This window comes from Sander lucioperca, chromosome 19 (genome assembly GCF_008315115.2).
Source record: "Sander lucioperca isolate FBNREF2018 chromosome 19, SLUC_FBN_1.2, whole genome shotgun sequence".
Taxonomy (NCBI): domain Eukaryota; kingdom Metazoa; phylum Chordata; class Actinopteri; order Perciformes; family Percidae; genus Sander; species Sander lucioperca.
In genome coordinates, this window is record NC_050191.1 from 6,303,500 (window position 1) to 6,362,668 (window position 59,169).

At 39.7% G+C, this 59,169-nt stretch overlaps 3 protein-coding genes and 1 long non-coding RNA gene across 12 annotated transcripts in view; 3 read left to right on the top strand and 1 right to left on the bottom strand.

The window, feature by feature from the left end:
• The first annotated feature begins 610 nt into the window (after positions 1-610).
• On the top strand, positions 611-40,994 carry msra (methionine sulfoxide reductase A). 5 transcript variants are annotated; one of them, XM_035995380.1, is made up of 7 exons: positions 611-615; positions 907-1,065; positions 18,772-18,840; positions 20,748-20,867; positions 24,393-24,497; positions 24,977-25,083; positions 40,168-40,994. In XM_035995380.1, exons 2-7 carry the CDS (start codon positions 930-932, stop codon positions 40,336-40,338), a joined length of 708 nt encoding a protein of 235 aa, XP_035851273.1. In that variant the 5' UTR covers positions 611-615; positions 907-929; the 3' UTR covers positions 40,339-40,994. The 5 variants fall into 5 exon arrangements, 4 of the variants coding, with proteins under 4 accessions (XP_035851273.1, XP_031169720.1, XP_031169721.1 ...); XR_004895888.1 differs by lacking the exon at positions 611-615 and having other exon boundaries at positions 795-1,065; positions 40,168-40,524; positions 40,581-40,994; XM_031313861.2 differs by lacking the exons at positions 611-615; positions 907-1,065 and adding an exon at positions 3,082-3,494.
• LOC116060342 lies at positions 31,439-35,956 on the top strand. Of its 2 annotated transcripts, XR_004895890.1 has the most exons (3): positions 31,439-32,271; positions 32,546-35,743; positions 35,844-35,956. It is a non-coding gene; the product is annotated as an uncharacterized LOC116060342 (long non-coding RNA). The 2 variants fall into 2 exon arrangements; XR_004895889.1 differs by having other exon boundaries at positions 32,546-35,956.
• A 3,802-nt stretch (positions 40,995-44,796) lies between the features above and the next one.
• si:ch211-140l13.3 overlaps positions 44,797-59,169 on the top strand; it is a 51,496-nt gene continuing 37,123 nt past the window's right edge. For all 4 annotated transcript variants that reach the window (XM_035995322.1, XM_035995321.1, XM_031313851.2 and 1 more), the window contains exons 1-3: positions 44,797-44,871; positions 46,476-46,837; positions 48,112-48,208. In XM_035995322.1, coding sequence (XP_035851215.1) covers positions 46,550-46,837; positions 48,112-48,208 — 385 coding nt within the window. In that variant the 5' untranslated portion in view covers positions 44,797-44,871; positions 46,476-46,549. The remainder of the gene's footprint in view (positions 44,872-46,475; positions 46,838-48,111; positions 48,209-59,169) is intronic.
• Positions 50,669-55,071, bottom strand: LOC116060338 (12-(S)-hydroxy-5,8,10,14-eicosatetraenoic acid receptor-like). Its single transcript, XM_031313854.2, has 3 exons — positions 54,588-55,071; positions 52,909-53,314; positions 50,669-51,906 (listed from the first exon to the last, which is right to left on the bottom strand). Exons 1-3 carry the CDS (start codon positions 54,722-54,724, stop codon positions 51,445-51,447), a joined length of 1,005 nt encoding a protein of 334 aa, XP_031169714.1. The 5' UTR covers positions 54,725-55,071; the 3' UTR covers positions 50,669-51,444.

The window sequence follows — 59,169 nt, forward strand, 5'->3', positions numbered from 1 at the left end:
GGAGGCATGTTTTGCAGTCCACTGCTAGCAGTGTTTTATAGATGTATTGTTTTGTCATGTTTGGACTACAAACTGTGACCCCACAAGGGAAGCAGGTCTTGTATGTCTGCTGCTTGCAGTGTATTGTTTTGTCGTGTCACAAGACTGTCTTATGTGACTCCCGAAGGGGAGACATGTTGATTCAGTCCACTGCTGGCAGTAACATTTGCTTTTTGTCTTGTCATTTTCACCATGTTGTTTATTAAATCATTTTGCTTAACTTTCAATTGGACCCAAGCCTTTCTCCTTCCTCCTCAGAAATCAAACGATCACGTCGTTCTTTTAGAATTTCTAACAGGACCTGTATCAATTTTAACGGGCAGTCCAATTAAAAAGAGTCACAGGTAGCACTAATGTGACAACAGTGACAGAAACTAAGCTCACGTGTCTATGTTTCATGTAATACAGTTAGAATAAATGTGTATGAAATTACTGTGAAGCACAGCTGTTGGAATTGTTTACAACGATACCAAACTCCGTTCATAAATCTAACAAATGAGTTTTTTTTTCTTATTGATAACGGGACACGTTTAAACTGTACGTACCAATTAACTGAAGAAAGAACGAGTTCGTCCGGTGAATTCGGCGCAGGTGATGTTAAATAATTGGAATAGGTAACAGAGTAAGAAGATAAGAATTTATCTAAATAAACCTACTGCTTGGAGTCAATAATTGTGCAGAAATACATACTTGTTCTTGAGTGACAAATGCTTTACATCATGTTTTAAGTGTATTTAGGCATGCCGTTTTATTTATGGTCAGTGTAACATGTGGACACCTTGGCATTACACAAGCCTTGTTAGATAAGATCGTTGTTATGTAGCTTGGCTAACTGAGCTAACGCTAGCCCTCAGTGTGCAGCAGGAGTGTGCCGGTGCTGCTGTGGATCAATGGTCTCATCCTCCAGGCTCCGTCTGGTTTGGCGTCATTTTATCAACAGTAGGATGGGAGAGATGGCCTCTAAAGCCCAGATGACGACTCCTGAGGCAGCACTGCCCGGCCGGACTGATTGCATCAAAGTATCCGGTAAGTTAGCGTTAGCATTTTAGCTTATTTAGCATAACTTTAGTTTATGACACGCTAACGTCATATAGCGCACCAAAACGGTTCTTTTGCTGGTTTCGTTTGTGTTCGGGTTATCTCGGGGTAACGTTTGCGGCGTTGTCTTCCGTTAACGATGGGAACAAATCTGTTATAAAGACGTAATTAAGTGAAGTAGGGTTAACTGTAAATTTAGCCATTAGCACCTGCTGCTACTACTGCGCATGCGCAAGCCAGTTTGCCTTTTGAACACTGTATGAATACATTGACACAGATACGCCATATGTGTGTAAATATATGAGAATTATAACCCTGATATTGTGGTGCATACTTGTAAGAATACAACTTGTCGGTGCATATTACCTGTTTTTGAGGTAAATAGGTACTACATTTAAGGCCCTTAATGTTAAGTAAGATACTTTGGTCAGATGTCAACAAGCATATTGATGTTTTATTATTGTATAGATTTCATCAGAGTTTTACATTTCTTGCAGCACAAATGGTCTAAAGGCTGTTAAAGTGAGTTTTCTATCCTGATAAGAATCAGACATAATGAGGCAACATAGAAGTTTTGAATTATATTGCTTAAAATATTTGCATTTGTAGTTAGTAGGATATTGGTAAAAATGTCAAAAATCTCAATGTTGATTATTGCTGTAATTACAAACTTCTGACATGTTAACAGTGCTCAAGTCAACGTTTCAAGTCTTAATAACGACTTTAAAACTAGGATTTTTCTGAGAGCTCCGATAGATCTGAGTTAATAACATGGAAATGCCTGAAAACCAAGAAAATACTGATGCCTGATGTCAGCCAACGTCCATTGTTTAATGTAACTAAACCCAAATGAAATAGTGGTCATAGTGTATATTGTCAATGCATAGTATCTTTAAAAACATTATGACAGACTCTGCAAACATACAGCCGCCTTGAGTAGTCTGATGTAAATGTTCACAAGGCGTAAATATGGACATTTTTCTTCAAACAACTATGGCATGAATTTGGCATAAAATCATGATATGGAAAATATGTGCAAAAACACAAAACAAATCAAAAGCAATATTCAAAGCAGTGATGAAATACATAACTGTGTTGCACTATTGCACTATTCTGCATTGTATCAGAAAAGTCTTTACGCATGCAAAACCAAAATGTTCACTAACTTGTTTTATTATTTTTTATTTTCAATAAAAGATAGATCGTGATATGTGAAGACATTGAATGAGGATATTGGTATATCAGATATTAGCAACTTCAATTCATGAAAAGCAGTATTGGCTTTTAATAATCCATACATCTGATGATTTATTTATTTATTCTAAACCATAATTGTCACTATAACATGAATATGGCTTAAACGAAAGTGTTTGTATGTGTGTGTTGTGTGAGATAGGGAGTTTTTCGTGTGTACAAACCGACCGACAGCAGCACCAAGTTGGCAGTTTGGGGCATTTGGCTCCAAGCTGCCCCCTCTTCACTACAAGTGAGGGCGCTCAGTCTTGGCACATGATGAATAGATCTGCACTGGCACTGAACAAAGTGTAGTGATCACTAGACACACACACACACACACACACACACACACACACTAACATTAAAAAGAGAAAGATGACAGTAATAATAAGTAGGAAGTGTAAAGGTTGTGTGGAGAAGATATTGATTCAGTGATATTTGGGTACAGTGTTAAAGAGATGGAGAGAATGGGAAGATAACAAAGTCAAATGTTTGAGTCTGAGTTTAAATTTGGTTTGGATTGATTTACCCAAAGTGTGTTCAGTATTTTTCAGACTGGAAAGGGTCAGACGGGGGAAGGAGAATGTGGGTTAGGAGGGCGGGGGTCCACCGCGAAAAAGACGATTGGGATGGATGGATGGAAAGGTTCAGACGGAGTGGCAGACATGCTGGAGCGTCGCCAAAGCTTCTCGGGAACACTGCCACAATCGAGAGAGACAAAAAAAGAGCGAGGGAGCAGAGAGGATAGAGAGACTTGGCAGGGCTTCCCCTCCTTTGTCTGTCTGGCTCAGGGCTGCAGCGCCAGAGGAAATCAAGAAATGTCCAGGCGTGGTGGAGGTGGTGGTGAATGGGGACAAGCTCTGCCTCTGCTCCGAAAAAGACGAGGGAAAAACTACTTTCAATCGACTGAAGCCTCGGCTTCTGAAAGGGCTATGGAAATCAAAAAAAACAAACAAAACAAACAATTTTCTTTTTTTGAACGATATTCGGCATTGGAGCCATCGGACCCGACCAAGTTTCGGACACAAAGTGTAGTGTGACCACAATATCCGATAATACGACCTGTCATTTTAGAACAGCAAAGTATTTGTATGTTTTTGAAGAACCAGACTTGAATGGATATTTGACCTCAAAGAGTGCACTCGCAGCCAGAGGAAGGCCAACCCCGCGCCAAGTAAGAGGTTTGTGTACGAATGCTTGTTGAACGTCTTTGACCAAATCAACTGGATTACAGTTGGATTAAAGTGTGTTGGGAGAATCGTTTAATGGCAATTTAAGCGTGAAATCTTAATATATGTGTTAAAACGCAGTTGACCCAGAGGATATGAAGCAGGCCAAGCTGGTCCAAAAGCCTTCAGCTAAAGACCAAAGCAGGTGTTTCCATGTTGTTTGACCTCTAGAATATCTTTACGCAGTGGATATTAAATCGGAGCGTTTTTTTGGGATTCAGAACTGTGCAAACTGGAAGATAGATGGGACTGAATGTTCATTCTGGATCTTTGAACAGTAGATAAGTAGTTGTGGTCAGAAATGAGCTCTGCTGCCCCTGTAACCACGCCCAACAGTGATGTCACAGGATCCTAGAGTACACCTGTACGTCACTGCAGCCAGGTGAGAAGTGAAACCGCTGGAGGTCAGCAAAAAACCAAGATTTTCAGTAAGAGTTAAGTTTCTCTTTGAGGAGTTCTCTTCCATTTTGGCTAAAAAGTTGAGATTGAAAGTTCATTTTTGATCTTGGAAACAGCGGTTGACAATATCATCTCACCACAATGTCCGTTTAGTAGCTGTTCTGAAGCTTTTGATTGTAGATCATAGATTGTAGATGGATGATAGATAATAGAGCATAAACAACGGGTTCAAAGTATCAATCTTTATTTGATATCCTTTGCTACTTTAAAATGCTTCATGCAACTTTGTCAACAGTCTGCATATTGTACACAAGTAGTGATAAAAGTCATGCGCGTGCAATTATTATAATACATATTTTCAAACAGGGCTGCAATTAACAATTATTTGAAGAATATTTTCTCAATCATTAATCATTTGGTCTATAAAATGTCAGGAAATAGTGAAAAATGTCCATCACGAGTTCCCTTACTCCAATGTGCTTCCTTCAAATTGTTTGTTTTATCCGCCCAACAGTCCACAACCCAAACATATTCTGTTTTCTATCATATTTGTATGTGACAAAGAAAAGGCAATCACACCTCACATTTGAGAAGCTGGAACCTGCAAACGTTTGGCATTTTTTGCTTGAAAAATGTCTGTAACAATCTATTATCAGAATGGTTTCCATGTAATTTTCTTTCGACTGAATAATTTATTAGAATTGTTTCAGTTCTACTTTTAACCGCCTTAATATTCCCAAACTGTCTAAACTTCAACACCAATGACGTGCAAATAAGTGGATGTTGGTGCTGTTTCTTAAATAAGATTATTAAAGTTTAAATACAAAGTAAGTTATGTCTGAATTAATGCAAATAAAGAGTAGATGTGCATTTACACGCCTTAGTTGCCTCTAAACAAAAATATTGTAATTACTATGTTTTTTTCTGCTAAAAAAAGCCTATCGGTATCAAAAGTAGTATCAAGTCTGATTTATGGAATTTACCACCTTTTCATTGGTTAATTAGTGGTTTACAAACTTGTTTGGAAATTTGGAAATCTAATTCTTTTGTTACTTGCATTCTGATGTTACGTAGACATTACGACCCCTAGCTGACATTTTACCCCTCCCCACCGACACACACACACACACACACACACACACACACACACACTCACAGATGGAAAACAAAAAACAAAAGCCTAATGAAGAAGTTAATGTCATCCTCATCACAGCTTAATGCAGATGTGTTCAGACATCCAGCAGCTGATCTTTTAATTAGCGGGTGTACTTGTGGGTGTAAATCATTATAATCGCCTGCTGTTGTGGAACGTGTCATTTTTTACAGGGAGTATTTGACAAAAAACAAAAACAAAAGTTGTTTCTTCACACTGTGAGCTAAACGCAATTGAAGCCAAAAAAAAGCTGTTTTGATTCTCACCATATGAACAGCTCACGCTGCAGCCAAACTAACAGTGTGTTCACCTAGCTTTATCTGGTAAAGATTAATTATTGATGTTACCAATGTAAGTGGAGTTCTTTGATGCTATAAAAACGGAGTGAAACGTCATGATTGACAGCTGGGATTGACTCACAATTGGTTGGGCGGGTGTAGGGGCGGGACTTTGATACTTCGGCTCCACCATCTGCTCAGTACTGCGCAGACTCTATGTTCTGCTCGATATTTTGGCTTCACCTTTGTACAGTGGGAGGAAGTGGCGACGCGCCGTCCATCTTTATATACACTCTATGGGACTGATACTCATTTCTCAGTTGTTTTTTTGCACCTCAGAAGTCCTGGTGTCCACATACTTGTGGCCATGTAGGTTATCAGATACACAGAAGATTAGGGGAATCCAGGCGAAGCCGGTGTTGTAGACCCGTATTGAGCCATCCACCACGCCTCTCGTGTTAAATGTTAAGTCAGGTTCAGGTGCTCCTCAATCCATCTTACCCTTGTCGCAGCCGTTACCACGACAACACAGAGGGATACCAGCGAATGAAAGTGTGTTTGTGTGTGATTCCATCAGCAGAGCTCTTTGTCGATTACACGGTGGCCTTATAACCTTGACGGGCAAAATTGCGGGCGTTTAAGGGGGAGAATGTGAGAGACATAACAGATGAGGGAGACCTGAAGATCGACATAGAAAGAGGAAGAGAGGTAGAGAAGAAAAGATGGAGGGGAAGAGAAACGAGACAGAGGCTGAGTCTGGCAGGTTATAACTGTGTTGACACTCAGATATTCAACGACGTTGAATCGTCGGGTGGTTCAAGACCTAGCCAAGGTGACATCTAGTACTAGGTTGAAGTCACGTCCCAATTTAAGTAACCCACTGTCCAATTTGGGTACTGCCAAAAATAATTTTTCAAAATCATCAGTCATCGCAGTTAGGGGCATACAAATTCACCAAAATTACAAGGTTGGCGAAGAGCCCTCCAACAACAATAATATATCGCCCATTAGGGTCACTAATCACCTCCTGGGATTGCTTTGTTTATTAATATGGCCGTCCCTCTAGCTTTGGCATTCAATTTGGACCGATAGACCTCGCCGACCCAGTTTCGCCTGAGGCTGGTGATGTTAGCAGTACAAAGGTGGGTTTCTTGTAGGGCTGAACGATTTTTTAAAATAATCTAATTGCGATTTTTTTCCCAAGTATTGCGATTGCGATTCGATATTTGATTATTTTTTTAAGCTCTTTGTCTTCTGTATTATTCAAGAAAGACAAACAAATCATTTTATAGTATGAACAACACACAATTACACACTAGACAGTTAAATAAGTAAAAATATAGTATATATACACACACACACACACACACACACACACACACACTCACACACACACACAACAGTGTATTTTTTTTTACAGTGCACAGAGAGGAGCTGCCTCCAGCCCCTCCCCCTCGTGAAGTTACGTGCTGCCGTGTGCACTCGTTCAGAGAGGCTATCGTTACGTTAGCTAGTTGCTGGTGTTCTTGCCATGGGATTAACTGTACTAATAAAACTGTTGAAACACCGCGGCCACGCTGCCGTGAAAGCTCCCCGAACGTCATTTATCAGAGTCTGCTTGTTACCCCTCTCAGTGGCAGCTCCTCCACTCATATCTTTATAACGGAGCTAGCTAACTGCTAACCAGAGCTAACCGCTAATCAGAGCTAATGGTTGCTAACCGAGCCTTGAGTTCTGTGTGCCTGTATCCATTAACTGCATGTATAGACTCAAGCCCGAATAAAACCCTTCATTTTATTAAAATGGCTGTAAAAGTTTTAAACTACAACTCAGAGTTGTTTGAATGACAGGAATCTGCTCAAGGTACGACGTAGCGTTAGCGTGCTAAGTTGATGCTTTCTCTGTGGAGTGCAGACTGATTTGTTCTCGCGAGTCATGTGACCAAATCGCAGCCTTTGCGATTAGGAAATCGCATTTTAACATATCGCGATATTATCGCAAATGCAATTAATCGTTCAGCCCTAGTTTCTTGTAGGAACGCCACGTCCACCTTAAGTTGTTGCAAATGAGATAAAACCCTTTGTCTTTTGACTGTATTGTTAACCCCTTTGACATTCCAGGATATAAATTTAGTAGGATTATCAATCACCCTATTGGGTTGACCTGCCATGATAGTCTAGGAAAAGAGTGTAAGGAAGATACGGAAAGCATATTTGGTAGCCAGGAGCCTGTGTTCCATTTGCATATAACACAGTAGAGAACGGGCATGTTGAGTGAATGAGAAAAAAAATCCCTTGTTTCTTTCGGCTGTAATTATTTTTGAGTGGGGGTGAGAACATATTATTCTCATGCAACATTAAATATATTATATCTGCACAAAATAGCACTAATTGGCCAATATCTGATATTTAATCAAAGTCTGTGCTGTGTTTGCAGAAGATAGGAAGTCTGACTTTTAGGAGTCTCTATTTGATTGCAGCTGAGAGTGAAGAATAATTGCTTTAGAGCTAATGCAGATCCCTCACACTTTACTTTGAGCCCAACTCCATGTAAACACTGCAGCCTTTTATCACTACACAGTAAACCCAGCGACGCTAAAGTGCCTTTACTCCACATAGTGTGGCTGTAGTTTTAGCATTAAACACAGAAGCCAAGAAATGATAATGTACACAGCATGATGAAGAGCAGCCTTCTCAACATATCATAAATGTATTAATGATAATTAAAGCCTGCATGCATGTTGCAGTAAGCAACCTCTCCCTTCATCCATTAAATATAACTAAGCTTGTGTGCCAAATTCCAAATATCTCATGAGCAGACCCAAACGGAATCTGCAGTATTTTTTTTTACCGTTTAATATATAGATGACGTACACAGCAATTTTACAGTTTCTGTCTGAAAGGGTCCAATCAGTCCACCATCTTTTAAGTGCAAAGTGCATTAGGTACTATGTTCTGCGCCCCACCATCCTACAACACACACACTCTGCCTCAGTACTAATGGTGCTGCGTGATCGATCGAGGCACGCACACGCACGCACACACACACACACACACACACACACACACACACACACTTATTAACCCCGACCACCACTCTAACATACAGTAGATGCCAATTAAGTGTTTCAAAGGTTTAGAGAAGATGGAAAAAAGGAGAACAAAACAGGAAACACACCTTTCTACATTTATAAGGTGAAGAAGGTGTTGTTATATCATTACAGCATGTGTACTTTGTGACAAGAAAACGCATGCATCTTCGAGCAGCTGCTTTACATTCGTAAATCTTCAGGGGAAAGAGGAGCTGTGGTAAAACCTTTTATTCAATATTTCCTAGGGCTGGGTGTCGGTTCTGAAATAACCCAGAAAAATAGTAATGGGAACTTCTCCAGTCAAACGGCACCTTCATTCGATCCTTTTTGTACCCTGGTCCAGAAAACATTTACCATTTGTATCGGTTTTGCTTGCAGCCAATCTCCGCAAGCGTTCTTTGATTTACTGCGACGTGTGATTGAAAAACGGTTCACAGTTTGGTCCACATCGACAAAAGTTTCGCTGACTGTGTGAAAAGTTTTGACAGTGGGACTTGAGTTTTGACAAATGCATGTTAGCAATCGAAAAAAACTAATGTGACGTGTGATTGGCCCACTACCGCAGCAGCTACAACCCATACAGTCTGTGGTGGGGTGAAGTCGAGCTCAGTGTGTTTGCAGGAGTTGGCAGTTCAGTGTGCCGCATGCGCTTCCATTCACATGATGGGTATCGAATGAAGTAGAAAAAAAGGTATCAAATTAAGTACTCTTTTTGGAATCGGTATTACTTTAAGGGTACTAGTATCGTCATTTTTTAAAAGATACTCAGCCCTAAAACTTTCCCAAGATTCCTGTGAAGAACCGTGTAATTTGATACAAATTAAAGAGAAAAATATAGACAATGTTTAATTGGTACATTTTTGAGTAATTGAATCCAATTCATTTCTAACATAACTTACAGAGTCTTAGTTCACAGCAACAAAAATATAAAAAATTTCTACAAGCAAGCATACAATTTACCATGTACGGACAATAATGATAACGTTTCCGATGATGAATGAATATTGAATAAATTAAGGGCTCATTTGCAAAAACAGATACAAGCAATTCTTAAAATGAATTAACCAACACCAGTTTGATTGATATTTCCTGGATTGCACACACACACACACACACACACACACACACACACACACACACACACACAAAATGATTAAGGAAAATAAATAAAAATGGAGATCTGTTACCCCTGTAGATATTCATTGGGTTTTAGTGACTTTTAAATACATTAATATTTTTTTCTTTCCAGAAAACATGTTGGAAATGATTTATTTTGAAAAAATATATGGATTTGTAAAGTAATGCTTCCCAGGTAGGGGTATTTCTGACAGCAAATGCCTTGTCTTTAATGGATGGGGCTGTTTCGGCAGATTTCTACTTCAGGATCTGGCTCAAAAGATGCTTTGTCTGTATTAAAGAAGCATATTGCAACGGCAGGGGATAAAAACATTCATAATTTATTTCTTTAACAATCAGGATGTAAAAGTAAAAACTCAAGGCAAAAGCAGCACTGCCGGTCAAGCATGATTATTTGGTTAGTTTGAAGTCGAGGTCTTTACGGGCCAAGATTTAAGATCTGATCTAGAATGAAGCCGTGGAAATCTACCCAAACACGATGTCATTGATTTTCAGACTCAGACCCGGTCCAAACACACCCAGATAGAAAAAAAACAACGTGTACATGTGTTGTACATACAAGTTAAAGATAAAGTGTTGGATAGATAAACTTGTATTTTAATGTCTGCTTAATGCTTCTGCTAAACAACTTCCTGGGGAAAACGCTGCCCTCTATAATAGAAATCCAGTATGTACAACCTTCATCATTGTTAAGTGTTTCTACCACATTTATATACAAAGGGAGGCATCTCCTTAACAAAAGCCTTGGCTATTGTGTCTAAAGCCCATTGAAGTCCATGAAGCAGTTTGTTTTTATCAACATAAAACCTTTTAAAATATCCAAGTATGTCTTCCTTGAGATGCGCTGCATGTTATGAGACTGGCACAGAAGGTTGTCAGAAGCGGAAGAATAAGGATAACACTGATGGTTGTAATGATGGGCAGTAATAAAAACGATGATGGCAATCGGAGTGGCTGATTGGGAGGCTCAGATAGAGGGAGAAGGAAACACTGTAGCGGGGAGAAATAAAGATAGAGAGAGAGAAAAAGATGGGTGTAGGATGGAGTGTAAAGGGAAGCTGATAAGAAAATGGGGGAGCAGGAGGAAGATGAAGAAACCAGGCAATCAGAGAGAGAGACACAGGAGGAGGAGAGGGTGGGGGTAGGTTACTTTGTAGATTTAATTGCAGTGCAGTTGAGGCAATCTTGTGTGTGTGTGTGTGTGTGTGTGTGTGTGTGTGTATAGACTCTCCAATATCCCCTAGCCAGACATTAGCTACAGGGTTTCATTTATCACTGTCAGGTCTGGAGCCCCAGGGGGAGGAGACGGGGGAGCCCTGGACGTTCAGGCCAGGTTGTAGCTCCTCTCCAGGCTCAGGGCAGCGTTTTGAGGGTAGCAGAGGTAGAAAATCCCTGTGCTGATGTTCACTTATGGTATCGATTGTGAAGATACAGTTAAGACTTATAGCAGGATCTCTTAACACGTCACAGCTGCACCGTATGTCCACTACTTTGGTTTATGACCAAATACCTGCAAAACTAACTGTCATTGTTATTTTGAGAATGTTAGCATGCTAATGTTAACATTTATCAGAGGCCCACAGAGCTGCGTATATATATATATATATATATATATATATATATATATATATATATATATGACTCACATCATATCATTGGGTTTATGATAACATGTCTATGTAGATTATCAGTCAAACACGTCAGCAGATTTTGAAAAAATAATTTGAACTCAAGGTCCTCTTATGCCGGGTTCAGAGTACACGACGTCAGCCGAATTATATATAATAATCAATTAGTTGATCAAATAGATTTGAAAAAAGTGGATACGGTGTGAGCAATCAATTTAAAGATGTCCCTTTGGGAAATTTTGGATGAGACTTTTTGCACATTTTATGATAATTTACAGACTAAATAATGAATTGATCTGCCAACAGATAACTGAAAATGATCTTTATGGGCGTCCTGGTGGTTTAAAGTGTAACTCTCGCCAAAATGCAAGAATCGCCACTTTTAAGATGTACCGTATTTTCGTTTTTCGGTCAAATGGCCTTTTGAATGGGAGTGCTAGGGGCACTTTTATGATAGCAGCAAAATAGCTATTTTTTTTAAAACACTAAGAAGGCTCGACACAACATGAAACTTTGCTCGAAGTATCACCAGGGGCTCTACACCTTAATGCAAGCATTGACAACATTGTTTGTGTACACAGCGTTTACTAAAAAGAAAGGTTTTGAGCAACTCACGTTAGCAGTTGTTGTTTACACTATCCGCCATTTTCCCAGTCAAAAATAGGCGATCTCCAAATGCGAATGAACGGACTCCATAGGAGGAAATGTCATTCTTATATGAGGCTCTTTTTTCAACTACAAGGTCAATGTTGTGTTTCACTAACGACAAAACAACGAATTATCCGTGCATTTATATGGAACTAAGCTTTAGGAGCTTTCCATCTTTACTCTCCTCCCTCGACTAGTTTTGACTGGCTCGATAGACGGTGACCTGAAGAACAACAGCTACAGTGAGTTGCTCAAAACCTTTCTTTTTAGTAAACTCTGTGTACACAAACAATGTTCTCAATGCTTTCGTTAAGGTGTAGAACCCCTGGCTATACTTTGAGCAAAGTTTCATGTTGTGTCGAGCCTTCTTAGTGTTTTAAAAATAGCTATTTTGAGGCTAGCATAAAAGTGCCCCTAGCACTCCCATTCAAAAGGCCATTTGACCGAAAAACAAAAATACGGTACATCTTAAAAGTGGCGATTCCGTCCTAAATATGCTTTTAAACGAAAGTTTGACTCGGGTACATTCAGAATAAGACCCTAGGTTGCATTTTGGCGAGAGTTACGCTTTAAGGGACTAATGGTGTGTTTCAGTCGTCCATCTCGAATGCGTCTGATATACAGTTTCACTTTTTTTTTTTACGCTTTAATTCTATTTTCTTCCATTTTTGCGTAGCTCCGGTGGTTGTGTATTGGTCTCTGAGCTTTGCCAAAACGTGGGAGACCTACTCTCAACACTGTGCCTGAACGCCTCCTGCAGATACAGTGTAAGACGCTGATCATGTAATTCCTTGTGTCAAGTCTAGCAAGAGACCTTTGCAGCATCCCTCCTCTCTCTCCTCCCATGTCCTGTTTTAATATTTAATCTTCTCTTAAATCTTTATATGCAAACTCAGTTTGTTCTTACTGCAGCCATAAGTCTCAGTCATTATGCTTCTGATGAACGATGGAAGGAAAACACGTTAAGAAAGAAGTTAAAAGACTGACGCAGGAGCCTGACTCAGCATCTCAGTCAGCTCTATGTGCATGATGATGTAATGTGTACTTTGTCTTCTGGTCTATCTTGGATTGGCAAAATGTAGAGAAACTTTCTCCACAGAATAATTTATCCACCGTTCGTAAGCTGATGTAAGTCTTTAGGATGCTCGTAATGATACAGTATATTATATACTGTAGTCATTATACAACAATAGATTCAGTGCTGACCTTTTTATCTTTATCTATTTTTAAAAATTAAAAAAAAATTAAAAAGTGATGGAGAGATGGAAAGACATGCTGAGCTCTGCCTGCCTTCACACGCATGTAGGCCTGAGCTGAAATAGAGCAGCACTAATGGAGTGTGTGTGTGTGTGTGTGTGTGTGTGTGTGTGTGTGTGTGTCACAGATGTCACCATGGATAAAGGCCTGTTCCGTGATCAGGCTTATTTTTGTGACAGGATTTTGGGAGCGGTAGAAGAGATTGGGAGGCAGGCTGCACACACACACACACACACACACACACACACACACACACACACACTGAAATGAAGTGGCTAGCTGTTTGATGTGAAGTGTCCTGAAGTGCTTTCTAACCTTGTTCACTGCTCTTTACCGCCAAATAAAAGAAAAATGAGTTGCCAGTACAAACCAGTCAGAAACTGGCTTTTATATAGTTGAAAGAAACATCATTCTAAACAAAATGTTATGTATTTTTACATTCACATCCTCAATATTTTTTGTGCTAATGCAAGTTTTGGCAATGCTGTGAAAATACAAGAAACTCATAGTCTTGAGTCACACACACACACACACACACACACACACACACACACACACACACACACACACACACACACACACACACACACACACACACACACACACACACACACATACTGTTTGCATTTGACCTCACAATGGAATATGATTTCAGTTAATCAACAAGAAGCATTGTTATCATTCCCAGTGAGATAAAGGCGACCACGAGAACAGGCATTTCAAAGGAGTGCTGCATGGAATAATTACTTTCCAGAAAAATGCTTCAGTACAGTGTGTGTGTGTGTGTGTGTGTGTGAAGATAACTGTAGAATATTAATGGATGTTTTTGAAAAGGTATTTATTTTCTGACTCTTTCTTTCTTGTGTTTGGGAAATTATTTATCCCCCGTCTTTGCCTTGTGTGGCCATTTTAATTCTATAGTATGTTTACTTTATTTGACTTTATTTTGTAGTTTTTTTGCTGCTTTGGTCAATGTAAGACCAAACTGCATCAGGGAGAGCATAGAGATGAATGTTACACCTGTTTGTGTACAGATCAAAACGAACAAGATACAACGTGTTAATCAGTAAACCTCGGATGGGTTGATAAGGTTGATTTTGAACTTTTTGCAGAGCCGGGCTAGCTTTATCCTTCTGCTTCCAGTCTTAATGCTAAGCTAAGCTAATCACCTTCTAGCTCCATCCTTAATACACAGACGTGAGAGAGGTATCGGTCTTCTCATTTATCTCTCTGAAAGAAAGCGAATAATTGTGTTGGACAATTCCGATATCGTCATACATTTATGTTGGGGCTTCATTTGAATTAAATAGTGGAATATTTTAACACACGCAATGTACATTTTCTAACTTTGTATTATTATCCTGACTGCGTTTTTTTTTTTTTTGCCAATTACCTTTGATCATATCATAAGGTGAAAACTTAACTTTTCCTCCATTTCTCTTTGCGCTCAAATGTGGCACAAAATTCCACAGTGCTGAATGTCATTAGAGGCGCCTTGTCCTGCATGTTAATGTGCTTGCATGCTTGATTTAAAAGCCCAGTGAGATTTATATACCAGCCACGAATAAGATAAGTTCTTTTCCCCTGGCAGCGCCAGGCCAGTAGTTTTCGCACAAATCAAACCCACAAATGAATTGTAAAAATGCTCGCCGTCAAATGGTAGCGTATGCAGAACAAATCCAAACAGAAATGGAACGTTCTTGCTGCATCGGTTCTGTGGGAACGCGTACACAATTTAGTCTTTTTGCAGAACCAAAACCAAACATCAAGTCATGTGCAGGAAAGCAGGAAAGCCAGAGAGCCAGTTTAACCTAAACAACAGAAACATTTTCTTAATTATCTGTGATTAAATAAGTGCTGCCCCCTTAATAACAAGTGCAAATTTACCAGTAAATATCGATCAAAAACATTGTGGTTTCATCGGATCTCATTCTGATCTTTCCAAAAACAACTGTACAACTGTACAACACACACACACACACACACACACACACACACACACACACACACACACACACACACACACACACACAGAGCTGGTACACTCATTAGTATTCTATCTGGACTTATTGTCTTTCTCCACTGACATTTACATTTAAATATTTTATCTATCAGTGTGTGTGTGTGTGTGTGTGTGTGTTTGTTTGTGTCACCGTGTGTGCGTGTGTCTGTGGCCATAATGAACATCGCTTCGCTGGTCCCTGAAGGCAGCCATTATTAACGCACACAGAAGATAATGTGAGAGGAGGAGGAGGAGGAATATCTGTTCCAGTGTTACTGTTAGTAACAGGATCTTACATTTTCATTTTGAAATCGGGGAGCTATACAAGTTCTTGAAGGGTTCTTACAGTAATTAGCACATGGGTAACATGTCAAAGACCAAGGTGCCGTATATAAAGACATATTACTGATGTTATGGTCAACCAATCAAGGAAAACAATTGTAGATAAACATTTTTAATCAGACACATCATATATGACCAAGAACCAAATACTTTCTCACACATTTATTATTAAAATTGCACAAAGTGATACATGAAAATTATTTAAACATATGCTGTATTTAAAAAATATCTACAACATAATTCATGAATTTGGATTTTATGTGATTTATTATTATCGTATGTATTTTTTTAATTAAACATACAGCTTATAATAATAGTTTTGTTTTAATGTATCTACTTTTTGCACCTTGTTTCTATTTTATATGAAACGTGCTATAAAAAAATATTTTGTTAAGTTTCAGTGTAGATTGAGACTAATTTAATATTTATTTTTAAGCAAATTGATGGGATAAGTCAGTAGGATTTTGTGTGTGGATCCAAAGCAAATTATGTGTACAACCTGACGGTACTAACAACATGAGTACTGCATGATGGGAAGCCAAATTACCAGCAGGGACTGTAAAGGAACTGGAGGTGAGGAGCTGCTGCACCCAAACAATCAAGATGGGAAAATGGCTGCAGCGCTCCAAAACCTTCCTCCCCAAGAATACGGAGGAAGATGAGAATGTGTCTCTGAAGATGTCAGACAGTCAGACAGTTGCACTGACTGACACTTGCTGTCTTTCAGCTGAATGAAAGGCTGCTCAAGTAATCAGACAAACAAGGACGACTTCAGTGTGTGTGTGTGTGTGTGTGTGTGTGTGTGTGTGTGTGTGTGTGTGTGTGTGTGTGTGTGTGTGTGTGTGAAAGGAGGGCTGCTGATTGGTTGGCAGTATCCATCTGGCTGCTTTTGTCTATAGGCATGCTGCCCCACAACAATTGTGCTTCCATCCATAAAGTGTGTGTGTGTGTGTGTGTGTGTGTGTGTGTGTGTGTGTGTGTGTGTGTGTGTGTGTGTGTGTGTGTGTGTGTGTATAAAAAAAGGGGGAGGGCGTAAGGAGGGGGATCCAGATGTTGGGTTTATTCTCATTCTACCCCATCCCATTTATTTTAATCCATCATCCTCCCCCACAGCATTATGCAGCAAGCCATCTGTACACACACACACACACACACACACACACACACACACACACACACACACACACACACACACACACACACACAGCCTCCGGCATGCTACCGCTAATGCGTGTTAGCTCAGCCAGGTGGCTGCATGGCCTCAAATGGGTCCTCGTGCACCTCTAGCTCTGTGTTAATTGGAGTGAATGCAGCTGGTATGAAGTTATGCAGAGCTGCTCACCACTAACTGGGTCAGTGTGTGTGTGTGTGTTGTGTATTTTTTTTTTTTTTTTTTTTTGGGTTGGAGACACATTTTTTATTTAAAATATGAATTGTGTATATGGCGAGCTGTTTGGAAATCATTTCATGGTGGTGTGGGAGAGTAGAGAGAGAAATTAGATCCTAATCAGCTTTACTGCTGTTTCAGAAGCTTCTCCGACCCAGAAAAGAATAATTCTGGTGGGAACGTTTATGCAATTTAAACAATATGAATAGATACTGACACAAAGATTGCAAACGATAGCCTAAGTTAGTATCAGTGAAGCGTGACAACAATCATGGCTTGTTGCCTTTCTGTCTACTTTCAGTTGTGAGAGTATATTTATTCGAGTGCTATACTTAAGTACAATTTTAACATAGTTGTACTTTACTGAAGATTTTCCATTTTATGCTACTTTATACTTCTAGTCCACTACATTTCGGGGAGAAATTTTCACTAGCCTGGCTCTGCCCTCCTATGTACTTACGCTCAATTTTCATTTCCCTTCAAATTTTTGGCGTTGATGTTGTTGCCCTCCTCCTCACGGGGTTCGGGAAAAGTTAGATTTTCCAGCTCACTCCGATGCTAATGCTAAATATAAGCAGTGTTGCCAACTCTTTTCCAATAAAAGTTGCTAGCACCAGCTCCAAAAGTCGCTAAAAGTCGCTAAATTACGCCACACCCCCATTTGCATATGTATGACGTCATTATGCACTCATTTGCATAAAGCTTAGTGGTTGTGTCAGCAAGGTAGAAAGAAAATAGAAATCTTTAGCCAAATAATCACAAATTCAATACAGCAATTTATTTTACCTTATAAGAAATTCTACAAAGGGAGGGAAAAAGATCGATAAAGAATTCTCAAAGAAGGCTGGCTTGTCCAGGGCCAGGCCAGCTCAGCGGCGTCTTTCTCCCGTCGCGTCCCGCTGTCTCTACACCGGCCCCCGCACCCTGTCCCTTCTCCCCTTTCTACCTGCCTGTGCACTGTTGTGCAGTGCTGCTGCACATGAAGAGAGAGGGGAGGAGGGGCTGCTCCTCAGTCACAGAACAGAAGAGAGAGGAGACTGTTTTGGCGGTCACAGGAGAGAAATACTTTGCGTGCCCGCAGGACAATACGAACGATACAAACGACTTTCTGTAGAAAAGTCGGCAGATTTGTCGCTAGTCGCTTTTTTGAAAAAAAGTCGCTAGGGGGTCTGAAAAGTCGCTAAATCTAGCGACAAAGTCGCTAAGTTGGCAACACTGAATATAAGCCTTGTCGGTCTCCCCTCTTGTTGCACATGTGCATGACATACGTCACGACCAAACGTTAGCGATTGGTTATGGCAGATCCAGAGTGGCTCTGGGCAGATCCAATAGTTTTGAACTTCAACAGAGTACCCGCCTTCAAGGAAGTTAACGCTTGTCAATGGAGAGTGGCCAGACTCTCTGAACAAATGAAATGTACCAGAGTCTGGTAGGACCAGGCTAACTTTTCACTCCATTTGCTTGACACTTATAGCTAGTTTTTACATAGTCTCGCATTGCCAGACCTATTGCCACAGTGTTGTGGAGTGCTTTTTTAAAAACCAATCACAATCGTCTTAGCTCCAGACACAGCGACGGTGGCTCTGCAAAATTGTCAGGAAGGAACTTGTTTTGGTGGAACATTTGCACCCCGCAAAATAAAACGACACATGGAATATTAAATAAAGTTAACTGTTCACACAATGCAGTAACATGAACTATTTAAATTAGCTGGAGCTTACAAAAACTGAAAAGCGACCCTGTGCAGTTTGAGTACACAGTAATAAAAAAGATATCACTCTCACATTCTCCATCCTTCAGTCAGTTTGGACCCTTTAGTGAAGCTCAGGTGATAATATTTGCCATGTTGAGCTAGCCTGTTATTTTACTGTTCATAACATCTTATTCTGTCTCTCCTTCTGTTGCAGCCAAACATGATGTGAACGGCAACAGGACTGTTCCACCTTTTCCAGAGGGGACAGAGATGGCCATATTTGGTGAGTGTTTGTTTGTTTTGCTCAGTGGTATATAGTAGTGGTAGTTTATATTAGCTACTATCATGCTAGTTTAAGCTCATTTTGATCAAGTCATTATGTATAAATCCAACATGTAGTGTTGCTTCAGGGCCTAATCCAAGTCACACTGCACCTCTTTTTTGTCTACCACTGGCCTCTATGTAAATACTCAACCTTCAAATTTGACAATATCTGGACCTTTGTGTATTTGTTTGTTTTTCAACAGAGATGCAAGTGATTATTTTCATTATCGATGTATCTGTAAAAAAGTTTCTTGATTAATTGATTAATCATTTAGTTTATGATATAATGAAAAAAAATCTCAGAGGCCAGGGTTCAATTTGCCTGTTTATTCTGACTGACAGGCTCAAACTTTAAGATATTAAATTTGCTGACATATATGACAAAGAAAAAGGGCAAATCTTCTTATTTTAGAAGCTGGAACCTGATAAGGTTTAAGGATAATGTTTCCTTGAAAGGTGACTGAAACAGTTAACCGATTGTCAAAATAGTAGCAGAATTATTTTCTGTTGCTCCACTAATCGGTTAATTGACTAATGGTTGCAGTCAATTCTCAAGCGATAAAATATAATGTCCGGAACACTGCTTTAAGCTCCCATATTTAATACAAAGGCAACGTTTCGACCCAGTATTTCTCATTTGTCCTGCACCTGCCAGAAGGTGGGATATGCACACAATTACTTTTATAAATGCAGTCAATACTCACACAGGGCAGGGGCAATTCCAGGATTTTTTAAGTGGGGTGGCACAGGGGGGGACCAATAATCAATCAGGGGGGGCCCGAGGGATTTTATCAGAATACAACATAGAAAATCTTGCTTGGAAATATTGGATATGATAGAACAACACAATGTAATTTTGCTAAATAAAACACATCATATTCATTATTAATTTCACTTGTTTTTATTTTCAACTAATGTGTATCCAAGGCGAAGGCAAAAATGTGGATAGTCATCATGGAAACATTAATTGTTCATGTGACCAGGGCTGGGAAGATTTTTTTTTCTTCACAGAACCGTGGAAAAATAAAGTGCAATACACTTGCAATAAACTTGCCTCAAACTTCAACAAAGAAAACCTTGCTGTACACAGTTTTCAGATAATTGGAAACAGAACAGAAATAAAGTGCAGTACACAATTTTTTTTTCCTTACAGCAACAAGTGCTCTACAGTAAGTTAAATATGTTTCTACTTCTAAACTGGCATCAAAATTAGTAATAAGTACACAGTTGCCATTCAATGTGTGTTTAAAGTATGTATCCATTTACCAAAAGGAAAGGCAGCGATTGGCAGAACAGGCAGCAAAGTGATAGTACTCTGATCCAATGGAAATCAAATTTGTCAGATTGACAGCACTCTAGCAATCATATTTCAGGGGGGGTAACACTGCTCACTCAGAGTAACAGTAATAAAACTGGTTGTGCTTTTCGATAGGGTTGCGCCAGTCAGATACTAACTTTAAAAATTAACAAAAAAAGGAAACCTTTTTGCCACAACATGAATATTTTATAAATAATAAATGAACAAATGACATTGTGTACAGGCTAATATTGAACTAACTAAAATGCAAAGGAATGTAAACAACAAAGACTGTTTAGTGCAAACTGCATAATGACACAAACCTTTAACAATAAACTTGGTGACTGCACTGTTGTCAACATTGAACTAATGAAGAACTAACTTAAGTGCAAAGGAATGTAATTGAATTGCCTTGTTGCTGAAAGGTGCTGTAGAAATAAAGTTGCCTTGCCTTACAACCTCAGCCTGTCAGTCAGTCATTAGGGCATAGAAACCACTGTTGTGCCTGCTTGTCTCAGAGGAAGTGTAACATCAACAGCAACCCATTTTGCCTCTCTCTTTTCTTGAAGGTATGGGCTGTTTCTGGGGGGCAGAGAGGAAGTTTTGGAGACAAAAAGGCGTTTATTCCACCCAAGTGGGCTACGCGGGAGGATACACACCTAACCCCACCTACAACGAAGTCTGCACAGGTAGCTTCAGCACACCGATACACACTCACACATAGCGTGCTGGACAGTGGGTTGTGAACTGAGAGTCAATAGACGGTGGAAAACAAGACACACATAAACAGAACAGTGAATCGTTTCCCCCAGGCCCTATTATACTGGGGCATGGATACGGCTGCTATTGAAGCCTGACCACTCTGAGCATACTGTGTTTCTGTGTGATGCATGCCCAGACGATCCAGTGCTCCCAGTGATTCATCCAGCCAGCCAGTGCAGAGTGAATCCATCATTAGACCTGCATCACCACCTGTCTCTCTTTCTTTCTAACTTATTCTTCTAGAAAGTTTCACATAAGCAAATAAGTGTCAGACAGTCATATCAATGTAAGGGCTGAATAAATGAGTTGATTAACTGATATTTCCTCTCCTCATAATGCATGTCGGTGCACATATATATACAGCAAGGTAACACATTTCCAAAAAAGGTTGAAGATGGGAAAGCAACAGGATGTTTAACTGAAATCAACTGCTGGATGAAACGAAGGCTGTGTCCTTATGAATAATGTAACGAATAATGTAGTGCACTGCATTTACTGTCCGCTGTTTTATTTGAGTGTGTAAATGTATCATTTAAATAATATAGAGACCTCAAAAACGCCATAAGGCAAAAAAAAAATCATATTTTATAGATGCAAAAATTAGAGTCAACAGCTGTCAGTGACGACAAATTGATCATAATTAAGTGTCAGAAATCAATTTACTGCTCACTATTGGGTAAACTAGTGTCAAAAAACACCATATTTTTGTTGTACTGCACATTGCTGCAGCTCCTCTTTTCACCCTGTGTTCAGGCCTCTGTTTTAGCTACAGAGTGAGACCTCTCACTGCTTTAACGGGGGTGCCGTTTTCAGGACTGGTCCAGATCCCTGCAAGGACCTCAGACAAAAAATATAAGTCTATAAGTCCCAAAAGTTTATATCTCATTAAAGGCTCATCCAATTTTTACGAAATTTTGAGGGTACCATCTATGGCCACTCCTGAGGCCACGCCTACAGTGGGGTACTGATTCGTCAAAGTGGGCGTGGCCTATGGGACACAGGTTTGGATTCATGTGAGCAACTTCAAATTTACAGTGTAGATGTAGAATGGTTCATGGACCTCACATACCAAATATTACACACATGGACCACTAGGTGGCACTATAATGATGTCAAATGTATTTTTGCCTATAACTCCCACATTACACATCGCACATTAGAATACTTTACATCCACATGTTCCTTGAATCAAGCTGAATCACAGGATATAGGCCACGCCCATTTCCGCTAAGAAGTTATTTCGCAATTTTGTGCAATGTGCAAAACCAACTTTTTCGAACTCCTCCTAGGCCGTGCGACCGATCTCCACGAAACTTGGTACGTAACATCTCCAGATGGACCTGATGAGAAAGTTATCAAAAGAATTTTGCTATGTTAAAGTATGCACAATTTACAACCAAACTAATTTTCGTAGCTAGCCACAAAACACAAACTTTAGCATATCTTGGCCAAATGAATAGGTATCAGATCAAAACTTGGTATTATTGTTTGACATCCCACTCCGAGCCTCTGTACCAAATTTTGTGAAGATCAGCCATTAGGGGGCGCTATAATGAACGTAGATGCGTTTTGGCATATATGTCAATGCATTTAAATGGGAAATTTGCAATAGCAATATCTCTGCCGAAGTAAATGCTATCATCACAAAACTTGAGATTATTGTTTACATGCCACTCTGCGGCTCTATACCAGATTTGCTGATGATCTGCCTTTAGGAGGCACTATAATTTAGGTAGAAGCGTTTTGGCCTTTTACTCAATGAATGGGAAATTTGCTATTGCATTTCGCTACAGACTTTGGAGCTCGCACTTAGTGAAATTTCCTGACTTTTGCCTTGCCGCCGTCGTGCTTTGGGTTCTCCTTTCGCGGGCTCCGCTTTCGTGGGCTCTTAGCATCGTCAGGGGCGACTTGCACCAGGGGGGACTGGCGCCGGGGAGGCTTGGACCCCGTCATAACTGCTTGCAGTTCTAGTTTTAATTTTTGAAATAAGAAACTTTCAAAAAATAAATAATCACATAATTTGGCAGCCCCCCTGCACTAAAGCTGAGGACCCCCTAGGGGTCCCGGACCCCCTGTTGAAGATCTCTGAATTACAGTAATCGCTTGGTTATCACTATTAAATTGATTGTCAACTATTTTGATAACTGATTAATCGGTTTGAGTTTTTAAAGATTATCTGATTCCACTTGACAAAATGTGAATATTTTCTAGTTTCTTCTCTCCTCTGTGACAGTAAACGGAGTATCTTTGAGCTGTGGACAAAACAAGACATTTGAGGACATCACCTTGGGCTTTGGGACACACTGATCCACATTTTTCACCAATTTATGACATTGTACTGTATAGACCAAACAACTAATCGATTAATCGAGAAAATGATCGTCAGATTAATTGACAAGTAAAATAACTGTGAGTTGCAGCCCTACTTCAATGGTTGACTATCAAACACACAGTCAGTTGTTCACATTGAAATAGTGGCATAATGAGAATGTTAGGTAATGTAACAGTAAAATGTCTGTGATCAGGTTCCAGCCACTACTTTATTTTCCCGTCTTGTCCGAGATGATTTTATTCCTGTGAGATTGTCCTGCCGAAGCGTTAATTTAATATCGACCGCTGCTTTGTCTCTGTTCCCCTATAGCTACCGTAGGAATCCATAACTCCTGATATTAAAAAAGTAATAAAACAGAGAGAGAGCTGGGAGTGGAGGTAGAATGAGAGACAGGAGGCAGATAAGGTGCAGCATAATAGGTCACACTCATTACTAACACCAGCTGCTGTCTGTCCATCCGTCTGCAGGAGTGATCGTTTGTTATGGTTGAACATTATATAATCAGCTTTGCACTAATATTACCTGTATTTTGTCTTCATCAGTTGTCAGCTTCATCGGTTCTTGAAACTTTCCATTATTCTTAGCACTTTTAGGACTATTTGATCATTTACGCCTAAAAGTTTAAAATGCCTGACAGTTTATTTTAGACCTTGGAAGCAGCAGTGGACAGAACAGTCTCAATTAAAAGTCGACTTATTAATTTCTTCTGGAGCTTTCAGAGACTTCAGGACTGTTTTAGGACTTTTTCAACCAGGAAGTCCTGGTAGATAGATAGATAGATAGATAGATAGATGGACTTTATTAATCCCAAAATAGATAGCTAGATTTCCCAAACTGGGAAATTACTGTGTTACAGCACCAAGTTACAAGGACATACACACATACTCACTCACACAAATACAAGAAATATGCTAGAAATAATAAATAAGATAACAAAAGATCAAAATACCAGAACACCTACTGAAAAAAATATACTTGAGGAATGAAAATAATGTACAAGTATATACCAATAGAAACATGTTTGTAAGCTGTGAATTTGAAGGGAGCCCAAACATTTGTGGTAAACCCTATGTGAAACCTCGGTTGTCTCTCATGAACTCACAGATGTTGAATTTTGCAGGTAGGACAGGCCACGCCGAGGTGGTGAGAGTTGTCTACCATCCAGAGAAGACCAGCTTCACCAACTTGCTCACAGTTTTCTGGGAAAGCCACAACCCGACTCAAGGTACAACCTCTCAGCCACAGACTCATTATTCCGATTATTCGGACACTACTCGAATGTAGCATATCGCAGTAGTATCCTGTCATGAACTGAAATGTGAAATTTTGACCTGTAGGTGGCACGAGATCAAAAGTCATGAGGTCACCAAAGTCATTAGGATTTATACTCTGTAACACAAATATCGCACGTTTGACCAAAGTGTGTGATTGACAGACTGACAGACACACGTTGCCATCTCTAGAGCTGCGTCACTCCAGTGGCTGAAATCTTTGCGCTAATGAGACATTGTGGTTGACAAGCTGACATTGAAATGATCGAAACAAACAGCATTCAGTTGTGCCAAGACAAACAAGTTATATTTTTGGAAATTGCTGTCAGCTGTTGTTTTCAGATGATCTGATGTTGCCTCAGCCAAGAACTGAGGAGGACGAATGCAGGTCAAGTCAGCTGAAATCTTGATATTCACTTTTGTGTGTGTTTAGGGATGCGACAGGGGAATGATATTGGGACAGCATACCGTTCTGCCATCTACACCGACACAAAGCAGCAGCTCGAGGAAGCGTTGGCCTCCAAAGATCAATACCAGAAGGTACACGCATCTATTCACCAATCAGCCTTTTAATAACTCTATCATCGCCACTTCTCCTCTCCTCTCTACATATACAGTTTTCTTTGATTGCTTAAGCACTATTTTGAAAGCAGGGACCAGTTTTTCAGAACACTACACACAATTAGCACAACCACACACCCAATTAGCAGAACACCTCAGAGACCCTTTGCAAAATGAAACACTCTTGCAAAAACTATACACTAATTTATTAAAAAACATATTTTGTTACCATATGAAACACACACGTTTAATTTGACTTAGTTCTGTTTGAACCAGTTACACACTGCTGTTGCTAACCTAAAACACTTTTAGCAATTCTACTTCTCAGTGATTAGAGTACTGTAAATGAAGTACACAGAGAAAGTGCAAATATACAATATGTTCACCAAAGACTACACAAGACCAATGCTGCAGACTGAGGAAAATATAATTTATTTCTCTCCATATACCCAAATCAGTCAACATGTCAACATGGAGAATCAACAACCAAACATGTCCCAGTTTTCATGCTACTACAGTAGTGTGCATAACACTGTTAGCTCAGCAAACAACAGACAAACATTAAATACGGTATCCAGTACAGGTTACAATTACAGTAACAACAACAAAAAAGATCTGAAAAAGTACAGAAAATACTAGACATTATCTTTTCGCCTAGCTGGATCTGGCCAGAGAATTTCATCAACATCACAGGCGATATCCGTGTTGGCAAGACAACGTGGGAAGAACCGTCTTGAATGTCGAATCCATCCTTGCACAGCTGCGGCGTCCACTTGGTCACAGGCGTCCTCCATGGCCTGCATGAGGGAGGGGTACCTGAGCCTGGGGCCGGAGATCGTAAACCCTCCACCGCCATGCTGAGAAAAACTCTTCGAGTAGGTTTAGAAACGGAGAGTATGGTGGAAGGTATAGTACTGTAAACTGTGGATGGTGTTGAAACCAGTTCTGGACAAGAGCAGAGCGGTGGAATGACACATTGTCCCAGATGACAATGTATTGCATCTGGTGCATTTGGTTAACTGCTGTGACGATGTTGTGCAATCGGTCCAAAAATGCGAATGTGAGGTGTGTTGTAAGGGCCCATATTGGCTTGACGGAGGAGGACCCCATCCTGTGTAATGGCAGCACAAAGCATGATGTTACCCCCACGTTGCCCTGGGACATTGATTATAGCCCTGTGGCCAATGATATTTCTGCCTCTCCTTCTTGCTTTTGTGAGGTTGAACCCTGCCTCATCTACTGTATGTATATGTATTCATGCAGGATTTCTTCAGCATCCATCTGTAAAACTCTGAAATACAGTGAAAGAAAAGATTGTGTAGTTCAGGATGGATCTAGTATACAGTCAATGTACATTAGGGCTGAACGATTAATTGCATTTTCGATAATATCGCGATATGTTACAACGCGATTTCCTAATCGCAAAGGCTGCGATTTGGTCACATGACTCACGAGAGCAATCAGTCTGCACTCCGCAGAGAAAGCATCAACTAGCATGCTAACGCTACACTGTACCTTGAGCTGATTTCTGTCATTCAAACAACTCTGAGTTGTAGTTTAAAACTTTTACAGCCATTTTAATAAAATGAAGGGTTTTATTCGGGCTTGAGTCTATACATGCACTTAATGGATACAGGCATGCAGAACTGAAGGCTCGGTTGGCAACGATTAGCTCTGATTAGCGGTTAGCTCTGATTAGCGGTTAGCTCCGGTTAGCGGTTAGCTCCGTTATAAAGATATGAGTGGAGGAGCTGCCACTGAGAGGGGTAACAACCAGACTCTGATAAATGACGTTCGGGGAGCTTTCACAGCAGCGCAGCCGCGGTGTTTCAACGGTTTTATTAGTACAGTTAATCCCACGGCAAGAACACCAGCAACTAGCTAACGTAACGATAGCCTCTCTGAACACAGCAGCACGCAACTTCACGAGGGGGAGGGGCTGGAGGCAGCTCCTCTTTGTGCACTGTAAAAAATTGTGTGTGTGTGTATATATACTATATTTTTACTTATTTAACTGTCTAGTGTGTAATTGTGTGTTCATACTATACATTATTATATTATTCTTTGTTGAATAATACAGAAGACAAAAAGCTTAAAAAAATAATCGAATCGAAATCGCAATATTTGGGGAAAAAATCGCAATTAGATTATTTTCAAAAATCGTTCAGCCCTAATGTACATGTAAAAAGGTCATGTGTGCAGTATGCAACATCACAGTGCTAAAGTGAACAATAGATACCTCCACATACTCATGCCGCAGCCGTTTGACCCTCTCTGAATTCCGCTCAAAAGGCACTCGATAACTTTGTTTCTTTTGAACCTGATGTCTTTTCAGGATGCGTGCCAGTGTTGACAGAGAGATTATTGTATGCACCATGCATACAATAAGCAGCTGATTACTGTAACTGTAGACAGTTTCCCTGTCGAAATGTCCTTATGTGAGATGCCACTGTATATCTGCTAAGATTTGGCTGAACTCTTAGTCCAGACTCCCTCAGCGTCAATCCGTGATTCACAACATGGTCCACTAGTGTTGCGCGAATTTCGTTTGATAAATTTGGTCCTCTTCTTCTTTGAGCGCATTCTCCGGCTTCAGGTCTTCCTCTCCCTCTTCCTCTACCTCCACCTCGGCCTCTACCTCTGGCTGGGCCTCCGCCTCTTCCTCTACCTCCTCCATTTTGGTTGAAGGCAGGTGAACTTACCTGCTGCATTTTATATAGTGCTTAAACCTGATTGGTGTGTCTACAATTAAGCAATCGTGTGTTTGCGTACCTGGTGGCTGTGTTTAACCAATTGGTTCATGGGTGTGTTCATTTGAAAGCCTTTGCTTTGAAATTGCAAGGAAATGACATCATGATAAATTTCTGTGTCAAATGCATACAAGTGTGTTTAGTGTTTTGCAAATCACTGTGTGTAATGTTTTGCAAAAAGTGCGCAGCTGGCAATGTGCTTACAGTTGTGCAAATCCAGGCCGGTGTTTTGCTCCTTGAGTGTAAGGTTCAGCCATTTGTGGGAAAGTTTTAATTTTAGTGTGTAAGCAATTGAAAAAAAACTGTAATCTGTCTCTTTTCTTCCGTCCTCATTTTCTTCCCTGTCACTCCTTTCTTTTTTCACCGAGCATCCCCCTCTGCTGCCCATCCCTCTTTCTTTTCACTGTGTGTGTGTGTGTGTGTGTAACATCTGCCATATATGTCCATATGCTTTTAACACACACACACACACACACACACACACACACACACACACCCTCTGTTGAACTCTCTCCTGCTGAGACTTCTGCATCACTATCCCACCAACAGGGCTTGTTGCCATGGAAACTGATGAGGAGGAGGTTACTCTATTCTTTTCTATTCTAGTGTAGTCTGGTCTTCATTAAAGTCCCTTTTCTCTCTCTCTTATTCCTCCCCTTGTTCATGTGTCCTTTTCAGTCTAAAACCCTGCTTCCTTCAGAAGGATTTGTCTCTGACAGTCGGTCTTTGTTTTACTCTTTCTGCCTCCATCGCTGCTGAAGTCCAGCCTCTGAACACATCAGACACTGTATTTATGATCTAATGGAAAAATGAGCTGATGTGTTGAGCAAAAAAAACCTGGTTCCTGGGTTTAAGCACTTAAATAGTTTTGCAACTCGAAAGCATCATTGCAGTTAGTGGGGTCATATGGAGATTTTAATTGCTTTAATCATGCCCCCACTTTTAATTAATAGCTACCAATAAGTAGAAAAAAAATCAATTTGTCATACAGAAATGATGGAGAAACTGAGATACAAAGACACTTTATATTGGATACTTTATTCTAATCAAGTGCTGTTAGAATACTAATATTGTACTTGAGTAAAGCCTTTTTCAAACATAGAATACGAAACATTGCTGGTTTCATAAATCTGTGTGACACAGGTGTATTTCTTTACGTTAATGTTCCTTAAAGGGATAGTTTGGATGTTTTGAAGTGTGGTTATATTAGGTAATTATCCATAGTCGGTGTATTATCTACGGTAGATGGCGGTCGGCACATCCCTAGTTTGGAGAAGCAGGCAGGAGTACCGACACTGAAGCTAAGCAGAGTACCGCTGTGGAGGGGGGCAGCAGCTAAACACATTTTAGCTACCTAAAAAAATCAATAATAATTTAAGTTTTTACTATATTTAGAATATTTTCACCACTTTACCTTGCAGTCAGACTGGGGACGGGGAACTGAAGCCGTTATCTATGCTCTCTTCAAAGCCACCAAACCCCTTTGACAAAAACAGTAATTTTACCTCGCAGAATATAGGAGTTGCTGGTCTACCGCTGCCTCGATCGGTTAGTAAGGCAGTGTTATTGTGTAACATCATTCAGACATGGCAGCATATTTACAGAACGAAACAATGCTAGTGCTATATTTGGCTACCTGAGAGCGGTGAGTTTGTTTGTTTGTTTGTTTGTTTGTTTGTTTATTAAGATCCCCATTAGCTTCTGTCTGTCTTAAACATAGACAGTTAAAGACGTGGACAAAGTGACGCCGTTGTTTTCGACGGAGACGAGTTAATTCTATTCTGTCTAGTCTATTAGAAGCACTTTTCCGGTGATGGCTGAGCGTTACTGCGCAGCTGCAAACTGAGCTTGCCGACGTAGATGTGACGTGAGCAACCTGTCTGAAAGTTGTAAGTCTTCTGGTAGCTGTGCCAAGAGAAATCTCAATCATTCCCAATCTTGCAGAGACGGAGAGCGTAGGTATATGTAAGGAGATAACATAGGCACAGGCAAATTTTTGCTAACTAAAATGCTAGTTAACATTAGTAATTAACCTTAAACAGCTAATGTAAGTCGAAACTGCCTGCAAGCTTCTCCTGTACTGTATGGTAATTTTTCTACTATGCGACGCATCGCGTGGTTATGACACAATCGTTAGTCTATTTTCACAAAAACGTCGGAGCCATAACGTGAGATACAAGGTAATGGAGCCTTTTATACATTGTCGTGTTTCTTTAGAAATAAACAATGGACAAATAGTTTTTAAACGCTTCAGATGTAAAGTTATTCGCTGTCAAAGTGGCGCCAAAATGAATGGCAGTCAATGGAATGCTAACGGGAGGTGATGGCTTGTTAGCATAAAAATGGCTCCATGGGAGGTACGCTTTGTGGAGGCTCGCTTACCCCTTGGTCTTAAACAGAAGCTACTCTTCATTAAAGGAACACGCCGACTTATTGGGACTTTGTCTTATTCACCGTATCCCCCAGAGTTAGATAAGTCCATACATACCCTTCTCATCTCCGTGCATCTCATAACTCTGTCTGACGCACCCACCGCTAGCCTAGCTTAGCACCGATCCTGGAGGTCACCGGCTCCATCTAGCCTACTGCTCCCAATAAGTGACAAAATAACACCAACATGTTCCTATTTACATGTTGTGATTTGTATAGTCACAGCGTGTACAAATAACAAGGTCACATGAGACACAGCCATCTTCTAACTGTATACATACCGGGAACTATTCTCCACAGAAGGCAAAGCACTGCTACTTGGGCGGAGTGATTAGCGCAACACCTGAAAAGCACCGTTGTTACTCTCTGCTCCTCACCATGGGGCTTCTCAGGTGCTGCGAGCAATCCAGCTGTCTGTTTTATTATGTCCAACATGTACAATCATTGAAATAACAAGATGTTAAGTTGGGACCCTCGTTTTAATTCTTAATATGCTCACAGGTCTGATTATTACTGTGGTTATAAGAGTTTCAATCACCTCAACAACTTCAAATTTGTCTCTTTCACACAGTTGTGTAGTTAACTGATTTGTGCGTAATAGATGGTGATTGGGATATTGAATGTATAACAGTGATTTAACCTTGTGCTTCTGGGATCTTTATGTTAATCTGACGGCCTTAAATTCAGACTTGTTCCATGTTGAAGGTGATACTGAAATGTTCCAGGTCCGACCGAGTAAGATTGTGACTTTTATGAAAAAGTAGTCTCGCTTTGCCAAACCTTCCTCCACAGTGCTGCGGAGGAGGGTCTGGCTAGTCCACACAGTATTCCGGGATGGGAGAAAAACGTGCTCTGGTTTATTGGCATTTCTTCAAACCAATCACAATCTCATCTTGGGCGGCGCTAAGCGCTGGACAGAGCCCTGTTGCCGCTGCAAAATAGCCTCAGGAAGGAACTTGTTTTGGTGGAACGTGTACGTTCAAAAGTAGTTTTAGTCGTGCAACAGAAACCTCAGATTGGACAGATAGTCTAGCTAGCTGTCTGGATTTACCCTGCAGAGATCTGAGGAACAGAGCATAGTCCTCATAAATCAACCACAGTTTAAAATTCCAACTCAAAGAGAGCGGAAGGTACAGGACATCCGGCCGAAAAGAGTGACATCTGTCGGAATTCCCGGCGGCAACGGAGCAATCCCAGAAGTGGAACGTCGTGGATATAGACTAATGAAAAAGTGACCAGGGTGCTTATTCAGATATGAGGCAGACATGTTAAACCGCCATCAGATTAATGTAAAGGTGTGCATTGCCGAAAGGGGCTTAGAATTCTCATACAATTGCGTAAAACCCAGTCAATCTCATAGCCTTTATATCAGAGTATATTTTCACTGATTTCCCAAGGCTCTAAAGACCAGCAGCTTGTTTTCCCAAAAGTATCTTAATGTTGAGATAATTGTCAAATTAATTTCATGCAGCTTGTTCTAAGTGCAGGTTGTTTTAGGTCCCAGTAAACCCATTTAGTGGTAATAAACTGGAGAAGTAGCTGACGTGTGCAAGTGTGCTTTTGTTCCCTCTTGCGTTGAGTTGAACTATGATGCACTGTGCTATGTCACGTTTTTAGAGGATGTCATGGGGAAACAAAAATGCAATGCAACAAATCACAATGCTGAAGGAAAGTAATTAATCAAAACGAGCTTGAGCACTAAGACAAAAGGTATCTGGGAAATACTCTGTACACAAGAAATGTCAAGATCCAAACAGCATTTTGCCAAGAAATTCACTGAGTGCATTCATGCTGCGAAGAGAATTGACCTTTACTAGATTACAAACAAGATATCACAAATTTAAATCTTGTTTTTCCTTCATGCTGTGGATTTCTTTGGTCCACAGAGGTCAATCCCAGTAGCACCAACATCAGGATCAACATCAAAATCTATCAGGCAGATTACTGTGAAATTGACAGATTTGGGCTGTTTTGTGGTCTTACTAATGTTACTTTAACTGTGTGTTCAGACAGAACAAGGTCAATGTAAAGACGCAATAAAACATGAATTTGCCTAGAGCTGCACAAATTGACGCAAAGATGTGCCCACACGAGTTGAAGATGTTTCAACTTGAGCCAAAAATGTGCAGGCATCCTGGTGTTTTATGAATCTGGTGAGTACAGTCAGAGGCTGAACGGAACACAAACACACTGATTCTCACTGTTCATTCCTTGCCAGCTATCATAACGTACATTTGGTACAACCAGGGCTTGATGCATAGACTGTATCACCCCCCTGGTGGCTGGCTGCAGTACAGGTCATAAATCCCGCCCCTCCTTGTTAGCGTATGAGACATGGGCCAAACTAAAAAGAACAAAAGTACAATTCAAATACATTTTTCCCAAAGTTGGTTTGCGGCAGTTAAGGTATATTACGCTGATCATGCTGTTTGCTCAAGTGTTCTGATTAGTTTGGTTTTTATTAGTTATTTTAAGAAGAAACAAAACGGGTTGAAACATTATGATTGACAGCTATGATTGACTCGCAATTGGTCGTGTGGGTGTATGGGCGGGACTTTCATACCGCAGCTCCACCGCCCGATCAGACTCTGGCTCCAAAATTACAAGATGGCGGCGCCTGTATCCGAGGTATTTTGGCTTCACTTTTGTACAGTGGGAGAAAGTAGAGACGCGGCGTCCATCTTTATATACACTCTATGGGAACAACTGCATTGGCCGTTTGCAGCTAAAAAAACATGGTTCAGCAGTGAATTGTGCGCAAATGATGCAAGGTGAAAAATAAGCTTCGCTGTCTGTCTCAACACACATTTACACCAACATTTCCACTTTCACACAAGATATATAATAATGTAACAGACATTTACTGAACACTGCTCCTCAGAGGATTAACCCTTTTAAATGCGTTGACACAGTGTGTCATTGTTATATAGAGTTATATAGTGTCATCCTTTGGTCAATATTTTCATTTTTAGCTGGCAGAAAGAGAGAATAGCACTTTTTGCATTCAATTTTAGGAGGTGTAGTGAACGAAGATTTGATCTATAATGGCCATAGATGGATGGATGGAAGATAGATAGATTGATTGATTGATTGATTGATTGATTGATTGATTGATTCCTGGCTTCATCTAACCACTACACCTCTTTATCCATTTTTCTGGGTTTTGTTTCCTCAGTCTTTTCTCACCAGATTGCCTCCCCCACCTTTTTCCATCTGTGTGTGTGTGTGTGTGTGTGTGTGTGTGTGTGTGTGTTTGTGAGCAGTTGGCCTACAGCAAACACACTTCATGCCAAACCATCTGGGCCTTAAATCTGTCCAACACAAAAAACGCTTTAGTTGCAAAACTAACACACACACACACACACACACACACACACACACACACACATATGCATACACTGATGGTTGGAGTTAATTCCGATTATGTTTTGACTCCTTTTTTTTATTTTATTAATAGTCTGTAACTATATATGTCATCTGAAGTGTTCTGTATCTGATGTTTTGCACAAAGCTTCCTCACATTTGTGCCAAAAAAGATGAGGACATTTCAATAATTCAGTGTTTTTTTTTCTCTGTTGAAAGTAGATGCAGCATTCACTTCCGTACATTGACTTTGCATGCATACTCACAGCGCCATCTTTAAAATATTAATGAATCTGTGCTCCCAAAAACATCTCAAGTGGAGTCCTCCTCCTTCCTGTTGATGAAGTCTTCGTAGGTGGCTTTCTTTCTCTTTGTCCCCACCACACTTCTTCTCTCCTCATTCCCAACAAAATGAACATGTAAAATGCATCACAGCACAGAGGATTTTCCCAGGACACGCCTCACAGACACTCACTGAATTTTTATTACTGTAATATCCACTCCGATCCCCAGAGTCAAATAATGTCTTCTTCTTTTCCAGCCGCATTTTCACACATGCAAACGTAGACGATGGAAGTGTGAAAAAGGGATGTACAGATGGAAGAAGAGAGAAGGTTTAGGCCATGAGTGGTGATAAAGAGAGAATAGTCTGGTTAATTTGGTGTCAGGGTATTGACTATGTTCTCTGTGCCGCCTGGCTTGGTTGTATTGTTCACACAGAGTGATTGGGGAATTGTGTGTGTGTATATGTGTGTGTATGTTTCTGTGTGGTAAAGTACAACAGCACTGCAGAAAATTACCTTGTAGGCTCCTGGCGGTTGTCTGCAGCATGAAAGGAGCCTCCCTTTTCTTCTCTTGCCTCCTTCCCGTCATTAGGGTGTGCACTGCGTCTAAAATGGCAGGTGTAAGTGGTAACTGTGTGTGTGTACTTGCATGCTTGCTTTATGTAATAATGTGTGCTTGCTCGCTGGGTGCTAAAGCAGTGTGTACTCATTGTTCTGGCATCGCGTTCCCTCTTGATACACCTCTCCGGCAACATTTTCTTTTCATAAACACTCGTATAGCTTCTCCTAAACACAAAACAGCTGCTCTTTTTCCCCTCTTTTCTTTTCTTTCTATTTCCTCTTTGTCTATGCAATCCCTCTCTAGCACATTTAACATGCCAGCTTCACCTTTTTTTAATTCCTCTCTCTGTCTCGTGGGTGCTTATCAGTATCGTTCACGTTTTCCCTGCTTTACCAGAGCAGTCAAGGTATTTGCATTTCAAATGAGAAATGTACTTGTCTGACATGCAAATTATTGGATGTGAATCATGCATCTATAGCAGGCTGCTAACATAGCAGCAGGACCTGCCCAAACCAACGCACTGAAACACTGAAAAGGCAGGGAGGATGTTTGAGGATTCCACTAGACCATTATCATGGTAAATGCAGCCATTTTGGGTATCACAGGTAGTGTTGGACGTCAGTGCCCATTTTATTTTATTTTAGCTTTAAGCTGCCATTTGCCAATTTTTTGTGCTTATTCATTATCTTAACTCAATAGTCCACCAAAGTCCCCCCATTGGCTCTGAAAAGGTTGCTTTTATAAAGAAAAGGCATCTGCTTTCAAATTTTCAGTGGCGACCCAGAAAAAGAACGTGTCACAACACATCAAAATAAGAATAAATTTGTCAAATCACTCCTGCCGCATAAATTAGCCTACTTGTCTGTCATTCATCTTGAAGTTCCAAACAATTGTTTTTGCTAGAAAATGACTGTACAGCATACGCTACTGAGGTTGTCAGCAGACAAGAGTTTTGCAATCTGACAAATCTGACAAAAGTCTCAGGGTTGGAACATGCTCCCCCTGACGCACGTAACTGAACAGGCATGCGGCCATTTGGAGATGTTCGCATGGCTTTCTTTTAAACTTTTTTATTGGCTTCTGCTACTCTGTAGATCCTGTGCGACTAAATCGTGATTTATGCTTCTGCGAAGGCTCCACGCAGAGCTTTCACTGTAGCCTACGTAAGTTTATACTATGTGCGTTGGTCTGTGCGTCGATGTCTTTAAGAGAATAGCAGGGCCGGCATGTGTGTGTGTGGGGAGTGTGTGGTAGAGCGAGTGAGAGAGTGACGGCAATTAGCTTCAGAGCAAGTAGCGACTCTAGAGGCATAGTGAGAGAAACAAAGTGTCCCCTGCAGAGGCCTTAAAGTGTATCTTCAGAGAACCTTAATTCAAGACTAATCAGACATACAGAAATGTGTGGCTTAAACTTATTTTAGACTCTTAGCCCAAACCATCATTGACTCCCATTTAAAAAAAAAAGCTTTTCAGCAGCTTTGCCTCGTGACGCTCAGGTGCTCTGACTTTGTTCATGCTCGTGGCTGGAAAGTATAATTATGTCCCTATTTTTTCACAATAATGGCAAATCACAGCTAAACAAAATGGCATGTTGATTTTTCTTTGCATTCATTTGATTCCCAATCAAGATACACTGGTAAGCATTGCTTTCCATTGTTAATATGTACTTAAAAACAGTTCTGAAATGCAAAATAATAGAATTTTAATCATGTGATAAAACGTGATTAATCGCGATTAACTATAGAAATGCAGCGATTAATCGCGATTTAAAAAAAAAAAAATATTCGTTTGACAGCCCTACTTTATTTATTAGTCTGCCATTAGTTTTTTTTTAATTTGATTTAGGTCTATTTTCATTTTCCTGTTAAATGTTTTTTTTTTCTCTTTCCAGTCTCAATCATAAAGTGTAGCTGCAACAGAGAAGAGAGTCCCATTCGGACTAACTGCCCCCACCCTACTTACCCAAATGAAATTGTGGTGTCAGTACAGGAAGTGATGAATCAAACGCTCTGTCCATTAAAAAGCTGAACTCGCCAATGTTGGATCTTTTATCTCTTTGGTATTTTCTGTTCTAGCAACATCACAGACCCTCTGGGTTTGTTTGCTGACATCTTCTTTAACAACTTCTGAGCGCTGACGTCAATGAAGTTAAAATGGTTTTCAAACAATTACCTCTCAATAACTATTAGAGGCACCAATGTGTGAAATTATCCAGCACCGCTTTAAATCTGATTGTTTCTTTCTACTAAAAATAAACAGAGAACTTTTTAGTATTTCCCCTGGGGGTTGATTCCTCTCAGCCTGAAAGTGCATTCAAAACAAGGATTTGTACCAATTAACATTAAGCTTGTCTTCAAAATGATGCCATCACACTTTTTGCCACGTTTACATTCTGCTTTTATACTGCTGTTCTTTGCTCGGTCTGTCTGTGTTGCACTGAATGGATACATTTGTAAAGTCATTGACAGTCATACAGTCGAAGTCCGTTTTTAAGATAAATATACAATAAACACACTTTCAGTAATGGTTGAAGGTTGGAAACAGGAGTTGGACTTTGAGGTTTGTCCTGGAAGCAATTGTCAAACTCTAAAAAGAGAACTGGATAAAACACAACAAATTCAATCGTAGTGATTAGAAAAAGATGAGTTAAACCAAATGTTGAAGTCTGACCTAAATGCTAATGTCAACATGCTAACATGCTGATGTCTAGCAGGTACAATGCTCAACCTTAGTTTAGTGCAGGGGTCTTCAACGTTTTTTTAAGCCACGGACCCCTTAACTAAGAGATAGAGGGAGCAGGGATCCCCTACTACATATTTTGTATGAAATCAAGTTGCATATTAATCTGGGCCTACAATAAAGTGTGGGCAGCCTTAACCTAAATACATATATTTTTAATGCATGGGATACCTAGCTATTAAAATAATATTTGTTGGCATGATTTTATAAATTATCTTTTTAATGTTAAACATACATGTGGCGCAGTGAATCCTTAGGATTACCTGTATCTGTGGATGGCTGTCTTAGGGCTCTTTCACACTGCCTACGTGGCGTGAGCGCGTCAGCTGCGTGGCGTGTCCATTTTAATTTTGGCTCCCATGTTAACAGGTTAAAGCTTGTACACTGCCTGCGTGATACGCACATCTCGAGCCGCGCCGAAAACGCATGTATGCTAGGACCGACGCCTATTTTTCACGCGACACGTGAAATACATTTAATAAATGACATTTTGATGTTTGAAAGTCTCTAGGTTTTGACATAAATGCAGATATAAATGTAATTAAACAAATAAATAATAATAATAATCAATTTTCAAATATTGCCCCTGTCAATACAGAACGAAATATCGAAATATGTGCAAACAAATGTACAAACACAAAAATATTGACAAAATAAAGTTGAAGAACACGCTATTATTTCATTTTATCAGTGGGAAACATACATGTGTACAGACAAGGCTAGCAGCAGCAGCGCCGCGTCAGACACGTTTCTGGTAGGCAAAGACATAGAAAACGCCACGCAACTGACACGCAACAGAAACGCCACGCTCACGCCACACAGGCAGTGTGCAGGAGCCCTTAGTGACTACCTTACCCATAGGCCAGTAAGCCTATCATTAATGTTTTTTTCACATATAGGCTGACTTATATTTTCTAATAATGTGTGGGATTCATGTTAAGACATCTTCATTTTTGAAAAAACCTTGCTGGCCCCCCTGCAGTAACTCTGAGGACCCCCTAGGGGTCCTGGACCCCCTGTCGAAGATCTCTGGTTTAGTGTGTAAGCATGCTAACGTTAACGAACTGAGGATGATGGGAATGTCTTTAGTTTTGCAGGTATTTGCTCATAAACACGATGACATCATTTCACATAACAGTAGCTCACATTTAACTTTTAACAACTGGCAATAACCTTTAAGCCACATGGATCCCTGCATTAGTATCAAGATCATGTTGCTTCAATTGTGAATCAGTTTTAAGATTGTTGCAGTATATTAACCATTTCTGTTAATTAGCGAGTCGACACTGCTCCATAATCACAAGAAATGGAACATATAATTAGGCAGTGAATTATTGTGATTGTGATTATGTGATTGTAATGCAGCTGAATACACAAAATTAAATGAAGTGCCCAGTTATTAAATATGTATCCTGAATATTCAGCCAGTAAATGAAGCATTCACATAAAAGTTTAATCAAAGAAACATGGAAAAACTCTTTGACTGAGTCTTTATCATCATGCTTGGATCATAATTTGAGCTACAAAAAGTTCCTGTTAGGTACACTCATCATAATGTTTAAACGCCTGGAGAATAGTTCTGTTTTATTATGATAGTCGCTTCATGGGATTTGGGTTGCGGTAGCTGTCGGGTTTTGGGGCGGAAGAACAGCAGCTTTTTTAGATAAAAAGGCTAAACATGTAAATGTCGAAACAAATTAAGCTCTTCCATCTCTCATAGTATGATCAAGCTGTGTTGTAAACATGCCTGAACACTTTCTAAAAACACAGCAACACCCCTCCAAAAGGAATTAAAGTTTGATGAGTGTGTGTGTGTGTGTGTGTGTGTGTGTGTGTGTGTGTGTGTGTGTGTGTGTGTGTGTGTGTGTGTGTGTGTGGTCTTGTTTAACTATATTCGTGGGCTCCAAAAACCGGGAGTCCAGTATACTTGTGAGGTCCGGACAGCTTTGTGGGGCCAAAATGCTGGACCTCACAAGTTTAAAGGGCTGTTTGAGGGTTAAGACTTGGTTGTAGGATTAGGGTTAGAATTAGGTTATGGTTAGGGTGAGGGTAAGGGTTAAGGTTAGGCATTTAGTTGTGATGGTTAAGGTTAGGGTAAGGGGCTAGGGAATGCATTATGTCAATGACAGGTCCCCACAAAGATAGTGCCACGCAGTGTGTGTGTGTGTGTGTGTGTGTGTGTGTGTGTGTGTGTGTGTGTCTTTTCATGCTTGCAGTTCATCTCTTTGTCTTTTAATTTACCCACATGCCATCTGGTTGAGTTATTTATATCACAAGGAGGAGAAGGTGATTACCAACTGATTCTACTGTGAATATCTGTGTGTGTGTGTGTGTGTGTGTGTGTGTGTGTGTGTGTGTGTGTGTGTGTGTGTGTGTGTGTGTGTGTGTGTGTGTGTGTGTGTGTTTGCGTGCGTGTGTGCGTGTGTGTGTGTGTCGTAGGTTTTTCCTAAACACATTAGACACATTTCTTGATAAGATTTGTTCAGATGAAAAGTCAAGTGATTCTTGTGGAGAAATGTGTTCAATGCAGACAAACAACAGAAAAATATAATACAATAAGTTACAAGTGCATAAAACATGTTGGTTATTGAAACAAAAACTAGGATTTCTGCATTAGTTTTTACACACAATCCATAATGTAAGGGCCTTTCAAATGGAAACACACTACTTTTTATGTTTCCAATTCCAACATTGTAGAGATTAAATAGAACTTAATTTCCATCATACACTATACTCTTTCTCTATTGTCCTTGGCACATTCCTGCTATGTTCTCCATTGTTGCTGTAAAAACTGATTCCCACAGAGATCACTGAAGTTTTAACGTTATCATCTCGCTATTCTTCCATTGCTTCTATTACAATGACTTCATTTGTTTAAGTCAGTTTATGTCCTTGTAAATCTATAAATGTTCTGTCTTTGTTGCTGCTTCTTTCAGGTATTAACTGAGGAAGGATTTGGTGCGATTACAACAGAAATAGCCGAAGCCAAGCCATTTTACTACGCCGAGGATTACCACCAGCAGTACCTGAGTAAAAACCCTGATGGATACTGTGGTCTGGGAGGGACTGGAGTCTCCTGTCCAATAGGAATCAAGACCAAGGCCTAGATAGCCAATGACAGCCAAGAACCATCACCTTCACTAAGTATGCAACAGTGCTTTAAAAATGCTTACAGAATCAAAAAAGCTTTGCATTTTAAATATATAAACATCAGGTTTTCATGAAGGAACAGGAAGTCTATTATTTATACTGTCTTACACCTGTGAACCTAATGATGTTGGCATTTCTCAGAGTTAAGACCAGAGCTCTCTGAAAATAAACTGTGATTGTCAAAGCATAATAGCACTGCTGGATGTAACCCAGTGATTCAGCTCTTTGCTTTTAGTAAAAATACCAGTGCCTCAAAATGTATGAAAATGACATGTATTGTAAAAGTGATGTAGCATGTTACTTTTGCGAAAGGCTTGACACAAAATATACTCCTTGACATATGCAGTACTATTGCATATGTTAGATATATGAAAGTTTATATAATCAAATTAAATCTAGTGAAAAAAGTGGTAAATTCCAACAAAGTTTCAGCACAAAATGTATTCATAAAGGCATCAAATTTGAGTCCACATTTCACTGTTGTTCATACATGAAAGATTAGATGTTGTGTTGGTGACTGTTTTTAAATACAACTGCACTGCAGATAAAAGTCAGGTGTTTTTATGCTCAGGGTACTTTAAGAAGTCTGTAGAGGAATTAAAGTTTCTGAAATTCTGAAAAGTGTCTTTTCTGTTTCCTGAGCGATGTTTAAATCTGTACACATTTGATAATAGATTAAGAAAAAGTGAGTCAGTGACTTCCAGGAATATGTTATCGACTCAAAGATCACTTAATGCAGTATGTTAGACCTCTGACGGCATTTTCACCACCTCTCACACCATACGAGAGGTGGAGAAAATGGCAACATGGCAGCTTAATGTCATGGGTTTGCCAAGATGCAGATCAAAAGATTCTCTCTTTGCTACCTTAGCAACATGTATGCTTTAAACTATATTATTTGTTTCCTTTTTTCTGACTGAATTTGCAGCAAACTAGGTGAACAGAAGATTTGTTGTATCGTTAAAAATGAATTCATATATTTGGGTTTGCCCTTTTGTGGTCTGGTGTGTGTGTGTGTGTGTGTGTGTGTGTGTGTGTGTGTGTGTGTGTGTGTGTGTGTGTGTGTGTGTGTGTGTGCGTGTGTGTGTTGTGTTGTGTTGTGTTGTGTTTCGGGGCACGATTTTGGATGACCTCCTTCCTCTGATCTTTGCCTCAAGTAATGTTCCAGCCCGTGACTCATCTGTCATCGCTGTTAATCTGCATTCATGTTTTTTGTTTTTGTGCAGTATTTGTGTGTTTTGATGGTACAGCACACACACACACACACACACACACACACACACACACACAACAACAACAGCAGGAGGAGGAGAGTGTGTTTGGTGCCAGGCCCTCCAAAGCTTGGCATCAGCATCACAGAGTCGGAAAACAGGCAAGAGAAGGAAAAGATCGGTCTCTTTCGAAATGGCAGAGCGCCATGTTGGATCTCTGCTGTGTTGGATCACCTCCATGATGCACACTGGAGGAACAGGACCCGACCAGCTTTACAAAGCCAAATCTGACCACCAATTTTAGAATAGAGCTGATGAAAGCTGAGAATTTGTGCAAATATTCAATATATTTCAATCTCTGCCTTTTTATGTGCTCCTTTAATCCTTGTCAAATTAAGAAAGCCTCAGAATATTCCCATCATACCATAGGAGGATGACACCAGCTGGACTGGATCCCATTTTTATTAAAGGGCAATATTGGCTCAATATACATCAGTGTGACCCCACACGCCCTTCCTTTCAGTGTTTGTGGTTTTAAACAGAACAATAGAAATTCAAAGAGCCCTATGATTGGTTAGAATAAAAGTTGGTAAAAAATTTTAAACAACTCAAAGTGGATTTATAACACTTTTCCTTTAACACGTGCCAGCCTTCTCTTCTGAAAGTGTATCACATTTGCTTGGACAAAACAAACAAACCATTTATTTTGAAATTGCTGTTACTTCAGCTACAACTATCGATCGACTATTTATCATAATTCTGAGAAATGACTCAATACTTTGGATAGACTTTGTACATGTTTTGACAACATTAACATAATGATCTGTAAGATGTGGTGAGTGATAATAAATCTGATGATATAATGATGATTTTTTTTTTTTTTTTTATAGGTTTTACACAATTATTTAACCTATATTGGTCTTGGTTTGAGATCCTGAGGCTGTGTCCTCCTATCTGTTGACTATTTTGAGGCAAATATAGTAGTCTCCCACTATACTACAATCAGTCATTTTTTGATACTATCAAACATTTGTCCGTTGCAAAGTACTGAAACCTGACATCAATATCTGGTTCATTCATTCTTTATCAAAATGTTCATGTTTAACGAACATTTATCATTGGAGAAGTTTAGCTTCATTTATTAAAAGATAAGAATGTTTTTTGTAGAAAATTTTTTTTGTATTCCTCAAAGTGTGATATCAAAGTATTGTTATCTGTGCCAACACTCAGGTATTAAAGGAGGCTTTGTGTTCGCAAGAAATTAAGCTGCTACCAGAATTTAACTAAGCAAGTGAAAAAAAAACTGCTCTATGTTCTTATAGGACCAGAGGAATCTGGCAAATGTTGGTACATCTCTGGTCAACTACTGACTCTGATTGTGATCGTCAATCCAATGGACTAAAATGTGTTCCTGAAAAAACAGAATCGTACAGGAAATAGTTTATTTTGAGAAAGAAATGCTCTAAATATCATACTGTACACATAGAACGTATGGCCAACATCATTGCTGTCTCTCTTTCACTTTATTGAAACAACATAATTTGTTCAATTTGCCCCCATTTTCACATTAGGCCAGTCCCTGAATCTATCCGTGGTTACAACACATGATTATGCTGCCATCATGTGGTAGCCTACGTTTAAGGTATGAGCACATGGCTCAATGAGGTAACATAAACCAAGGTTTCCTTGGATCCAGAAAGGTATGAATTCATAAAAAAACAGTTAGATATCATAAGAATGATGTAATGTACTACCAACATACATGGGTCTGTGTTGCCACAATGACATCACCTTAGGTCCACGTAGACCTAAAGTCATTACATTTAACAAAATGCAATCAAACTAAAGTTTTTCCTGGTATATGTGCAGTTTAGTGTCCCAAATTATTTTCCAAAAACTGAGCGTCCCAAATGATGAGGGTCTTATTTGAGACAGGTTGCCCTAACCATAACCCTAACCCTAACACCTGTTAAACAGGTGGTTTATCAGGTTCATAATTAAGGACATTGTATGGTGGATTTGGGACACTAAACGGCACGTATACCGTTTTTCCTCATTAAAACAAGTTTAAAACCATAGACTGTTAAAATAAAACGCGTTATAATGGTTTATTTTGAAGGATCATACCGGAAGTTAGTTGTATCGCCACCTGTACGTTCTCTTAATACATCCATGCACCTGTACACCGATTGTGCGTTAAAACTAAATGTTTGTTCTCTAATCACCCTCGAGGTGTTAACGTTAGTATAAACTACATTTTTGTTTTTAGGGAGAGTTGTCTGCATTTAGCGTTAGTTGAGTTGTTTCGTTGTGACGCAAAACACGTTGTAACGGAAGTGATGATGTTGATAATGCCAAAGAATTTCTAATATGGGAAGAAGTTCCACTCTCTCGTTACTTCCGGCTTCTGAACTGGTTGCAGTTCCACCAGAGTTCCATATAGGGGGCGCTCACAGGCGAGTGCAGAATGAATGGGACTCTATGGAGCTATACCCCTCAAAATCCACTTTTCTCAGGATATAATTTTTTGTCTAGTAATTTGAATGTTGCATTTGAAAGGGGAGGCTAAGAAAATACACACTGCTGGGTGTTAGATTTTTTTAAAGTGGCTTTTTTGTTCTAAAAAGCCTTTTAAAATGTCAATGACGTCATACACATATACGGCCAGAGATACTGCTTTACGGCAAGCTCTGAGTCACTTCCTTTTTTCTCTCGAGGCATCGACAACACAGCTGACAGGTCAGGCTCTCCCTGTCAATACACGTGCTAGAAAGAGGTTTGCTAGTGTTTTAAAGACCACGCCGAAATATTCACTCATTCTGGTTCTGCTTCGGATGCCGTCAAGCGGGATCTCCGATCGTAATCGGTCCTTCACTGACCAATCAGCATTCATTAGCAGAATGCTAGCGTGTTATGGGCAACAACGACTCAACCTGTAACAAATCGAAAGGGCATAAGTACTCGTTCATTCAACTTTTGACCTATAATCCATGTTGAACTTGCAAAAACTACAATCAAATCTGAGATTTCTCAACGACAATCAGGCGAAAGAGACAAATTTAGCCGTCTAGCTCCATAGAGTCCCATTCATTTTGCACTGGACCGTGATCACCCCCAGTGGAACTCTGGTGGAACTGCAACCAAAGTAGGTACAATGGGGCTTAATAGGGAGTGGAACGGCTTTCCGTAGACGGGCTTTGATAATGCTCAGTAACTGCAGCAACAGTAAACTTCCCTCAACTGCCACTCAACTCAGCTTGACCCAACTCAAGACGGCAGGTAACGTTAACTAGCTCTCTACATGTACGCTACTGTAGCTTAAAAGACAAACGGTCATCTGTCACTTAACATACCCGAGGGGAGACATTACGAGTTTGTGTGTTTGTTCGTTACTCATTTGAAAGTTGTAGGGTTCATTCATTTTGAGCAAGTTTACAGTACATTTCTGTAGGCTACTGTAACGTTAATTAAATGTAGTTTTGTGTTCAATTGAACTCTCAGTGGTAGGGCAGAAAAAAAATGGCGGTCGGTCACTTTCCAGATTCCTCAAAGCCTTCTGTATTATATTCATTTATATATATAATTAAATTGTGTGGGCTCATAATACAACTTTTTCAACATGTTACTAAGGCTTTCTGTTCATATTCTAGCTATAAGGCTGCCATTTTGACAAAGATAAAATTATTTTTTGTTAGCATTTAACAAAATAATTCACATTGGCACTTTGTTTAACCTCATGTGAGTTGTAGGGGAAAACACTATAACACTAAAACATGCCAATTTGATAGCAGCTCAACTTGTATATTGAATGTTGACTGAAAGACTAAAGAAAGAACCCTATATGAGATAAGACTAAATCAGAGGTCTTCAACAGGGGGTCCGGGGCCCCTATGGGGTCCTCAGAGTTACTGCAGGGGGGCCACAAAATTGTTCAATTTTTTTAAGATTATTTTTTTTGGGCATTTTTAGGCCTTTATTGACAGGACAGCTGAAAAAATGAAAGCGGAGAGGGAGGGGGAATGACATGCAGCAAAGGGCTGCAGGTCGGAGTCGAACCCAGGCCCACTGCGCCGAGGAGTAAACCTCTACACGTGGGCGCCTGCTCTACCAACTGAGCTATCTGGGCGGCCAAAAGTATTCCATTTTTTTCAAAAATTAAAATGTCATAACATAATTCCAAGATATTATTAGCAAATATAAATATGCCTCTTTGTGAAAAAAAAACAACACATTGATGATAGGCTTACTGGCCTATAGGGAAGTTAGTCACTAAGGTAGCCATGCACAGATACAGTTAATCCTAAGGATTCACAGTGCCACATGTAATTTTTAACATTAAAACATGATATATAAAATCATGCCAACAAATATTTTAATAGCTTATAATTCTATGCACTAAAAAGGTATGTATAAAGGCTCTAGGCCGCCCTACACTTTATTATAGGCCCAGTTTAATATGCAACTTAATTTTATACAATATGTAGTAGGGGTCCCTGATCCGTCTCTCTCAGTTAAGGGGTCCTTGGCTTAAAAAACGTTGAAGACCCCTGGTCTAAATCATTGAGTTAAAGAAAAGGCTAGCGAGGAAGAGGTTTGACTGTAGTTCTCTAATTTATAGCTTAATTTCAAGTATGTAACAAAAGACAGATTAGCTTATGAATGTCAGACACATTAAGTTATCAATTACAGAAAGTGTCTGTATTGACTTTCAGTCTATATATTCCCAGTTCCAATTGCTTTGTCCCACTTTTGACAGTGAGACATAAATGCAGATACATATTATTTCAGGGCAGGGGAAAGTCATTTGTCCTGGTAAAGTTAAAGTATTTTAGTGAATTATCATTGCATTGTGGTCTTTTGATGTTTTTCTTTTAAATATTCTGCTGTTGAGGTTCAGATGAAGACAAGCTTGGTATAAAGCGGTTGTCAAAACAAACCGAGTGAGTATCGTGTAACGATGTCTGCTGAAATACCCATGGAGAGAACGTACCAGAGGACATGCACAGACTCAAACCAGTCAGTTCAGACTCCTGCACCTATCCCAGTCACTTCTGGAGTCAGTGGGGTGGAGCACCAAGGGGACAGCCTGGGCCTGCTAGCCTTTCAGTGTGAACCAATGGTGGGCAGGACTCACCCTGACCTTTCCTCTCTCCTGAGCCCTGATGATGCTATCCCCGTTGGACCATACCAGCCAACTGCTGCCAACCTGGATGCCTTTCACACTGTAAATCAGACTAGGCAACAAGTAAGTATTACCCTTCTGAATTACACAAAAGCTTACCAATTAAAGGAAACATCCACTACAAAAAATGTCCATATTTAAAAAAAACAAAAAAAACAATTCCAGTGTTGAACAATAAGGGTTGCCCGATGGCAAGGAAAATGCCACGTTAGGCAAGTAAATATAACAACCACTTGCCCGAATGGGTAAAAAAAACTAAAAGGTTTCAATCATTTTTTCCGAGCATTATCGTATCATATAAATTACGTTATCATTTTCTTGCCAACAATGTGTTTAGGGCCAGTAAAAATTGACTTTGGCAACTAGATTTTTTTTTTTCACTTGCCCTACCAGGTGCTGATGATGTACCTTGCAAGCTTTATATTGTTGTGTTTTTATATAGCATGTTCTTATTTCTTTATATATTTACAGTACACTTACAGTGTTTGGCTGTTAGTTTCTCAGTAGAAAGAGTAGAAAAAAAAGTATTTGCAGAAGAAGCAACATCAGCCTCAGTAAACTACATTAATCCAGTTTTAATTAAGGATACTTACAAGTATAAGACAAATAAAATGCCGCACAAATTCCCATGTTTATTTTGCTGTCGGCATGCGTGGATTCACATATTATCACAGCGGCTTCTTTTGTGCAGATTCTGGTTACTGTGTGTAAACAGGCTCATGCTTTCTCTGTGTACATGTGCATCATTTGCAAATCCGCAGGAGTCCATTGAACGTCATACCTTTAGGACCTTTTTATATATTTTTTTATAATAATGATATTATTTGTAGAGATATAAGAAGATCTCAGGGTGGAATTTTGATGTCCCCGGGAACCTTAAAATACTGTAACCGCAACCTTTATACAAAATGTTATGCAATGTAGTAAGGGGTCCCTGCTCTGTTTCTCTCTCAGTTCAGATTTCAGAGGAGTGAAGAAAGTAGAAAATGTTCAGATTGAAGAAGCTGGAATCATATAATTACTTTTACTTAATTACTAATTATACTTTTTTTCATAAAGAATTACTCAATCCGATAAATCGATTATCAAAATATTTGGCGAAATAATATTTAATAGTATTTATCGATTTAATCGATTCATCTTTGCTGCTCCACAATACTGTTCCATGTAATCAGGCCCGTCCACTTTTAGTTCAGTTCTTCTGCTTGCCACTAGAAAGCAGTAGAACATCAGATTACTGTTTGTCCTGTGAAGCATCCGAAACTACCTACCACAGTCTCTGGATCATGTTCTAATCCCTTCTGTTAATGATGTCCCTAATGTTTGTCTGTTGGCAGGTTCCAGATCATCCATATGAGGTGCTTCAGCAACAAATTGAGCAGATCCACAAGGTTCTACAGGAGCAGAGTAGACTGCTGACTCTACTAGGAACAGGTCAGTGTTGAACAGCACCGCGGTTACTTTTTGTACGTGGTATCGAGACCTACATCCAGTGCAAAAATCAGTTTTTCAGTGTTGTAATTAAGCATGTTCAAACAACTAGACAACACAGAGCAGATTCAGTTTAGGAGATAATGAAGATAGCAACATTTGATTTAAAATTACAACGTGTGTGTGTATTGTTTGTCTTTCGCTCCTTGCACTGAACAGGCCCTTTTCACAGCAGCCATTTTGACATGTCGTTGCAGGGCAACAACAGGGGTAATTAATTATGGTCCTGTTGTATTTAGGTGGGCCAGGGACCTGTAATAATACTAGCTCACTGGAATGGCTGTGGTTCACTAAATAGAATGGGGCAATAATTAACATGATCAATTTCACCTGGGTTTGCCCTGCTATGACATGTCTAAATGGTTGCTGTGAAAAGGGCCTGTTCGTCTCCAACTCAACCCATCACATGTCACTTATCTTAATGAGCTAAATTCCTTAAAATAGCATTCAGTCAATGGCTGAGACATTAAGCCATTGAAGGCTTTAAAAAAGCAGACAGGGCGTGGAGCCAGTCTGCAAAGAAGGTGGCAACAATACAGTTAACACTGATGTTCAGTGTTTGTCTCGGTTTAGAGTTTGTTTGTCTTCGTTTTCATACTTTCTTTCTCTGTTGTTGTTGTTGCTGTAATATTTCTGCTCTGAGGCTGCTAGCCTCAACTTGACTGCCACCACCAGCTCTCCTGTTGCAACACCCATACAACCTGCCCAGAGCAAAGTGTACACACCTCAAAATTGGGGAAAAAAAAACGTTAAAATGAGGGGCTAATGCATCTGTACACAGGATCTCAGTGAGACACAAGTAAGCTAGAAAATGGATAGACAACAATTCGTGGGGGTGTGCTGTATTTGACCACATACACAATCTGAAAAACCTGTAGCACGTTCCTGCAAAGGGGTGGAAAATGGAGCCTGAAGAGCCTGATCAGCAACATCAACATTTGGACATTGCTGTGATGTAGGAGGGTACAACAGGGATATGGAAGTTTTGCTTTTGTACTTGTTTGGGATAACGTTACACCTTTTTAGAAAAAGAGGAAGGTGGTTTCACAGTAAAAAGCTTTGCATGTTGGTGCATTGAAAAGAGCTGTATTCTGTTTATTTACAGCAGCAGTATACAAAGATCTTCAGTCAGTATCTCAATTTTATACAAATAATTCAATTTTGATAATCAACATAACTAAATTATTTACAGTGTGAATGAGGAAAGTTTAAATTAGCCTTGCGGGGTTCTGCAGTCCACTCAGGTTTGACATTTCTGTAGTGGTTGTGGTCGACATAATTTAGAAATGTAGACAGGCCAGTGTACTCTGATTATAAAAAAGGCAACAACATGAATCATTTTTTTTACACATTCGTTATAAATGTGATGTGTAAATGCAACCACAGAAATAAATTAATTCCAAAAGGAGCAATTGTGAGATATTGAAATGTTTATGTACATACTTGACATTTTGGGTTTCTTCTAGAACATGTTTACGTACTTCATTGTTCAAAAACACATTTTTTTCATACTGTCTGTCTGAATATACCTGTATTCACCCTCTGTCTGAAAAGCTCCGTTTAGCCCTCTTTAAACCCTCCTGAGCATCTGGGACTTTTGCCTCTGCACTTTTGGCATCTCTGTACCGTCATTGCAGCCGGGGAATGTCTGTAACGGCACTGTAGCGACACTTATTACCTTTTTATATAGTATAGTTCTGACATCACAACCGCACAGAAATCCTGACGGCTCGTTTTTCTTTTACAATATAGGACCTTTAACAAGTTTCTTTACAGCATGTTTGGTCTATACTATACTACTATACTGCTGAGTACTTTGTAGTTATTGCAGGCTCGCAAATGTTTATTTATTTATCTACCATCCCAAAATCAGCAACGTGGTGATGTGTACCCTGATCCAGGACCATCCCAGTACACATCACGGCCTCCCAGAATCTGGGCGTTTCATGTTTGTCACTTGGGATCATAAACTTACTTACAGGAAGATTGGTGAAAATACGAACTGATGTCTTTTTTTTTAAATTTTTGCTATATTTGATAGTGACAGTAGAGATACAGGCAGGGGACATCGGCAGAGACAGCATGGCAACAGACAGGGCACCTTAGCAACGTTAGAGTAAGAGTTGATGTCAGGCAGGTGTAAAGTAACAAAAAACATGATTCATTTATTTATTTTTTAATTAAAAAAAAAATCCAGCTCCTCTGGTACCACCTACAGCCTGTAGTGTGATTTGCAAAAATCCATAGCTCCCTGTTCAGATGCACCAATCAGGGCCAGGGGGGGGGTGTCTAACTGCGTGTCAATCACTGCTCATGCACACGCATTCATTCTCCCTTGTGTGTGTGTGTGTGTGTGTGTGTGTGTGTGTGTGTCGGGGGGGGGCATAGGAGATTGTTTTGGGCTTTAGCGGAAAGGGGGGAGGGACTGAGAAGTTGATGAGATGAGTGGACAAGTCAGACAGTATCTCAATGCTATACACAAGCCTGTTAATTCTCCATGTACACCCACACCGGTGTTTACAGTTTCACTGGACTGTATGTACAGACTGTGCTTGACTGACACCTCCCTGACTACTTCTTCGCTAAATACTCTATTCCGTTGCACCTATTCTTTGGTGATTTATTTACAGTGAACAATTAAAAGCAGTAAACATTAACTAATAAGTTTCTTATGACACATTATTGGGCATATATATCGGTATAGAATTTACAGTGAAAAAGTGCAGAAAGAAATGATTAGTACTTTAAATGTTGAAAAGGTAAGTCTCATTAGCTACAAAAGAATGTTATAAAAAACTTCGGAGGATTACAGTGAGAATTATTTCAGCAGATTACCCACAAAGAAGCGTGTGTGCACACAGAGTGGGACATCTGGACCCAAACAGGGCTCCAGATAAACCATTAGCATGTGCTGCATTTAGATCGACGATGACAAACTCTCCGACGGAGGTGTGATGTCGGGCAGCATCCGCCTCTGCTGCGTTTTCAGTCTTTTTAGTAAATGGCAAGTATTGCTTTACCCGAAAATTTCAGAGATCTAATCTGCCAGCTGAAAACACCCGTGTGGGTGGACCAGTGGTTATGTTATCTGTGTGGCTGAGGCGTAACGGTGAATAAACGCCCTCAGAGATAGTTCTCATTACAGTATAAAAGAAAAAAAATTATAATTTCTCTAATACCTACAAAGAAACAGTTTTAGTTCCAGGATTTTGATTTATATACGTTGTTGTAGTAGTTGTTGTTACCATGCCACAGTCGGAATTTGGCCGCCTTGTCTGAAGAAACGTCGGACAGAAGGTGGCTAAGTAGGCGTCTTTAAACCCCGAGTTGCAGAAGCAGTAAACCAGCGGGTCCAGCAGGCAGTCAACGTAAGACAAAACCATGAGGCTGTCGTAGACCTGAACCACAACGTCTTCTGCAACCTGCCATTTTTGCAGCCTGACGCCCAGCAGCACCGCTCTCGCTATAGTGCTGGGCAGGAAGCAGACTGAGAAGACAACCACAACAGACAAGACCATGAACACGGCTCTCCTCAGTTTGGTCTTTTCCCCGACTGTTTTCCTTCTCAGCCGGTTGACGATGCGCACCGTGCAGTAGAAAAGGATGATGAAGGGGATGATGATCTGGGTGAAGCAGACGATCTTAAAAATAAAATAAAAGTAACTATAAGCAGGGTTTCCCTCAGTGTATTGCATATTTTTAATTAAACCTTTCAGCAGTCAGCAACAGTCCAAAACACAAAGATATTCAGTTTCCCATCACAGAATGCTAAGAAAATGACAAATGTTCACATTTGATTTGAGTGGATTTTTGCTACCCTGGGAATCTAGAGTTCTCGTGAGAGCACAATTTGAATTTGCTCAGCGAGTCACTCTGGAATCGAGTAATGATGCTCATTAACTATGCCCTTGTAGCCAGGTTGCACCAATCACATCGGTGTATCTGATATAGGCGGGCCAGAGGCGAGCTAAACAGATGACGACAGTTTAATCTACCAGTTAGCTCCGCTGGTAGCTAAGTGTATGGGGCTCTGGATACGTCACCCCGTGTATTGATGTGATTGGTCGTAGTGTTATCCAATTGCTTGCAGTGAGATTTTCAAATGCATGCTTGGTGCCGCCCCTCGAGTTGTGCAACTTTTATTACTCAATGCCAAACCCTTAATCCTTTCGGATTTGGGTCTGGATTTCCAGGCTAGATTTTTGCTTAAAAATGACTTAAATAATAATATATTAAAATAGTTGCAGATTAATTTTCTGTTAATTGACGCATAAATGAATCGACTAATCACATAAAATATGATGAGTCCACAGTTTAAGATGCTGTGAAGCCTGGACAGGTTTTGTTTATGCTGCCTGTGGCAAGCTGTTAGTCAGGGAACTAGGGGAATTATATTAATCATTAAATCTAATAAACTGTAACGACAGCTTTATATGAGGTCCGTTGCAAGGAATGAGGTAGTGTGAATCACGGTAGTGTTGAAAGCAGGGATAGTTCTCTGACTTTGGGGTATATATTGGGCTATTAGTTGTGCTCCCATTGTAATCATTAAAGCCTTTTCGGTTTCCATGTCATAGGTTATAACATTTTACAGCTGTGCTAATGCAAATCTAAATGAAAACAAAAGAAACCAAAAACAATACCTCTCTGAAGGTGTCTGTCACATCGTGAAGAAAAGTCTCAACTTCGCGGCCGTGGCTGTTGCAGCACTCAAAGGTATTGACCATAGTGGGGATGGTGAGGGGCAGCAGGAGCAGCCAGATCAAAATGGAGATTTGAGGAGAATTCTTCAGCACTTTGACAAAATTCCTCCTTCCAAGATGCACCACGTTGAAGTAGCGGTCGATAGACACTGTGATGAAGAAGGCGATAGTGGCTCCTCGGTTTAGAAACAGCATGAAGAGCATCGTCTTACACGCCACTTTATCTTGGCTGTGTCTCTTGTGCTTATGGTAATAGTAGGCCTTGGCAGGAAGACAGGCCACCAGCAAGAAGTCAGCAACCACAATGTTGAACAGGAATATACTTTTGTTCTTCCAGAACTTGAACCTTAAAGAGGAGGTTATTGACAAAACAGTTATTTGCTTTTCTGTCACAACGTTTAAGTCTGAATCAAGAGTAAACATAATAGAGCAGAAAGCCTATGATGCTGATCCTGTCATTACATTTTATCCTAAACGCAGAAACTCTGCACGCCTCTAGTGTGACAATTCACCCATCAAACAGATGCACTCTGCTTAATATTTAAGTTAGATTGACTCTACTGGTCAAATATCGACAAAGTGATGCATGCCTGCAGTTATATGGTGTTTCTGTTAACTTTTTAGTATCTCATAGTTGCTGCTGCTTTACTTTTTTGCACTGTATATATTTCAGCACTGGAAATAAACGATGGTGCCAAAGAAAACACTGACTCTGCAGGCTGTTGCACATGCTGTCAGAGATACTCTCTATCCACAGCACAATATGTTCCACTTTAAACATGTTTATCAGTTTATCTCAAGATTAGCACACACAGCTCATGTTGTATAAAATGCCATCATGATGTTTTTCCAGTTACCACTGCATTTCAAATTAGGTGCATGAATCATACAGTATACAACTTTAAATGTCCCACTTAATACCGATACAAAATACATGCGTTTTATGCATGTATTTTTTATTAGATGCCACAGGCTACAGTATAGATATACTTTTGAAAGTTTTGGTGGCATCTCAGCACGCTAAACTGCCAACGTCATCAAATACACAGTGCTCGACCTAACCACACCACAGATAAATAGTAATTCTTTTCTAGATCTGGGTATAAGAAGGATCGAATGCAGTTATCAATTAACTGGAGATGTTTCGATACAACTTGGTACTGGGTTATTTCTAATAATACCCTATGTGACCATTTCTACATTGGCTTAATGTCTAGAAGGCAACTTTTGCCTACACTGTCTAAAATGTTGGGCAAAATTCTTGGGCACTTTGATTAAATAGTAATTAGTGTCTAAAGTTGCAGATTTTTAATGTGAAATGAGCCCAGATTAAAATACACCCAGATATCCTCACCTTGTGCCAACGTGAAAAAATAAAAAGGGTACTATTGCAGTGCATGTATATGTAACACTGTTACATATACATGCACTGCAATAGTACCCTTTTTATTTTACACTCACACAAACAACACTGTTACAGTAACAGTGTTGTTTGTGTGAGTGTATGTTAAGAGACAGACATGGAAATGGAGGATTAGAATATTGGCCTAAATTGGTAAATATATTTCTATACAGTATTGTTTCCATGAAATAGATAGAGGGATTGAGTTTCTTCATACCTGAAGATGAAGATGTAGAGGACCGACAGGTTGAGAGGCAGACCCAGCACGAACTCTCCAATCATCAGCCAGGAGAGGGTTTGGTATGTGGCATTATTGGGCACATTGCAGTGGTCAATTGATGAATTTGTAGCCATGTTTCGTTGGCTGCATTCAAGGTATTTTATGTAATACCAAAGCAATAAGAAGGATAAGGGTTGAAGGTGTTTCCTGGCAGCTTAAATCCTTTGTTTTGGAGGTGGTTGTAGCTGCCTCTGACTCTGAATCTTCTCTCTGATTCCCCTTCTCTCTGTGATCCGTCAAGTTCAACAGTCCCCTTCTGAGAGCCCTACAGTGATGCTGGAGCTCTATCTCGCCTCGGCTGCCCATGCCAAAACATGCTGAGGAAACACTTTAAACACAGCATGAGCTGAGAAAAAAAAAGTATGGAATATGTAGAACAGAAAACACTCAGTGAGCTGGTCAGCCCTTTTTATGTGAGGCTACCACCGATCCTTCAGAGGGGAAGAATTTGTTGTCAGCTGGAGGTGTGGTTTAAAGAGATGAGCTTTTTTTTATGCTCAGAAGCACAGCATGGAAGATGCTGGTTTCAGCTTTCCACCCTAAAGCGTTTTAATGCAACAAGCCTCATGGCACTTTTTTTTTTAGCATATAATAGCTTCTGTATTACACAGAAAGTGGTAAATGGAAATGCAGCATGGGGAGAAATGCTTGTAAAATTCCTCATGTGGCTCTCCATACGAAACCATCATGCCTGCACATGTGAAGTTTATACTTGGATATGGTGACAATGGCAGTGGGAAACAATGTCCTTCAAAGAAAATGACTAGAGCAAGTTCTATTGGTACAATATCAACTACAGTATGCTATATAGATGGAAGGACAGAGAGCCTCAAGAAGAAAAATATTGCATGCATTATACTTTGTTGGTATTGTACGTACATTCATTAGAATTACAAAAAAACGTCATTCCGTGCATTGGAAATTCAAATGAACAGGGATGAGGTCAAGCCAGAAAACTGCCACAGGAATATGAGCCTATACTCATGCTTGTGTATAGTTATTGCTGGCTTGCTACTGGAGAAATTACAGTCTGGAGAAAGTTGAAAATATGAGTTTTGATTTATTTAGATTTTTTTTCCCCACTCGTCCACCTGTTCAGTGGAAGTATTCATCATCAAGTACTTAGAGCAGATTGACAAACACCTGTGAAGTGATGTCTTGACCCTCCTAGCTGTCCTATAGGTTTCTCTAGTTTGACGTAAATATCCATGTACACTTTTTGTCAAACCAGCTGTCCTCTCTGCATAAGATGATGATCTGTGAAACATCAGTGATGGAAGTTCCAGTCCAGTGATTCAACTTTTGTTCATACTTTGTACCGTGTAAATTTAGATGTTTGAGATGCACATTGACAAACAGAAATCGTCTTTCAAAAATCGTTCAACAATCTAAACTCAAACAGCATGGCCGACTTATTTAAATACAACCTTTTAGGATGATAAATATTTCGTACTGATGTTAAACGCATGCAGAAGAAGCTTGTGACAGGATTGGATCAGAAAGCTACATACTAATGATTTAAAATGTTGACATAAACATGAATTGCTGTAAAGCCAATGCACTTAGTAGCAGACATAACTTTCCTACATGTGAAGTCTGTTATCTGTAAAAATTGAAGTCTGCGAGTCTGTCACGCTATGACAACATTGCTCGTCTGCCACAGAAATGTGGTGTTTTTTTCCCTCTTTAAAATGAAAGGGTGAAACCAATTCAACGGTAGAAAAATGGGAAACAATACTTTCACATTTGTCAAAGCATTAAGATGACACAATATATACTCCCCTATATATTCGATGCATGGAAATTAAAGTTACACTGCAGAAAGAGGAAGTACAAAAAACAGATGCATACTATACATAAGTAACCTCAAAGAAAAAAAGCAATGTGTTAGAGAGCCACTGAGTATTGCAGATGTGTGAACTTTGGTGGTTTCATCTGTTTACAATAAAAATGTGCTTGTTATGATGGACATGTAGCCTGTTCTTGTAGCCTTGTGTCAAAAATAAGCAGCAACTTTCAATTCAATCAATTTTTTTTATATTCTTTTTCTCACATGAAATCATAAAAGGTACCATCCCATCACTTCCCTAAATCTGCATGATACATCATGAAGCAGAATGTTTCCGGCACACAGAAAAAGAGAACTAAGGTACAGGTAAGGTAAAAACCTAGTTGTGGGGAGTTGTTGTTTTGTGGGTGTGCAAAAATAACATGAACATCTTACAAAATAATACAATCCAGTACAAGCTGTGGCCTTAAAAATGACCCAAAAGTGAAATCAGGACCCAAAAGTTAAATTAGGATCTCTCATATATATTAAATTATAATTTGAAACGGGATATAATTTTGCTAAATGAGACGCATTTATTTTATGACAAAGTAACTGACCTGGAAGGTTATACATGGTTTGGTTAAAACAGAACAAAACGTGTTAAAGCAACTGAAGGCTCAGGTGGGGTTGGTTTTTGTGTTAAGAACACCCTGTTGGATCTAGACAAAATTGATATTGTAGACAAACAGGTGGATGGTATTCTAGGTTTGAAATTTCTGCATTTGAAATCAGGTAAGACTTTTGTTGTTTTTACCTTTTACCTGCCACCCGAAATGTCAGTATGGGGAAAGGACGCCTCATTTTTCTTGAATCATATTTTGAGTCAAATCTATTTATGTTCTGGAGTTGAGGCAATTCTTGTCTGTGGAGATTTTAACAGTAGGATAGGTGCTTTTGATGAAAAGAAGTGGATGCGATGACCCCTAGAGCCTTTTTGAATGGTTCTGTAAACAAGCATGGAGAATCAATGATTGATTCTTAAAAGAATCTAAGTTATGTATTGTTGTGAGTGATAACTACACATCGGTACCTGCCAAGGGTAAAGCTGTGGTTTACTATATACTTGTATCATATGACTGCCTACAAATATGTGATTCTTTTGAAGTGCTAGTCCCAAATCAATTAATTAAACTGGCAAACTGTATGGATTTAATTGGAGAAAGAAGTAGAGTCCCAGATCATTATTTATTGTTGTTACATTTTTTGATAAAGACTGAGGCTCATCATCATGCAGCTCGTCAGGAGACTTTACGAAATTCTCCCACAAAAAAAAAAAAGTCGGCAGGATTTTGCAAACTAATGTCCTATCCTCTAGTTTACAACAATCAACCCTTTTGAAAATCAAGAATGATTTACAATGTTCTAGAAAAATCTAGATTTTCCTCCGACTGGTCAAGTGACATCGGCTACAGAGCGACAGTTGCTAGCTGTTTAAGCTGCTACAGAGCTTCGTGCCGCCGGCTACGGTGCTCCACATGGTGCTCCGCATGGTGCTCCGCATGGTGCTCCGTCAGCGCTAGTTGGTGGTTCAGTTACCCCAGAATAGGTGCGCTGGGTACAGAGCACCGCAAGCTGCCGGTCATTTCGGTGGAGATTACGGTTAAGTTTAGGCAAGAAAAAGTGAGTGTTATGCGGCGATGAAAGTTGAGTTTTGGGAAAAGATCGTGGTTTGTATTAAAACACTCCCAAGGAACACACATTTCCTGGGTGAAAGTCTTCCAAAATCCTAAATATGTTTTGAATCTTGCAAAATACTATCTATGTGGCTCAAATATTTTATAAATCCAATACCAAAATCTCAAAATGAGGACACGAGGATGCCTTTAAATTACAGAGGGATCAGTCTAGCGATCACAGTTTATACGCTGTATTCTGCAATACTTAATGAAAGGCTCATGTATCATGTTTGTACTGTCTACAATTACTAATAACTAATAGAAGAAGAAAAAACTAGGCTATTGATTTTGTTATGGTATTATACTGTAGGGTTAAACCAAAGATTTAACCAATAATGAAACTTTAGCCACAAGCTCTTTGATTGCTTTGAACGTCAGTTTAATTATTTTACATGATTTTTTTTTTTCTCCATATTATACATTCTTTCATATTGTCATATAAATTGATGTTGTGAATTGCCCATGATTATATTTGAACCACTTTGACATTTTAACCATGTCGCCCAGCCTTACTGATGAAAAACTCCAGTTTTCTGTTTTTCTTCTTGCTTTACAACAGCATTATGTAAGTTAAACGGACAGCCAACAGCCATCGGTAACACTAAATGATCACATATAGAACTGTACACCAGTCCACTGATGACGTAAAAGCAGGCTTCTCTATTTGGTTGTCATTTCTAATGCGACCCATGTTGCTAAGTCTGCTTACTCTGCTTTCACACTAAAGTCTGACGATGGCCGCTTTCCGACCAAGTAGTTACAGGAACGTAGTTATAGGAAAAGTCCACTTCTAAAGAGATCTACTAACTACTCTCCCCCAAAACCATTTTTTCCAATTGCATTCGCAATGGCGAAGTGGCCATAGGGACTGGTAGGAGGGGTAAGGGAGTGATGCAAACATGGCAACGGTCTTTATAGCGTTAAAATCAGAAAACAAATACACCAAAAAAAGTATGAACTAAATACTATCTAATGCGCATATTTGTCATAATTTAAACAAGTCTCCCGAAGA

Excerpts from the sequence above, each read along its gene's own strand:
- msra (XM_035995380.1), top strand. The coding sequence starts at position 930 with ATGGTCTCATCCTCCAGGCTCCGTCTGGTTTGGCGTCATTTTATCAAC. Across the intron at positions 18,841-20,747 it reads GACAGAGATGGCCATATTTG|GTATGGGCTGTTTCTGGGGG; the intron begins GTGAGTGTTTGT and ends CTTTTCTTGAAG. Across the intron at positions 24,498-24,976 it reads AAGCCACAACCCGACTCAAG|GGATGCGACAGGGGAATGAT; the intron begins GTACAACCTCTC and ends GTGTGTGTTTAG.
- LOC116060338 (XM_031313854.2), bottom strand. The coding sequence starts at position 54,724 with ATGGCTACAAATTCATCAATTGACCACTGCAATGTGCCCAATAATGCC. Across the intron at positions 53,315-54,587 it reads CTCTACATCTTCATCTTCAG|GTTCAAGTTCTGGAAGAACA; the intron begins GTATGAAGAAAC and ends CTCCTCTTTAAG. Across the intron at positions 51,907-52,908 it reads TGACAGACACCTTCAGAGAG|ATCGTCTGCTTCACCCAGAT; the intron begins GTATTGTTTTTG and ends TTTATTTTTAAG.